This window comes from Perognathus longimembris, chromosome 8, assembly GCF_023159225.1.
Source record: "Perognathus longimembris pacificus isolate PPM17 chromosome 8, ASM2315922v1, whole genome shotgun sequence".
NCBI classification, from domain to species: domain Eukaryota; kingdom Metazoa; phylum Chordata; class Mammalia; order Rodentia; family Heteromyidae; genus Perognathus; species Perognathus longimembris.
Genome location: NC_063168.1, coordinates 67,835 through 128,782, shown reverse-complemented (window position 1 = coordinate 128,782; position 60,948 = coordinate 67,835). Strand labels below are relative to the sequence as shown.

At 42.0% G+C, this 60,948-nt stretch overlaps 5 protein-coding genes and 1 pseudogene across 11 annotated transcripts; 4 read left to right on the top strand and 2 right to left on the bottom strand.

Annotated features, from left to right (window-relative positions):
* The first annotated feature begins 216 nt into the window (after positions 1-216).
* On the top strand, positions 217-2,660 carry C8H2orf15 (chromosome 8 C2orf15 homolog). Its single transcript, XM_048353522.1, has 2 exons — positions 217-332; positions 1,559-2,660. The coding sequence occupies exon 2, from the start codon at positions 1,635-1,637 to the stop codon at positions 1,908-1,910; it is 276 nt and encodes a 91-aa protein (XP_048209479.1). The 5' UTR covers positions 217-332; positions 1,559-1,634; the 3' UTR covers positions 1,911-2,660.
* Positions 2,661-3,900: 1,240 nt separating this feature from the next.
* Lipt1 (lipoyltransferase 1) lies at positions 3,901-8,596 on the top strand. Its single transcript, XM_048352257.1, has 2 exons — positions 3,901-4,062; positions 7,012-8,596. Exons 1-2 carry the CDS (start codon positions 3,932-3,934, stop codon positions 8,132-8,134), a joined length of 1,254 nt encoding a protein of 417 aa, XP_048208214.1. The 5' UTR covers positions 3,901-3,931; the 3' UTR covers positions 8,135-8,596.
* Positions 8,597-16,073: 7,477 nt separating this feature from the next.
* Positions 16,074-25,278, bottom strand: Mitd1 (microtubule interacting and trafficking domain containing 1). Of its 6 annotated transcripts, none has more exons than XM_048352248.1 (7): positions 25,044-25,272; positions 23,943-24,044; positions 19,328-19,464; positions 18,866-18,949; positions 17,767-17,879; positions 16,868-16,928; positions 16,074-16,363 (listed from the first exon to the last, which is right to left on the bottom strand). In XM_048352248.1, exons 1-7 carry the CDS (start codon positions 25,195-25,197, stop codon positions 16,325-16,327), a joined length of 690 nt encoding a protein of 229 aa, XP_048208205.1. In that variant the 5' UTR covers positions 25,198-25,272; the 3' UTR covers positions 16,074-16,324. The 6 variants fall into 6 exon arrangements, with proteins under 6 accessions (XP_048208205.1, XP_048208204.1, XP_048208208.1 ...); XM_048352247.1 differs by having other exon boundaries at positions 16,074-16,587; positions 25,044-25,261; XM_048352251.1 differs by having other exon boundaries at positions 16,074-16,587; positions 25,106-25,240.
* Positions 25,279-25,354: 76 nt separating this feature from the next.
* Positions 25,355-35,535, top strand: Mrpl30 (mitochondrial ribosomal protein L30). 2 transcript variants are annotated; one of them, XM_048352254.1, is made up of 6 exons: positions 25,358-25,515; positions 29,582-29,659; positions 32,199-32,279; positions 34,351-34,497; positions 35,162-35,235; positions 35,313-35,535. In XM_048352254.1, exons 2-6 carry the CDS (start codon positions 29,609-29,611, stop codon positions 35,440-35,442), a joined length of 483 nt encoding a protein of 160 aa, XP_048208211.1. In that variant the 5' UTR covers positions 25,358-25,515; positions 29,582-29,608; the 3' UTR covers positions 35,443-35,535. The 2 variants fall into 2 exon arrangements, with proteins under 2 accessions (XP_048208213.1, XP_048208211.1); XM_048352256.1 differs by lacking the exon at positions 32,199-32,279 and having other exon boundaries at positions 25,355-25,515.
* A 360-nt stretch (positions 35,536-35,895) lies between these two features.
* Positions 35,896-38,453, top strand: LOC125356784 (annotated as a pseudogene).
* Positions 38,454-41,725: 3,272 nt separating this feature from the next.
* Lyg2 (lysozyme g2) lies at positions 41,726-49,957 on the bottom strand. The gene is made up of 5 exons (XM_048352253.1): positions 49,915-49,957; positions 46,022-46,162; positions 44,663-44,859; positions 42,715-42,853; positions 41,726-41,844 (listed from the first exon to the last, which is right to left on the bottom strand). The coding sequence occupies exons 1-5, from the start codon at positions 49,955-49,957 to the stop codon at positions 41,726-41,728; spliced, it is 639 nt and encodes a 212-aa protein (XP_048208210.1).
* Between the last annotated feature and the right edge of the window lie 10,991 nt (positions 49,958-60,948).

Here is a 60,948-nt window from a genome sequence, read left to right as displayed (position 1 = left end):
TGGCCTTGAGCAAAAAGAAGCCAGGGACAGTGCTCAGGCCCTGAGTTCAAGCCCCAGGACTGGAAAAAAAAAAAAAAAAGAATGAGCCCTGCATCATTCTGTCAGCTTGAACAAGAAATATTTCTTGGTGTTTAACATGTATATAGTTAAATAACCAGAGTTTATGAACTAAAATAATGACTTTAATTTTCCTGTTTTTTTTTTCCCACAGGTGACATTGATGATAGGTTTTTATAGTGGTCCTCTGATAATCTTGACACAGTGTAAGCCTGTGCATTTCAAACACTTGAGGCCACATTTGAGGAGACTAACAATTCCTGTTTTTCTTCTAGGTGAGTATTCATTTTTTCCATAAAATATTAGGAATAAAGCTGGGTGCTGGTGGCTCAGGCCTGTAATCCTCCTATTCAGGAGGCTGAGATCTGAGGATCAGGGTCCAAAGCCAGCCTTGGCAGAAAGGTCTGTGAGACACTTATCTCCAATTAACCACTGGAAAACCAGAAGTGGCGCTGTGGCTCAAGTGGTAGAGCACTAGCCAGATCTGAGGACCATGGGTCAAAGCCAGCCTGGGCAGAAAGGTCCATGAGACTCATCTCCAATTAACCACTGGAAAACTAGAAGTGGCCCTGTGGCTCAAGTGGTAGAGTGCTAGCCTTGAGCTGAAGAGCTCAGGGACAGCACCCAGGCCAAGTTCAAGTCTCATGACCGACCAAAAAGAAAAAATTAGGAATAAATATCTTTTATGCTAAAACAGGTCTCAGAAAAGCACACTTAAACATAGTCACTTAAACATAGTGCCTTGATTTTCCAGCCTCTGAATTATTTTCTTAAGGTATTTGTGTCATTATATAGCATTACACTTCATATTATTTAATTTTCATTTGCCATAAGCTTTGTAAACATAACACGGGAAAATTAAGTCAAGTGTCCCTATTTGGGCTTTTTAAAAAAAGAAATCAGAAAAGCAAGAAGTACATTTCTTCTGAAATAGAATTGCACCTAATTGATTAAATAAGTAATGAAGAAGCATGGGCTCTCAAGGCCCAGCCTGAAGAGTTAAGCAAAATAATGTGCAATCCAGCCTCCTCTTAGGACATTAAGATTATTTTGAATTTACAAAAAAAAGTGTGCTAACTTTAAACTAACAGTTGGGCTTGAGGTGTGTTCGGTAGTAGAGCTATGCATTTAGGAGAATGAGGGCTGTGATCCCCAGCACCAAAAATAAGCAAAAAACTGTTGTTTAAGGGTGAAGAGGAAGATTCTTCATAGAGAAAATGAGAAGTACTTCCCTTAGGAAAAGAAACTTTTAAGCATTTAGGTATGATACTGAAGAGTCCTTGAAAAGAGCATATAACCAGGGAGATTGCTTTTGTAGAAAGACCTTTAAGAGAAATTATAAACCTTGCAAACTCTCCCCAAAGAAAATGTAACGTTTGAAAAACAGAAGGCAGATTTACTTTATATTTTTAACATCACCATAATGTTTCCTTCAAACCAATATTGCTGTGAAGTTGTTGAAACTCCCATTGTATTCATGTGTTACACTTTTTTTTTTCAGTAATCAAATTGGAGAAGCATTTCCACTTTTTAAAAAGGTATCTTCAAACTACTTTGATATTTGTTCAGCTATCCCAATGGGATTTTGGCTTAGTAAATCTGCTAGTCAGATATCTGCTATACAAATGAATTCAAAAGTGGATGGTCATTTAATGAGTGTGACTGAGCAAAGCAGGCTGGAACCAGTGACTCGGTTATTTCAAAACACCAATAAAATAAGATTAGAAGACAGAAACCAAGAAAACTTCACAAGAATTGAAGGGACTGGCACCAAATGTTTTTCAGAGAAAGCTTTGACTCCAGTAATATATGTTAAAGAAAGTGATGGAATCGAAATGACTGATGTGGAATGAAGTCATTTGTACATATTTCCAAAGAAACCAGAAATGCTTTTGATTAAGAGGAAGTTTGGATGAGATTATTAGAGAAACAACAAAATGAATTCATGAATCATCTTAGACTACAGTTTTGATAGTCTATACCCAAAAGCAATTGCTTTAGGGAAAAAAGCCTTTCCAAAATTTAAAACATGTTTCTCTAGGATTATGTTCTAGCCTTGGTAAAAACCAGAGGTTGTTGGGTTTTGTTTTTTTTTAAGTAACAATGTTTGTTTGGCACCAAAACATCTAATTTCTTTAAAAAGTTTTTTTTTAATTACCCAAGTAATTTGACATGAGTGTTTCATACTATTTCTAGTACACTATTGTGTGTTGTACTGACAGCTTGGGATTTTTGCTTTAAGATACTGTATCTTTGTACATTTTACATTTTTTAGTATAAAAGCTCACTGCAGATAATCTGCAAAAGACAAGTTAATTGTATGTTATCAGGAACACTTCGCATTTCAAACCTCTTATTCCTCATGTTGAATCTATTTCCATATTAGGAAATAGCTCTTTCCAAGTGTAATAGTTCATCTTGCAGATGCTGTCAGTTTATACTACCTTTACTTAAAGAAGAAAAAAAAAACCTGTGGAAAAAATTATTTTATGCCAGTGTTTGAAATATCTGGTAGTTTGAAACAACAGTATTATCCTTGTAATGTTAGGTGAAATCAAAACTATTCCGTATCCAGATATATATTAAACTTTTTGTATTCTGTATGATTTGTTGCTTTTAGTTTTTTTGGGGTGGGGGCAGAGAAGTGAACTTTGGGCCTGGATATCCTGTGCATGTGCTCTTCCACAAGCTACAGTCACCCAGCATATCTTATGTATGTTTTGGATATGTTCCTATAATATATAGTTATTGTCTCTTCTACTCAATTGCCTAATCTTTTTAATACTTTAAAAAACAAGCAAAGGGCTGGGAGGTAGCTCAGTGGCAAAACGCTTGCCTAGCAAGTGCAACGTCCTGGGTTCGATCCCCAGTACCAAAAAACAAACAAACAAAAAACAAGCAAAGGCATCTTTGAGTAAAAATAATACTTTATAAGTCAGACAAATATTAAATGTAATTTGAGAAATATTGAGCCTAAAGTTTAAAAAGAAGTATTCAGAGAAAGAAAACAGGAGACATAATACAGATAACTTTTGCAATCCCATGATTGTCCAGGTGGATGATGATGATGATGATGATGATGATGGTTACCCAGGAGATGAGAGGAGCTAGTCAGGTGAAGCTTGGTCCATTATCCTACACTTAGCTTTGTTGTTTTAGACTTAAGAATGTGGCTGAAGGGCCTGAACTGAGCTGCCCGCCAGCACGTATCAGCCATCTCTCACTGCCTAGCTCAACCAACCCTGGCTGCATAAAGCCACAGAATAAGCCTTGTGGAAGCCAGCAGAGGAATCGCCAACTTGCCCATATAATTGTCTAATAAGTCATTGTTTGAAGCAGCCCATTACATTTCAATAGCTAGTAGAAACTATTACCTTGGGAGGATTTCCCATCAGACTGAGTCTTGGGGCTTTGCTTACTGCAGTTAACCCCAAGTATAATAATCACTACCTCCAGTGGTCCGCTTGGTCCAACTTACTATAAATATAATAAACGCAGCGTCTTATCCTTTGAATCCACTTTCAAAGCTGGTCTGAAATTCCTCCACTTTTCAGTTACCTGCCAGCTGGACTCTGGGAAAAGGAGGTGGGTAAAGACCCAACACAGTGTCCACCTGTTCAATCATGAGGACTGTACTTGCGGTACCCTGACTGCTCTGGGATTCTGGAGGCGCCCCGGCCGCGGCGCCGGGCACACTGGCCTCCGCCGCCTTCTCGCCGGGTGGCTCGGTCTTTCCCTCGAGGCCTGGAATCAGGCTCCGACGTGAGCCCCGTACGAAACCACAGGGGGCGGTAACCCGAGAGGGGCGGGGAGGCGGGGCGTGCTTGCCGCGTGGCCACGCCTCCCGCCTGGCGGCCCGACTCTGGCTCCGCCCATGAGTGTGGCCCACAGGGGACTACTAGGTGCGTGCGGCCTGCGGGTGGAGCTGAGGCCGACGCGTGCTTCTGCCGTACTATCCCGCAAAAAGAAAAAAAACAAAACAGCAAACGTGACCGGAAGCCACAGGTGAGTGAAGCCGGAAGCAGGTGTAGCCCGGGTGCGGCGCCTGGAGGGTCACCCTAGCGTTGGCGGGCGAAAAGCAGGCCCGGTGAGGCCGGATCTTGCACGCCCGCCGGCCAGTCCCGCCGGCCGACGTGGTGGGGCGGGCCGGGGGGGTGGGGCGGCGTGTCTGCGGTTCACCCTCGGCTCTGGGGACGGTTGGACTGCGCATGCCCACAGCCCGACCGCAGGAGGAAGTCCAACGTGCTGGACGGGCGTCCGGTTGAGCTACCTGTTGTCGGGAAGGGGCCCAGGTAGTGGTGGTTGGGCTTTGTGAAAACAGATTCGATGGTTTGTGTGAGTGTTGGGAGTGTACTTCCTTCTGTCCAGTGGAGAAGCATAGTGTCAGTGGAGGGTTCCTGTGAAAGCAAACCTTCTAGGAACAAAATGGTTAGGAGACTGAGTCATAGGGTATGAGAATAAATTATTCTCATCCACATGTTATAGATAAGAGAGCTGAAACAGAAAAGTCAATTGGTTTGCTTTAGGTTATTCCACAGGGAAATGTCAGAGTTGGGATTTGAGTGCTGTAGATTTCCTATACTTAAATCTCTAGGTGATGATGCTAAAGTGACACTCTAGCACTTCCCCTATGGCTCTCTGAATAAAGTTCAAGCATTAAACAGGGATTTAAAGAGTCTTCATAGGCTGGGGATATGGCCTAGTGGCAAGAGTGCTTGCCTCAGGTACATGAAGCCCTGGGTTCGATTCATCAGCATCACATATACAGAAAAGGCCAGAAGTGGCGCTGTGGCTCAAGTGGCAGAGTGCTAGCCTTGGGCAAAAAGAAAAGAAGCCAGGGAAAGTGCTCAGGCCCTGAGTCCAAGGCCCCAGGACTGGCAAAAAAAAAAAAAAAAATCCTTCATTCTCTGACCTCTTCTCCTGCTGCCTCCTTTGCTTTTGCAACTCCCATTCCTAACACTCATCAGTATCAGAACCAGCTAGTTGAACTAAATACTGTGTGAGTATCCTTATTGGAATACTTTTCCTTACCTGTTTCATCTGAGCTTTGATGTCATTTCAAATAATTAGAGGATTAGATGGTCTCTTATCACAGTACTTATGTTTAAATGATTGCATTACATGCTTTTTAATACGTTTCTCTAGATTGTAGATATAGTAAAATTTCCTCAATGTCTTTCATATCTATCCCTCTCTCTGTGTCTGCTATCCTAATTTGAGCTCTCATTTTCTCTAGCTTGGGCAACTGGATCAGTCAATTAGTTACTTTCTTTGGCCCTAGTCTCTCCTTTAATACATGTTCAATATTGCAGAGACATTATGGTGGCCGACCAAGATTCAGTGGTGGAAAGTATGGCTCAAATGGTAGACCACTCTGCCTGGCAAACATGAGGCCTTGAGTTCAAATCCCAGTGTCATCTAAATAATAAAAATGAATAGAAATTTACCAAAGAAATGCAGTCTGGGCAGACTTCTAAGACAGCGTACATATAGGCTTTTGTGGAGTCAGAATTCTGATTGTGCAACTTTGTCCTTAGGGAGGAATCCCGAGAATATGCCTTGCTGTTAGATGATTCTTTACTTCCTCATAGGAGTGGAACAGGTTGCTCTCATCAACTGGCTAAATCATCAGATTTTAAGATTCAATACATTGTTTCTGTGCCATGTAATCCTTCATAATATGATTGCTTCTCTCTGACCTCCAGAGCTTTATTCCAGTTTATAAGCTATGCTGGCAGTAAATCATATATCCAGTAGGCAAATAGGAATTATGTTAAAACATTATGTAAAGAAAAAAAAATGAACATCTCTTTGTCCATATAAACATTTAGGAAGCGATTGTTCATAACACAGATGAAGTAAAAAAAAAAAAAAAAAAAGCACCTGAATTACTACTAAGATACTGTTAGGGTAAACTGGTATATTTAACAGTGAAATTATTATACAATAATTAAAGCTGATGTATAAATAGGTTTAATATTGAATGAAAACCAAGCTCATTAGTGTACGCCTGTAATCCTAGCTTCTTTTTTTTGGCCAGTCCTGGGCCTTGGACTCAGGGCCTGAGCACTGTCCCTGGCTTCTTCCCGCTCAAGGCTAGCACTCCGCCACAGCCACAGCGCCGCTTCTGGCCGTTTTTCTGTATATGTGGTGCTGGGGAATCGAACCTAGGGCCTCGTGTATCCGAGGCAGGCACTCTTGCCACTAGGCTATCTCCCCAGCCCTAATCCTAGCTTCTTGACATACTGAGGCAGTAGGATCATTTGAGCCTAGAGCTCAAAGCCAGTCTAAGCAACTTAGTGATTATCTATCTCAAAAAATAAAAGGTTTTCTGGGGAGTGGGAATATGGCCTAGTGGCAAGAGTGCTTGCCTCATATACATGAAGCCCTGGGTTCGATTCCTCAGCACCACATATATAGAAAAGGCCAGAAGTGGCGCTGTGAATCAAGTGGTAGAGTGCTAGCCTTGAGTAAAGAGGCTAGGGACAGTGCTCAGACCCTGAGTTCAAGCTCCAGGACTGGCAAAAAAAAAAAAAGTTTTCTAGGGAATATGTGTGTGAATGCATAAAATGGATTGTTTACACCAAAGTGTTAATTGTGATAATCTCCAGGTGGTGGGATTATGAATTCTCTTAGTTTCTTTTTGGCATATCTGTTAGTTTCTCATTTGTGAGCTCAAAATAAAATATTTGGCCCTGCTATATACATAAATGTAGTTGATGCATACTTCTTGTTTAAAGACTTTGTTCCCTCATTTTGTCTCAACTAAAATTATTTGGAGTTTATCTTCATTCATTTCTATTGAGTCCTCTGCTGTCACATTGCTAAAAGGCAAGAAAAGCAGTTGGGTTTGGGTATGGTAAACTTGGATTAAATACCAATTATTGACATCTAAAAAATAAAAAGAATTTTATTTCCCATTCAATTAATTTGTTTATCTTCCATTTTTAAAAGCATGCTGATCCCATTTTCAGTGAAGAATGGCTTCCAGTTACTTTGTAACCACAAGGTCCCAGCAGCTGGCTTTAAAAACACAGCAAAAAATGGGCTCATTTTACAGTCAATCTCCACTGATGTTTATCAAAACCTGGCTGTAGAAGACTGGATCCATGATCATATCAATCTAGATGGCAAGCCTATTCTTTTCCTCTGGAGAAATTCTCCCTCTGTTGTAATTGGTAGGCATCAGAATCCTTGGCAGGAATGTAACCTGAATCAGATGAGAGAAGAAGGTATAAAACTGGCTCGGAGAAAAAGCGGAGGAGGAACAGTCTACCATGATATGGGTAATATCAATTTGACCTTCTTTACAACTAAAAATAAATATGATAGAATGAAGAATCTGAAATTAATTGTGCAGGCTCTGAATTCTGTCCAACCCCAGCTGGATGTGCAGGCTACAAAAAGATTTGATCTTATACTTGATGGACAGTTTAAAATCTCAGGAACAGCTTCTAAGATTGGCCGGACTTCTGCTTATCACCATTGTACCTTACTGTGTGGTACTGACGGGGCCTCTTTGACTTCCTTCCTAAAGAGTCCTTACCAAGGGATCAAGAGCAATGCTACTGTTAGCATTCCTGCTGTAGTGAAAAATCTTTTGGAAAAAGATCCCACACTAACGTGTGAAGTACTGATGAATGCTGTTGCTGAAAAGTATGCTGCTTATCATCAAATTGATAGTCATATTAACCTAATAAACCCAACAGATGAAACACTGTTTCCTGGACTAAAGAGCAAAGCCACGGAACTACAAACTTGGGAGTGGATATATGGAAGAACTCCAAAGTTTAGTGTAAACACTTCTTTTAATGTATTATATGAACAGTCACATGTGGAAATTAAAGTATTCATAGACATAAAGAATGGAAGAATTGAAATATGCAACATTGAAGCACCAGATCATTGGTTGCCACTGGAAGTATGTGATACATTATGTTCAAGTTTTATTGGCAGCAAGTTTTGCCCAATAGAAACTACTTTCATGACAAATGTGCTACTTAAAACATATCCAGAAGACTATGAACTACACAGTAAATGGAATATCCTCTGTGAAAAAATCAAAGGAATAATGTAAATCCAATTAGCTTTCATTTACTGGAATTCAAATTGTCTGGGATTTGAATTTGTGGCCTCACACTCTAGTTCATCTTGTTTACTCAACGGTTGGCATTCTACCTCTTGAATCACACTGACAATGTGGCATTTTTGCTGATTAATTACAGATGGAGTCTTGCAGGACTTTTCTGCCCTTTCATCTTCAAACTGAAGTGCTCAGATCTCTACTGAGTAAGTGATTACAGGTGTGAGCCACTGGTGCACAGCTGGAATAATAAAAAAAATTTATAATAATAAAAGGCTTAGCCTCTTTTAGTACTTCCGATTTGAAATTGTTTATTACCTAGCCTAACTTTTTCTGTTGGGCTCTAGGATACTCATAACTTTGTCCATTGTTTTAAAACCTGGTACACATATTTTAGCTGTTTTTATGTCTAATATGATTGCATATCATATTAGACAGTCTTAACTACACAGTTCTTTTTTTTATAGCGATAGGATAACAAACAGCTGAGAGAAACAAATGGCTGAAGGGCTTATTTTAACTTAAGAGTTTCCAAGGTTTCAGTCCATGGTTGACTTGGTGTGTTGTTTCTAGAGAGGCAAAATGTCATAGCTACTTAACTCATAGTAGACAGGAAGCAGAGAGAGATTGCTCGTGTTAGCAGGTTTCCTCCTCTTAACCTTTTTGTTCTATCCAGGCCTCTAGCCTGTATCGTATGATACAGTCCACATTACATCCAGTCCTCCCTGATCTGCAAATGCATTCACAGACACCCCCACTAGAGGTGTGCTTTACTAATCTAGGCATTTCTTACTTCATCTCTCAATCCAATCAACTTGGCAACCCAGATTATCATTCACAATATCTGCAAGCTTTGCATGTTCAGGGAGTGCTCTGCCACTTGAGTCTGCTATCTCTGGATCCTATAAAGTTCTTCCAAGGGTGTCTAAAATGTAAAATGCCATCAGGGCCTGAATGGATTTTTTCCCAAGCTGAACCCAAGTTTTCTGCCACCACAGATATCTTAAACTCCCAAATTCTCTTTTAGTTATATTTCTACCCTCTTACTAAAGCAAGCTCACTGCACATTTCTAAGCTCCTAATTCTTTTTAAATCTCTCCTTGCCTCATTTCCCTTCCTACCCCATCCTGAATTATTTCAAGTAGACTACTTTCTTGCCAGCATTGTCATTTGCTTCTTTCTTGACCTAAAACATGACCAGTTTCTAAAATTCCAAACAATTTATTTTCAAAGGGGAGTTGAACTCAGGTCTTCATGCTTGGCATGCCAAGTGCTCTTCCATTTGGGCTACACCCTCAACCCTTTGGTTTTACTGTTTTTGAGATAGGGTCTTGTTTATTTTGCCCAGCTAGTTTCAAATTCACAATCCTCTGGAATCAGGCAATGTGTGGCTTTGGTTTGGGGATCTTAATTTTTTTTTTTTTGGCCAGTCCTGGGGCTTGGACTCAGGGCCTGAGCACTGTCCCTGGCTTCTTTTTGCTCAAGGCTAGCACTCTGCCACTTGAGCCACAGCGCCGCTTCTGGCCGTTTTCTGTATATGTGGTGCTGGGGAATTGAACCCAGGGCCTCATGTATACGAGGCAAGCACTCTTGCCACTAGGCCACATCCCCAGCCCCGGGGATCTTATTATTTTGAGAGTTTCAATACGTAGTCTAAGCTGGCCTTGAATTCACAATTTTCCTTTCTTCAAAGTGGGATTACAGGTGTATACCACCATGCTCAGCTTGAATTTCTACTGTACCTAGTTCACTGGTCCAACAAAACAAACCTGAATAATCATATATAGCACAATTCCATTATAGTTTTCAACTTAACACATCTTTCTATTGGTGTGAGATAAAGCTTATCTGTGGTTTTTGTCTTTTTTTTTTTTTTTTTTGCCAGTCCTGGGGCTTGAATGCAGGGCCTGAGCACTGTTCCTGGTTTCTTTTTGTTCAAGGCTTACACTCTACCACTTGAGCCACAGCACCATTCCAGCTTTTTCTGTATACGTGGTGCCGAGTAACTGAACCCAGCTTCATGCATGCTGGGCAAGCACTCTACCACTAGGCCACATTCCCAGCCCCTTCATTTTTGAGGTAGCTTATTTCTAGAAATTTCTACTCTTCATAAGCTCACAATTCAACTATCCCTTTTACAAACATTGATTCATAATTTGTTGAGTTGAAACCTTTAGAAATGAGCCCTTTTGAATACTCCCCACCCCATATTTTTCACATTTTTCAGTCTTAGTGGAAGAATACCCCACTTTCCTTAAAGTGAACTTCTCTACTTGCCTGTGGGATTTTGTCCTGTCCCTTTGGGCCAGGCACCAATCAATTTACATCTTGAATTATTCTTCCTCCACACTTACTGGATTCTTAAGCATACTGAATGAATATATGTTACTCTTTGCTTTTCAAGTCTTATGCTCAAGACCCCTTTTCTCCATCTTCCCAAACTTCTTCAGAGGATAACAGTAACTGTTGAATATACGCTGTCTCTGCAGTGTATTCATTCATTCATTCACGGTTGTTCTGCAGTGCTTCCTACAATGTTTACTGAGTGCCTACCATGTGCAGAGCTGTGTGCTAATTGGATGTTAATGGTGAATGAAGACACATGGTTCCTGACCTCAGGAATAGACAGTATGGTAGGCTTAAACTTTTTAAAAACCGTAGTAAGAAATACATATTGTAAAGAAATATACAGGGACTGGGAATGTGGCTTAGTGGCAGAGTGCCTAGCATGCATGAAGCCCTAGGTTTGATTCTTCAGGACCACATAAACAGAAAAAGCCAGAAGTGGTGCTGTGGCTCAAGTGGTAGAGCGCTAGCCTTGAGCACAGAGAGACTTGGGAACAGAGCCCAATCCCTGAGTTCAAGCCCCAGGACCAGTTTAAGGTATATAGATATATAGATATATATAAAATATGTATAAATGTGCTTCACTGCACCACATTTTATATGCCTAACAAGGTACACAATACAATATTTCTCTGGAATTTCATTTTCCGTTCTATTTTTTATTGCCTTCGGTGCCAGTACTGGGGCTTGAACTCAGGGCTTAGGCACTGCCTCTTAGTTTTATCACTCAAGGCTGGCTTTTTACCACTTGGGCCACTTCTGGCTTTTTGGTGGTTAATTGGAAATAAGTGTCTTATGGACTTTTAGCTGCCTGGGCTACCTTCAAAGCATAATCCTAGCTCTCAGAAGGACCATAATCCTAGCTCTCAGCCTTCTGAGAGCTAGGATTATAGGTATGAGCCACTAGTGTTCTTTATTTCATCCTTTTAAAACTGGTCTTATTAGCCAGTAAAAGTCAAATCCTAATGTTTGGGGTTTTTGGTTTTTGGTTATTAGTTCTATAGCTTGAATCCAGACCCTCTCATTTGGCTTGTTTATTCAGGGCTAGTGCTCTAATCACTTAAGTATGACACTGTTAAGTTAATTAGAGATGGACCCTTGAGGGCTTTTCTGTCTTGTCTGGCTTTGAACAGCTATCCTTCAAGTCTCATCCTCCTAAGGATTATAAGCATGAGCCAATAGTGCCCAGGTGGAAAAGTCAGTTTGCAACTTGCTCAGCTTTCCTTATTCAGGTGGTGCTCTACTACTTGAACCATACCTTGGTCCCTGTAAAGTTTTTACAAGGTTGTCCAAAATGTAAAAAACCATGCCATCAGGGCCTGAAGGGACTTTTTTCCCAGTCTCCCTTCCAACCATAATTCCATTCCTTCTGATCCTGTAACAGAGATTACAGATGTGAACCACTGTCACTTGGCCAAGTTCTGAGTCAAGCCTAGAAGAAAATGTAGAAAAACAAGTCAGTAAATAGTTACAAGCCTACAGTAGCTATGGCTGAAGAGGCAAAAGACAAGGAGCTAGAACCATCAGGAAGATGACATTTAAGCTGACATGAAGAAAAAGTATTCTAGGTTATACTGGTGATAAATAATAAAGCATTCCAAAACTTGGTGGCTAACTAAACTTAGCGGTCATCTTATTCACAAATCTGTTTGAAAATGGCCTGATAGGGTTATCTCCTTTAGTCCAACAGCATTGGTAGGAAGCTTACCTGAGGCCACAGATACCTGCTTTCAAGATGGGTTACTCACCTGGCTGGCAAATTGATGCTAGTGGTTGGCTGGCACTCTGGGTGGTATTGTGAGCCCAGAGTTTCAGTTCCTTTTCACGGGGACTGCGTGGATTTCTTCACGGTTTAGGAGCTGGATTCCCAGAACAGCTAACCCAGGAAAGCAAGGCTGTATCCTTTTATATCCAGCCTTAGAAGTGATCACAAGCACACTTAAATTCAGTGAGAGCGTATCTATTTAAAAATCACTGTTAAAAAAAGAAAACCACCCAGAATGGGAAAATTTATTGTAGCCCATTTGGAAAATAGTTTTAGCATAAAGAACAGTATACAGAGGGGGGCTGTAAAGCATGGAAGAGCTAGGCTTCTTGCTACTATTGAAGGAAATAGAGGCCAATTCAAGTGTAAGAACAAGGGGAATGGAGCAAGATGTTGTTTGGGCAAAAACACACACACAAACACACAAAAACCAAGATCATTTAGACACTGACAGAGCACTATAGTTTGACTTTAAACACACACAAAAAATTAATAATTGTTGAAGTGGTGCATAACAGGTAGCAGCCATTTGAGAGGCTACTAAGGAGTCCAGGCAAAAGATGGCATTGGCAGTGGCCATGGAGAAATGTGATGAGTGTCAGGCAATTGTTAAAAGTTAGCAACAGCTGAGTGTGGCAGTTTACACTTGTAATCCTAGTTACTTGGAGTCTTAGAAATGGAACATCACAATTTGAAGCCATTTTGTACAAATACTTATGAGACTACACCTTAACCAGAAACACTGCATGGCAGTGCAAACTTGTCATCCCAGCTACACTGGGAAGAATAGGAAGATTGTGGTCCACACCAGCATGGACAAAGAGCAAAACCCTGTCTCAAAAATAACCAGAGCAGGGCTGGGAATATGGCCTAGTGGTAAAGTGCTTGCCTTGTGTACATGAAGCCCTGGGTTCGATTCCTCAGCACCACATACATAAAAAAAGCTGGAAGTGGCGCTGTGGCTCAAGTGGTAGAGTGCCAGCCTTGAGCAAAAAGAAGCCATGGAAAGTGTTCAGGCCCTGAGTCCAAGCCCCAGGACTGGCAAAAAATAAAATAAAAATAACCAGAGCAAAAAGGATTATGGATATTTCAGGTAGTATAGTAGTTTAGTTCAAATCCTAGCATCACTTCCCCCGCCCCAAAAAAGGGGGTGGGCTGGTTTCACTCCTGTTTTCAAGGAATGGCTTAATGTAGACTCTAGTGAATTAGGAAACAATGAAGCAATATACTGACTTGCAAAGGATGCTATAAGACCCCACAGGCCAGAGAAAGTCTAAGATGAAGGCCCAAGGCCAGCAGTTTGTTGGGGGTTTTTCTTTGTTTTCTGTGAATGCTCTCCTTGGCTTGCAGATACTCCAGATGATTTTCTTCTATGTACATGCAGATCCATGACCATGTTTCCTCCTCTTGGAAAGACATCTAGTCATACTGGAATGCAGCCCACTCCAAAGACCTTATTTTAAACTAATTCTTTAAAAAATGAATCTCCAAATAGAACTACTTTCTGAAGGACTTCAACATATGAATTTTGCTGGGAGACACAATTCATCCTGCAACTCAGGAGTTTCAGGACCCTGACAGACCTATAAATCACTTTACCTGAGGCACCATAACACAGTATTGGGATATCCGATCCTTTTGGTTTGACAAGGAAGAGCAGGACTGGACACAGGTTTTGCCTACAATTGGAGCTGGAGGTGGCACAAGTGAGAATTTTAATTTTTGGTTGTTTCAAACATGATTGGCATCTTAGCTGATCTTCCTCTGACACAGGTCCTTTTCTGTGGTTTTAGCAATCATATTTTAGGGGCATAATTCACTTTGAAGATTTCTTATGGATATTAGAAATACACGTTTGACAGCACTGGGGTTTGAATTCAAGATCTTGCCCTTGCTATGTAGGCACTTCATTGATTGAGCCACACCTCCAGACCAGTTTATGGACACATAGTTTTTTGGGGGTTTTTTTTGCCAGTCCTGGGCCTTGGACTCAGGGCCTGAGCACTGTCCCTGGTTTCTTTTTGCTCAAGGCTAGCACTCTGCCACTTGAGTCACAGGGCCACTTCTGGCCATTTTCTGTATATGTGGTGCTGGGGAATCGAACCCAGGGCTTCATGTAAACGAGGCAAGCGCTCTTGCCACTAGGCTATATCCCCAGCCCCATGGACACATAGTTTTAAGCATTATATCTGTTGAAATGTGTGAAAACTACTTTCTGAGAAAGGCATTAAACACCTCCAATGTAATATGTTTGATGTAATAACTTTGCTTCTCAAGAGAGAATATGATCAGGAGTACACATTCCAAAACAGAGATTCCACAGAACTTTGTGAAGTTTATAAATTAGGATGAGGGTGATAGAAATGACTTTGATTTCTCATTTAAGCAATTGGAGGAATTGGAATAAACACAGAATGGAAGTGTCTAGGAAAAGTTCAGTTGGGATATTGTTCTTGTAATGCTTCTCAGATGCCATAGAGCAACCTGAACTTAAACTCCCAACCAGTACACATTTGAGAGTTGACAGAATATGAATAGGTCAAGAGAATGCTTCTCGAATTTGGGGATTCATCTGAAGCTTCACATTTGTTTAGCATCTGAGTCTCAGATTGTTGGGAAATTCCCTACCAACTAAGTCTTGGTGGCAAGTAGAGTCCATGTTCTATAAGGAAACTGGAAATCTCGCTGTGTGTTGTATTTTCTCAGCCTTGGGGGTTTCTTGGGGTTTGGTCACATGACTTAGGGTCTCCTAATCAGAAGCCCTGGCTCCAGACTTTGAATTGCAAGGTCGTGTCACAGAAAACCTGGGGCTAGAGAGAATGAGAAGCCTTCACTGTTGGAGTCCAGGAGCCTGACTTTCTGGAGTTAGCAAAGTCATCAAGGCCAGCACTGCCAGTGGGAGTGGTGCAGTCTACCCCATCCAGCCTTTTCATCCATCTGGGGCAGCAGAGTAGCATACTTCAATCTGGATCAGTTTTTCTCTGCCTTCTCCACATCTCAGTCTGTACTTAGCATGTATGAGGCCCCCGTTGTGCTGTTTTGTAATTATTTCCCCTCTATCTTTTTGTTGTTGTTGTTGTTAAATTTTCATTGTCAAACTGAGGTACAGAGAGGTTACAGTTTCATACGTTAGGCATTGGATACATTTCTTGTACTGTTTGTTACCTCCTCCCTCATTCTCCCCTCCCCTCTCCCTTTTCCCTTCCCCCCATGAGTTGTTCAGTTCATTTATACCAAACAGTTTTGCAAGTTCCCCCTCTATCTTTCATTTTCCCTTTCCCCTTTCCCTCATCCTCCTAAATGGTCCCACAGAATCATGTCTCTCATATACATATGTAAATTTACATTGTAAGTTATATTGTATATTTGTATATATAATACATACATGAATGTACATACACATATATGTACATAAATATGGCTTTTGCCTTATTTCACTCAACATGATGTTTTTCAGTTTTATTCATTTTCCTACAAATAACATAGTTTTTTTGTAGCTGTGTAATATTCATTCATCTGTTGTTGGGCATTTCAGCTATTCCCACTGTTGGTACACAGCTGCCATAAACATAGGTTTACAATACAAATATCTCAAACATTGACTTCAGATTTTTTCAGTACTATAGACTCCAGGACAAGATTAGCATTCAAGTCATCTTTGTAATAGATGCTCATTACTTACTGACTTATACTCTAATAGACAAATCAAAATTGGCAAAAAAAAAAAAGGTTAGCTATATGACTTGAAAAGAAAAATTGTAAATCTACTGAATAACAGTAGACTTGGTCAATGTTCCCACAACTGAACAATGAATACAAAAATTAGTAGAAATACAAGTTTATTTTAAAATTCACACATTATAAAAATGTTTAAAGTGAAAAAAAAAGAATCCAGTATTTTATTTCCTTGCTAAAGTTTGCATTTGTCCCCAGAAGTTCCTATGTTGGAAACTTGGTCCCCATTGCAGTAGTGTTCAGACGTGGACATCTGAGAGATGACTGGCTCTGCCTCACAGGCTTTCACAGATCCAGACTCTCTCAGACAAACATACTGTCTGTTTGTGCCACACACGTTAAGATGTATGAAGGTCCTCAGAGATGCCAGCACCATGCTCTTAAGACTTCTCAGGGCCCAGAAACAAGGGCTAAGTAAACCTCTATTCTTTACCCAGTATGTGCTATATATAGTTCATATGTCATCACATAAGGTGAAAATGTACATGAATTAAGCTACTACCCATCATAACTTTTTTGTGTGCTTATTATGAAAAATATCCACTGTTGTTTCACGACATGGCCTTAAATCAAAATCATAATATCCAAGGGAAAAACAGCCCTAGGAAGAAAATAAGAGTACTGTTAAAAATGACATGACTATGAAGAAAGGGGTGACATTGTCTAAGATGCACTGTACTCATAACCTGTCTTAAGAACTGTAACCCCTTTGTACAACTACTCAATATAATTGACATGACTAAATAAGCTGGGGTGTGGGGTTGTGTCTATAGTTCCAGATACTTGGGAAACTGAGGTAAAAAAAAAAATCACTTAGGCCCAGGAGTTCACTTAAAAACAAAACATCCAAACAGAAAGTGTTATACATAAAATTATCTTACCTGTGGTCTCTTAAAATAATCAAGTCCCCTTCCAATTTTAATCTGCCATCCATTGTTGAACCTATTGACATTAGTATACAGTAAGTTTAAGTCAGACAATTTTTAAGCATCAGAAAAAATTCCCCCTAAGAAAGGAAACCACTTCTGCTAATAGCAAGAAGACTTGACTAAAACCTGGAGTTAATAGTGGGCTGCCTATCTACAATGAAACAAAAGGGCCTGAAAAACAATCAGCTGACTTGATGAGTTGTGTCTAACAATTAAAACTTACACATGAATGTCAGCTTGTTGATATACATGTCCTGTTTTGCTCAAGTGAATTCAGAGAGAATGGTGGTATTCTAAGGGTTCTCATGCCCAGGGAGGGCAAGAATAAGCAGAAGAGCCTTAGATTCTGACTTCTGCTTCAACAACAACAGCTACATTTCCATATGTTTTGCACATTTAGATCTGGTTTAAGTTTTAACTTAAAATGAAGGTTCCATTGCTACAACCATATTAAAACCATTGTGCTAGAGGGAAAGTGTTATTAACCATATATACTGTTTTCTTATTAATACAGCATACTGTCATCCCTACCCAAATATACACTTAACCAACAGGAAATAAAACCACACCACACAGTATTAACTTCACTAGAAAAGGAATTGTTTTAGTATCACAACTGTGTATAGTATAGAGAAAAGTGCTCCTCTTTCTATATGACACAACATGTAAATTCAATTCTATTAGGAAATAATAAACACAAGACAAAATTTCCTCTCAAAAGTGGAGAGTTGCTAACACTGAGCTTTAATTGAATTTTTAATCTTTAAATGTAATATTTATATGTAACTAAGTAACATTAAAAGTTAGCATATTTCAACGACAAAAAAGTTAGAATATTATTGAACACTAACCTAATTTCTCGGTCATGTATTGAAGAAGAATAGTTTATTTCCAGCAGCACTCCATAACTCCTGAGTGACTGTTTTATTTCATCCAGGGCTCTCACCTGCTCTGCCCTACTGCCCTGTCAATGACAAAAGCATAATTTACCGCTTCATTTATTAAGATTTAACGTTATTAGCTGGGCACAGTGGCTCCTACCTAGCAGTTCGGAGGCTGAGATTGGGAGGGCTGCAGTTTAAAGCCAGCCTGAGGGGAGTAAAAAGCTTGTGAGACTCCATCGCAATAGCACAGGCTGGGTGTAGTGGCATGCACCTGCCATCCCAGATATGGCAAGAAGCAAGAAACAGTGGGGTTTCAGTCCAAGCAGGCCCAGGCAAAAAGTGAAACCTTGTTGAAAAAAATAAAGCCGAAATTTTAAGAAAATGAATATCACAGATGGATTAAAATGAAAAGGCTATTTTCTAGCTTCAATGTCTATTATGTCAAGCAAATCAAGAATGTTCTAATATGAATATAACACAATTTCATCCTGATCACTTAAATTTTTATTTTATCTCATTTCATTTTGAGACAGCATCTCTTGCTATCTAGCCTAAACTGGCCTTTGAATTGTAATCCTTGTGCCTTGCCTCCAATGTTGGGATTACAGACATGTACTTCTATGCTCAGCTTCCTTAAATGTATGTTAGCAATGATGTTTACTAATCCTTATGGGGCTTCCTACTTCTCAAAATAGTCGTGGAAATTATTACTTAGAAGCATCACTATTTTTTTGTCCAAATTAAGACAAAGATGCCCACTATCATACTAGTAATCACAGATATAAAGGGTTAAAGAGACAAAATTATTTCCAGTATTCAAGAGACTAAACGAACTAACTGAAAAAATTGAGCCTAACAAAATAGCCAAATACATGGTCAATATCTTAAACTGTATAGCGTTTTTCTCAAGATGTACTACACTTAGTATGAGCTGGTAAATTAATCCTCAAAGAAATACATCTAGCTAAAGTACTTCACTCAGATTTTCCTTGATTGGAGTACTACATCTTGTAACTGAATAAAGTCAGTAAGTTACAAAAAAGGTAAATTCTCTCAGATACTTAACTGCATCCGTAGAGGTAAGAAGGTGAATGGTTTTTACTTTACAGCTCTTAGTAAGGATCTCACAAAATCGGAGGAAGTTATAGAGCTGAAAGACATTAGGATGGGTTATTACAGTTAGTAGTACAGACGCATCCTCAGTGTCCCTGGGGCATTGGGCCCAACCTCCCCCAAAGACGGTATAAAATTATCCGGTATTTGTATAGAGCCTGAGCACACTCTTCCTTTAAATCGCCTCTACATTACTTGCAATATCTAAAATGATGTAAGTGCTATACAATTAGCGATTATACTGTATTGTATAGGGAATAATGACAAGATAGGTCTGTAAATGTCCAGTATAGGTATTACTTAAAAAGCTACTTTTGATCCCCAGTTGAGTCTATGGATAAAGAATCTGCAAATATGGACAGCTGACTATACATTTAAAATTCAATTTCATTATGCTTTAGTTCATCTCACTTACCTGATGAGTTTGTCTAATATAAGGATCTTCTATCCACACTTCTGTAACTGTCTCATTAAGGTATTCTTTTAAAAGTGATTCATAACCAAAACCTGTTGCATTCTCTTCTATTTTAATTTGCTTGTGATACTTCCCATCTACAAAACAGTTTTCAGTAATAATAGTGCTCGTTTCTTTTTACACATTTTATATTTCATCTATAGTGATTACTGAGGATCAGTTACAAATTAGTTTTTAGCTTATTCACGAAATGAATATGTATTGAATGTCTACTCTCTATGTGCTATGCAGTATTATAAAATGCTACACATACAGAAGGCAGCAAAAGGTAAGGTAAGGTAAGGGGGATAGACAAGGTTTTTATTATTTTATGTATGTATGTAAGTATGTATGTATGTATGTCAGTCGTGGGGCCTGAACTCAGGGCATGGGTGCTGTCCCTGAGCTCTTCAGCTCAAGGCTAGCACCCTGCCACTTTGAGTCACAATGCTACTTCTGGTTTTCTGGTGGTTAACTGGAGATAAGAGTCTCAAGGAATTTCCTGCCCTGACTGTCCTAGAACCGTGATCCTCAGATCTCAGCCCTGAGTAGCTAGGATTATAAGTGTGAGCCACTGGTGCCCAACGAGACTAGGCAGTGTATTCAAGACAAGACTGTGTGTGCAAAAAGTATCTGGTAAGTTCCTTTTACCATGGAAAGAACCACAGCTATAATCAGGAAATCTGGCCCTCTCTTTATACTTGTTTTTTATACCTTGAAACTTAAGAGATAAACTGAGTATTAAACAAAACGACAACATAACAGAGTTTGGAAGTCTTATTAGTATTTAGCTTATTTTTTAGTTTTGTTGTTATTTTGTTTTAGCTCTTTGGTTTTAGTGCTAGGGACTAAACTCAGGGCCTGTAACATGCTAATCTTGTCAGAGCATTCAATACAGAAACTTACATTACCATTTCACCCAAGCTAACAAGGGAATTATCACATGATCAACAGGATAGTTCTACTGGTTTTGTTAATTCAAACTGAATAATTAATTTTCAAAATGTGACCTTTAGTGGACTGTTTCTGCTTTACTAGATAGTATTTAGAGGCACTCAGAATGGTCCACAGTTTGATATACCATAAAGGCCACTCCTACAATACAGCTTCTAATAAAACTAGGCTATTGTTCACTTTAATGCCAAGAAAGTTGGAAAAACATAAAAAATCTGCATGTGTGGGCTGGGAATGTGGCTTAGCGGTATGGTGCTTGCCTAGCAATGCATGAAGCCCTGGGTTCAACTCCTCAGTACCACCCAAACAGAAAAACGCAGAAGCTGGGAATATGGCTGAGTGGCTAGAGTGCTTGCCTCATATAAATGAAGCCCTAGGTTTGATTCCTCAGCACCACATATATAGGAAAAGCCAGAAATGGTGCTGTGGCTCAAATGGCAGAGTGCGAGCAAAAAGAAGCCAGAAAAACGCAGAAGTGGCGCTGTGGCTTAAGTGGTAGAATGCTAGCCATGAGCAAAAAGAAGCTCAGGGACAGTGCCCAGGCCCTTAGTTCTTCAAGCCCCAGAACTGGTAAAAAAGCAAACCAAAACAAAAAATATGCATGTAGTATGTGCTTAATAGTCAAGACGTTGAAAGGCATGTGCTATAAAAACTAAAGGATTTGTTTGTTAGGGTGTGTGTCTGTGTGTGTACCAGTACCAGGGCTTGAACTCAGGGCCTTGTCCTTGCTTGCTTTGCTTGCTCAGGGCTGGTGTTCTACCAACGGAGACACACCTCCAGTACAGCTGGTTAGAAAGGGAATCTTGAAAGCCTGGGCTGGTTTGAACTACAGCCCTCTAAGTTTTAGCCTCTTGATGATTACAGGTATGAGCCAGTAGTGTCCAGCTAAAATGAAGCCTTTAGAAACATCTACATGTAGCTTTCTCAGCTTTGTTTACTCATCTGGCACTGCTAGCCAGGCCTCCAGCCCCTCAGAAGTTTTATAAGGTTGTCTAAAACCAAAAAATATACCAGCAGGCCCTGAGTTCGTTCCTTGTGTGCTAAGTATGTCTGCCAAAGTCAAGTGTTTTTCTTATCAATGCAAAAACAATTATCAAAGTGCTGAAGGCATAAGCACAGTCAGGAAACTATATATTTAAAAATGAGGACTGGGCACCTGTGGTTCACACTTGGAATCCTAGTTACTCAAGAGGCTGAGATCTGAGGACTGATGTTCAAGTACAGCTCAAGCAGGAAAGCCTAATTATCCACCAGAAAACTGGTAGTGGTGCTATGGCTCCACATAGTGGATAGAGCACTAGCCTTGAGCAAAAGAGCTCAGGGACAGCACCCAGACCTGGAGTTCAAGCCCCACAACTGACAAAAAAAAAAAAAAAAAAAAGAAAAAAGAGAAAAAGAAAAGAAAGCTTTCTGAGTAATATAAAACAAAACTGTGGAAACCAAGTGAAAGGTATAAGGGAACCCCCTTTTTGGGGGTCCTTAGAAACAGCAGGCTTAGACAAGGTAGTGGGCCTAGGGAGGGACAAACCTAAGTCAAATAACAGGAGCCCAAAAGCAGCTTGACCCAGAGCTGCTTCACCTTGGCAAAAGAGAGAGAACATGCATAATTGTTACTCCATTTGCATGTTTTAAAGAAGTTAAATGGGTACTCAGTAAATACTAGTCATACTCAGAACCAAGAATTAAACAAATAAAGAGTAATGGCAATCGCTATTTGTAATCACTAGCAGCAATTCTGCTTGGGTATGTCTGCTTGCTTTTCCTAACTTGCCAGACCACCTGCATGTGGGACTTGTGATTCTTAAAAGCCCAGCCCTATTTGGCCCTGGTGCTGTTTGTCACCATCCAGGTGGCGATGAGCAGAAGCTGTGCACAGCTAAATACTCCTAGCCCGATTGACTGAGTGCTGGTGACTATTGTCGTGGGTTTGAGGCCCACCTGGGTATCTGGTATACAACAAAAATGAATGCTCAGCTAGCACTGTAGCCCAGTAACAGAGCATTTAGTTAGCACACATGAACCCCTTGGTTCAATTTCCATGACCACTAAAAGAGAAACACATATATTCTTTCAGAGCATCTCCACAGAGATGTTGCCAACTATGCATCAACTTTCCAGCCACACCCAGTCTCTTATTCATAAGCATACATTAATTGTACAAAGGAGTTTGTTTCATTGTGCACAGAAGTGACTATGCCTGTTATGGGATTCAAGGGAGGAGATTCCCCATCCATCCTAGAGTCCACCACTCTGAGAGTCTCAAGCAAAAAGATGGATTTATTGGGGAAGTTAAAAAGCGAACTGACAGGCCAGGGACGCAGCACAGACTCGGGAGCTGAAACTGTGATGGTAAAAAGCAGGCTGACCGGCCAGGGCTGTAGCCCAGACTTGGGGGCTGGGACCATGACCTTGGGCCATGCTGGGGTTGGGATTATAAAGACAAATACCACATGGTCAAGCCTGCCACATGCAGGTGGCCAATGAGGTTACAACACTTACAGAGCATGCCAGGTCACACACAGGTGGCCAATGGAATTACAGTCTGCCTCATAGTAACTGTTTAAACCAATCTATCATTTTAGTTAGAATTGGCGCACAAATTGGGGGGGGGATAGTAACTATTGTTGACAGCAAGGGGGACTCTTCCCTGGATTCTAAACAGATGGGGCAGGGTGGGGCCCTGAATCTGAAGCTCAGGGGTGGGGGAGATCTTAGTGAAGATGGAATCAGCTTCTACTCTCTTTAATCTGAGATGGAGTCCAGATGGGCGTCAGAGACGCCCCCTCAACAGTGCACAGAAGTACTATGGGAAAAACACCCGAGGCTGCCAGCAGTTTGCACCTGAGGCATATATATATATATGTATATATATATATACATATATACATATATGAACTGCATGCTTGTGAGTATGGAAAAACTAATACATAGGGAAGAATACCTACCTCACCTCTAATGATTAGGAATAGGCTTTCATTCACAACAAAATCTGATAGAAGTCTCAGCAGTTTCTTTAGAGACTGTAATGACCTTGTCCTTTCATTAAGGATATACAAATCAAATACAGGATCCACATTCAGTATTCTTCTAGCAGTTCTTATCTGGGGTTCATACATAAGCTACATGGGATCTGCAAATTCCTTAAAAATGCCAAGTTATACAGAATGTGCAGCACTTATCAAATGTTCACCTCATACCCACTTAAAAAATAAAGAGCCAAAGGGAAAGGAAATGCATAGTGAATCAGTAAGCTCCCAGGTCCATACAGAACTAGGCACAAGCCAAATAATGAATAGGCTATATTACAATGCCATATGAACACATTTTCTTTATACCCCACCACCCTCCTCCTTTTCTTCTGTGGCACGTCAATACAAGCTAACATGACATACCTCACCAAAAACAATCAGTTCTACTTGTCTAATTTGGGTTGAACGGATTGACTATCTGACCAGAGATAGCAGTTTAATTTTTAAGGTAAGATGGTCCATGAATGATGTCATATCTAAAGGGCCCTTGGCAGCAAAAAAGCTCTCCATCCCTGGCAAAGTACTCTAAGGCAGGTGCTCAACAACTGAACCCTATTCCCCGGCCTGGACACTTTCTAAAACAGCCCCTTTACCTTCTTTTTCTTGGTCCAAGTATTTCTTTATATTTTCTGCTCTATCCATGTAGTGAGAAATCTTTTCTTTGAGATTACATTTCTTATTATTATCTTTGATACCTATAAGTTAAAAAAATTAAGTTAACATGTTTTTCTATTCAAGCATTATTTCTATTTTTTTCCAGTTTTCGACAAATTTCCTATCTTTCAGAATGCTCTGCTTCGATCCTAAAAAACTACAATTACAAAAGGGCATTCACTTTACACAAAGTAGCCGAGTTTAGGAATGGGGTTCTGACAAAGTCTCAACTCTGGGATACCAAATCTGGCAGTGTGAGAAAGGTCAACCTTAAGTCTGAGCACAACAGTACCCTGATTGGAATTTTGTATATTTAGAAGCAAAGAGTAGCAATCTTCCATAAAACTAGTTTCTCCAGTGGACTTTGGAATTAATGAGCAAATCAAACCATCTGGGGGAATAATCAAGTAGCACTCTATAGCAAAGCTCTCCTGGGGCTACACAGCACCATGCATCCGCAACGCAAAGAATGGCCCATCTCCCCTCTAGGCTTTTCCAAGCTCTGTGAAAAGTTCCCTGTTTACAATATGAATGTTCTTCACTGGGGTTGTTTTATTTTGTTACTTTTATCGAGTCTTACATATTATTAATTCGGCTATATATATATATTTTTTTTTGCTTTAGTTATTTTTCAGATAGGGTCATGTGGGTTTTTTGTTTGTTTGATTGATTTTGCCAGTCCTGGGGCTTGAACTCAGGGCCTGGCTTCTTTTTGCTCAAGGCTAGCACTCGACCACTGGAGCCACAGCGCCGCTTCCGGCTTTTTCTGTGTATGTGGTGCTGAGGAATCGAACCCAGGGCGACAAGCATGCTAGGCGAGCACGACTCCCAGCCCTCGGCTACATCTTTTAAAACCATTAAAATCTAGAGTGGTATCCCTTCCTTCCCCGGAGTCCTCCGTGAACCTGCTGCCGAAGAGTGCAGGCTTGCGGTGCGGCCCCGAGTTTGGAAGGGCGGTTCTTAGGTTTCGATTCACCTCCGCGGCGTAGGAAAGGCCCCCGCGTCCGTCCCCTCCTCCTTCCCGTCCCCCCCCCCCTCACCTTTCATAACCCGCAGGAGCAGATCGAGCCCCTCCTGGTAACACACCAGCGCCTGCTGGAACCTGGACTCCGATTCCAGCTCCGCGGCCCGCTTGAGCATAGTGGCTGCTGCCGTCATGTCTGGATCCGACCCCAGCCCGGACTTCGCCATCATCTCAGAGAACAAGAATTCGCTACACCCCGACCCAAAGTAAAATTGGAACCGCCCAGGTCGTTTCCGGGGGGGACGGGGGCGGGGGCGGGGGCGCGCCTGCGCACCCGCGCACTCTCGCCTCCCGCCTCAGTGCAGGGGAGGGCTCGGCCGGAACCGAAGTGCCGGCCGCGGAACCGACGGCCGCGTGTGCTGCTGCGACCCGGACTGGCTCGAGCGTGGCACGCACGGCCTGGCCTCTGTTCGGCGTCCCCTCGGTGGGGAATGGCGGTTGGACTTGCGGCCCGCTGGGCTCTGTAAATGCTGCATTCTTCACCCTGAGTGAGTATCCCGGAAGACGGCCGACGCCGACGGGGTTTCCCCAGCCTTTGGGTTGGAGGATCCCGGGAACCTGGCGGTTGCTCGTCTGGATCTCGGCCCAGGCTCCAGCGGCCCGGGCGCTCGTCGGGCCCTGGCGCTTGGAGCCCCGGGGGAGACAGCTTGGGAAATGAGGTGTGGGGACAAGGGCTTTGATTCTCATTGTGATTAAATGGAGAGGCACTGGTAGTTTTCATAGGGTGGTGATGCTGTAATTGTACAAAGTGGTTACTATTCCATAAATCAGGTTATGAGTACAATGCTTCTTGTTCATTGTCACCCCTTCCAGTGTTATCCCCTATTTTCCCTCTCCCATTCCTACCCTCAGGTTATGTAGTTCAGAGTTGTAATTATTTTATTTTGGGGCCAGTCCTGGGACTTGAACTCAGGGCCTGGGTTCTGTCCCTGAGCTTCTCTGGGCTCAAGGCTTGCACTCTACGATTTGAGCCACATCACCATCCCTGGCCTTTTTTCTGTTCATGTGGTACTAAGGAATCGAGCCCTGGGCTTCATTCATTCTAGGCAAGCACTACCACTAAACAACATTACCAGACCACAGAGTTTTAATTTTTTAATAAACAAACTTTGAGCCACCATTAGATTCCCAGTGAAGTTGTGAAGATAATTCCTACAAATGCCATATACAATTTCCCTTTTTATTACCATTATACATTAGTATGGTACATTTGTTACAACATGTGAACCAATGCATACCTAACTAATGTCCATACTCTTAAAATTCATATTTCCTGGGGCTGGGGATATGGCCTAGTGGCAAGAGTGCTTGCCTTGTATACATGAAGCCCTGGGTTCGATTCCCCAGCACCACATATACAGAAAACGGCCAGAAGTGGCGCTGTGGCTCAAGTGGCAGAGTGCTAGCCTTGAGCAAAAAAAGAAGCCAGGGACAGTGCTCAGGTCCTGAGTCCAAGCCCCAGGACTGGCCAAAAAAAAAAAAAAAATTCATATTTCCTTAGCTTTTCTCAATGCCTCTTGTATTCTAGGATCCCACCCAAGATACCACATTGCATTTGATAATCCTTAGAACCTCCAGATGCCGCTTGACTAGTTTCTTTTTTTTTTAATAGATTTTTTTCTTTAATTCCTCTTTTTCATTATTAGTGTAATTTTTTATTTTATTTATTTATTTTTTTGCCAATCCTGGGGCTTGAACTCGGGGTCTGAGCACTGTCCCTGAGCTTCTTTTTGCTCAAGTCTAGCACTCTGCCACTTGAGCCACAGCACCACTTCTGGCCGTTTTCTGTATATGTGGTGCTGGGGAATTGAACCCAGGGCCTCATGTATACGAGGCAAGCTCTCTTGCTACTAGGCCATATCCCCAGCCCGACTAGTTTCTTATGCCTTTCTTGTTTGTGATGACCTGGATAGTTTTAAGGCAGTTAGGTACTTGAGGATATACTAGTCAAGTATTTTTCACAAAGTTGTCCTGAGTAAATTGGTTTTCCCCTAAAAATGGGGGAAAGAGCCAGGAGCTGCTGCCTCACACCTGTAATAGATCCAAGGATCAAGGTTCAAAGCCAGAGCAGGCAGGAAAGTCCATGAGACTCTTATCTCTAGTAAACCACCCCAAAAAGCCAGAAGTGGCACTGTGGCTCAAGTGGTAGAATGAGAGGGGGGTGGGAGACATTTTCATTACATATTCTATGGAATATATGTGTTATCCACTTGATTTTTATCATTGTATGCTAATTAACCCTGATGGCCTGGCTGAGGTAATGTTAGCATTCTCTTCTGTACTTTCCTGTTTGAGCAAGTCTTTAACCATAACTCACACTTAAAGGGATAAATAGCTTTGCTACACTTCCTTGAAAGGAGAGAGCCCACACAATTATGTAGAATTGTTCTGTATGGCATTTTTTAATTCACTCATGAATTTAATCTGCTTACTTAGCTGGATGCTGTGGCCTTATGCCTGAAATGTAAAGTAGTTACTCAGAAGGCTAAGATTGGAAGGATCACAGTTGAGGTCCAGCCTGGCCAAAAAAAAAAACACCAAAAAAATTCTAGAGATCCCTATCCCATCAGAAAATGCTAGACATGGTGTTATGCCTCAGGTTAGAGTAGGAAGCATTAATCGAAGGGTTAATCTATTTTTGCTCAGGCAAAAAGTGAAATTCTTTTCAAATATAACTAAAGCAGAAAGGACTGACAGCCTGGCAAAAGTGATAGAGTTCCTGCCTAGAAAGCCCAAGACCATGAGTTGAAAAAAAAAAAATACATATACATATGTACTTAGTCATATCAGTATGGTTATTTGTACTTCAGAGTATAAGCTAATACTTTTTTTTGTTGTTGTTTGCTGTTGGAAGTTTTTCCATTTTGCTTCAGTCTCTCTTTAACATACTGCTGGCATTTTGCTTTGTTGTTCTGGTACTACAAGATACACCAGGCATTGTCAGCCATTTCTTAAAATCCTGGTTCCTTTGATTAGGGAATGCTATTAAAGACCAAAATTTGGCCAGATACCAATTGCACCTGTGATTCTAGCTACTCAAGAAGCTGAGATCTGAAGATTATGATTCAAAGCCAGTTTAGGGAGGAAAGTCTGAGAGACTTTTATCTCCATTTAACCCCCAAAAAGACAGGAGGAGTTGTGGCTCAAGTGTAGAGCACTAGCCTTGAGCAAAAGAAAGCACAGTGCCCCAGTCCTGAGTTCAAGCCTTAGGACCAGCACAAAAATAAACCTCAAATTTGGATGCTGTGATGCTATTGATTTAAGTTTTTTCAGCTAACAGAACTAGTTCGTATATACCTACATATAGGTAATTATTTCCATATCCATCAGTGGCACTGGTAAAGTGAACATGAGTTCTTCCTCTAATGCAGTGTCCAAGTATTACTGTAGCCTTTCTTAGGTGGAACCTACTTCAGCTGTGAGAAACCTGGCTTTCTGGAAGGTTTGGGTCAGAGTAACTTTCAGTGAGGTGACTACTGTTATGGAAAAAAAATGTTGCTAGGGGATTAGAAGCAAGAAGCATAGTTCAGAGGATTTCATTGAAGTCTCAGCAGTAGGAGAAAGATTTAAGAAAGTGTGAAGCTAAATAAGCTAGTTTAGTATATGGAGGAAGTATGGTAAAATAATTTAGTATTAGATTGGTTGCATTTCTGAATTTTTCTTTGAGGTCTAGGTCTTTCAGAAAACATCTAAGGTGGTTCTTACAACTCCCTGCTATATCTGCATCACAAAAAAAGGGAAACTTGCAAAGCTTCAGTAAGCTAGAATAATAATTGATAATAATGTTATAATTTAATAATAAAAATATTATTTATTAGGGGTTACTGTCTCAGGTTCTTTGTAGAATAGCTTATTGCCAAAATACGTACTATGAGCTATTATGTTCTTTTCTACAGAAAAAATTGAAGCACACAAATTAAGTATCCTGTTCCAGATAGAATACAATTTGTCAATCTAATTGTTCTACTCTCAGAACACATCAGCATAGTGGACTACAGCTGTTTTGTGTCAAGCTAAATAAATAAAAATCATTTGGACTACAGAAGCAGTACATGTATGTTAAGAATTGATTTAGAAACTAGCAAAAGGATAAGCTCTCCTTTGAACAGAAAGATGTTAAGACTTAGTGAAAATGCACTTGGTTAGACTATGTAGAATTGGGTTCTAGAGCACATACTCTGCCTCTTGAATTGTAAATTACAGTTAATGTGCTACCAGTGCCTATCTGCACAAACTTCTTGATAGCCTGATAGGCTTGGATAAACGAGAACTTTCTCAGATTTGTTTTTCTTGTGCATAAAGTTAAGAGGGTGGTCACCTACATGAGTTGGGATCTTTTTCAGGTTGGAGTTTCTGTGTTTCCTTAAGCATTCTTTATCTGCCCTCAGTGTTGAAGATGTTTAAAGCAGTAGAAAACTCCCACTTCCCAGTTAAAGGAGATGGGTGTGGTTAATATATTATTACCACCTGTGGTTTTAATGCCAGAAAAGCATGGGGAATCTGTCCACTGTTAAAATATATTTGACTGGTGGGTTTGCTTTCTACTTCTCACAGCCCTCTAAAGAGAACAGTACTACCTTTATGGCGGGGATTTTGCGCTCAGTAGTCCAGATACCCCCAGGCCAACTACAGGTATGTCTGTTCAAGAATTCTTTCCCTCCCCTATTCTTTAGGTGGGTTTTTTTTGTTTGTTTGTTTGTTTGTGTGTTTTTTTGGTGGTGGTGGTGAGGGGTTGTAATTACAAAACTTTCATATACATGCATATATATATATATACACACACACACATATACATATTATGTATAATCTTTTAAAATGTTAGTCTTTTTTAATATTGAGGGTTAAAATTTGTTAGGTTTTGTTGTTTTTTCATCCTAGGGATTAAGCCAAGGGTCTTGCTTATGCTAGTCAGATGCTCCACTATTAAACTGTACCTGCTGCCCTTTTTGTTTTTTAAAGATTTTTTAGGGTATTTTTAAAATTTTATTTATTTTTATTTATTTATTTATTTTTGCCAGTCCTGGGGCTTGGACTCAGGGCCTGAGCACTGTCCCTGGCTTCTCTTTGCTCAAGGCTGGCACTCTGCCACTTGAGCCACATAGCTTGTGGCTGTTTTCTATGTATGTGGTGCTGGGTAATCGAATCCAGGGCTTCATGTATACGAGGCAAGCACTTTTGCCACTAAGCCATATTCCCAGCCCTCCTTTTTGTTTTGTCTATTTTCTTCCTAAAGGTTTTCAATCATAAAAGATATTTCTCTAGAGAACATGCCAATTTAAAAAAGTGGCTCCCATGGATTCCCTTTGGTCAGTCTTAATCTTCCACTAAGGTTTTAGGGGAAATCCTTTAATTAATGAAATTTTCACAGAAAAGCAGTAAAATATAGTAAGACGGAATAGAAGCAAGCTCCCAGAGAAGAAAGACAGGTTATTATTTGCATGTATTTCCTTCTCATTGATCTTTTAACAAATGTAACTGTATAGACTGATAGACCCCCCAAGGACCAGGTTGGATACAGACCTAGGTACATACTGGGCCTTGATATAGACCTGTTACTGGCTATAGATGATAATGTCACATTGTCTTTGCTTCAGATTAATATGATGGAATTAATATTGTTTTCTCTTTGGTGCCACAGAAACTGAGAGTTATGTTTCAAAGCTATAAAGCTTTGTCTCATGTGTCTTCTTTCTTTCTTTCTTTCTTTTGCAAGTGCTGGAGCTTGAACTCAGGGCCTGAGCACTGTCCCTGGCTTCTTTTTGCTCAAGGCTAGTACTCAACCACTTGAGCCACAGCACCACTTCTGGCCTTTTCTATATATGTGGTGCTGAGGAATCGAACCCAAGGTGGGCTTCATGTATATGAGACAAGCACTCTACCACTAGGCCATATTCCCAGCCCACATGTGTCTTCTTTCACATCCTAATCTTTCTGCTTCTTTTCTAATTGTTTCTGTCATCTCAGCAATGCTGGGAAGGCTGGAAGGTAAGGATTATCACCCATGCACAGAGTCTTGCTGTTATGAGGTTGGCGAGACCTGGAGAAGAATAGGAGTGTAAGAGTATAGAACAGGGATGAGGTGAGGAAGAATTGCATTGTGGTGGTATTCTTAGGACTAAAAAGAGAACTGGAATCTCATTTTGGGTTTGTTTTGTCAAAGGTGAATTATGGAATATTGAATAGAGTAAAAATTAGTAAATCATAGCCTTCAGGACAAATCCAGTCTGCCACTTAATCTTATAAACAGGGTTTTAGTGACGCATAGGCCCACTTGTGTCGGGGGGCTCTGGACCCCCTCTCCTCACTTCTCCAGGGGAGACGCCTAAATTCTAAACTATGAAAGACACTCAGCCCCATCCCTCCCACCGGCAGAAGGAGTAAGGTGTATCTTTGTGGACTTTGCTGAGTTGAGGAGAAATGCCGAAATCCCCTTCCCCGTCAGCCCCCCTCACATGTCAGACACAGGAAGAAAATTCCGGGGAAACAGCCTGATGGTTGAACGGGTCTCACAGGATTTAATTAGGAGGGGGTTTATATAGCGGTAATGGCGGGAAAGGAGGGGGACTGGCCAAAGGGCTAGTCATAGGCTAAAGACCATGTCCGTCACGGTGATGTCACGAACTTCCTCTATGGGCGGGGACTACAGCCCCCCAAGGGCCGGGCCTCTGCCATTAGACACATGGCCAAGCCGAGAGGCCAAGCCAGGAGGCAGGGACCGCTGGCTTCTCTTCAGGTTGAGGCCGGAAGGTGGGAGGGGCTCCCTCCCACACTGTCCAAGGGCTGGTTGGAGGGCAGCGTGAATCCCCAACACATTTGTATGCAGATTGACTTTGACTATTTTCTCTTTATGTGAGCAGAGTCAAGTCTTGAGAATTGACACTCGGTAGTGCCAAGGCTGAAAGTATTTACTGTCTAGCCCTTTATTAAAAAAGGTTAGAAATCTCTTAGCTTTATAGTACCTCAGTGGTTAGATGGAATATGTTCATTTTTACTAAGCTTAGGTAAACCTATAGATTGTAGGTTAGGTCAGAATAGACTTTGTGGCCTAAAGTTCGGTAAGTATAGATTACTGCACAATACAGATTTCCTAAATAAAAAGCCAACATGTTTTTATATCATATTTGTGATAAAAGATGTTCTAAAAGGACAAATACTTTATATCTTATTTTAGACTGCGACAAAAGGCGTGGAGTCTCTCATTGGTACAAATTGGATTCGTCATAAATTTACCAGATCAAGAATTCCAGATAAAGTAGGAAATGTGGTTTCTATTTCTGTTTTTATGTGATCTGTGTTTTTTTTTTAATCTTAAAGGGTACCTGTTTTGTATTTTCAAACTCTTAGTGTGAAATAGTGTATAGATATGGATGGTAGTACAGAATAAACACACTAGATTCATGAAAGGGATAACTGCAAATAAAAAATATCACCAGGCACTCATTGCTCACACTTATAACCCTAACTACTCAGGAGACTGATTTGAGGATCAACAAGCCTGACAACCCAAAACAATCCAAGAGAATCTAATCCCAGTTAACTAGTAAAAAAATGGAAGTGGAAGTGTTACTCAAATGATAGAGTGCCAGTTGTGGGAGGGAAAAACCAAACCAGAACACTAAACCCTGAGTTCAAGCCCCAGTGTGGGCAGTCAACCAATATAAACAAAAGTGGTTTTCTTACCTATTCTGCTGGTCTTTGACAGAAACAGGTTATTATTTCTTAGTTTATTGCTGTCCGTGGCTTTTTTTTTTTTTTTTAGCCAGTCATGGGCCTTGGACTCAGAGCCTGAGCACTGTCCCTGGCTTCTTCCCGCTCAAGGCTAGCACTCCACCACTTGAGCCACAGCGCCGCTTCTGGCCATTTTCTGTATATGTGGTGCTGGGGAATCGAACCTAGGGCCTCGTGTATATGAGGCAGGCACTCTTGCCACTAGGCTATATCCCCAGCCCGTGGCTTTTTTTTTTTTTGGCCAGTCCTGGGCCTTGGACTCAGGGCTTGAGCACCGTCCCTGGCTTCTTCCCGCTCAAGGCTAGCACTCCGCCACTTGAGCCACAGTGCCGCTTCTGGCCGTTTTCCGTATATGTGGTGCTGGGGAATCGAACCTAGGGCCTCGTGTATCCGAGGCAGGCACTCTTGCCACTAGGCTATATCCCCAGCCCCAGTGGCTTTTTTTTTAATCCTTTAGATTCCATGCATTTTTTTTTTTTTTTCTTCTGGTCCTGGGATGTGAACTCTGGGCCTAGGCACTGAACCTGAGCTTCTTTAGATCAAGGCTAGCACTCTATCACTTGAACCACAGCACAAATTCTGGCTTTTTGTACTGTTACTGGAGCTTAAACTCAAGTGCTCTACCACTTGATCCACAACTCACTTCTGGCTTTTTGGTGGTTAATTAGTGATAAATCACATGCTTTCCTACCCAGGCTGGCTTTGAGCCACGGTCCTCATTTCTCAGCCTCCTGAATAGCCAGGATTACAGATATGAGTGCCCAGTGTCCAGCTGTCATTTTGCCTTATGGAATATCATCCCATTGAAATAGTACAGTATGTATAAGGAAGGGTCTTTCCAGGCTCTTCATGGCTTATTTCTTACTGTGGAATAATATTCCAGTGTGTCATTCACATCATATATTTATGCATGGAACTCTTGAAGGGTATCTTTAATTGCTTCCAATTTTAGACAGCAGTAAAGCTGTAGGAACACTCTTGTGAAGGTCTTTGTATGGACTAACCTTCCTACTCATGGGGCAAATACCTAGGAGTCCCTTGCTGGAATGTATAGTAAAGAGTATGTTTAGCTTTGTGAAACCCGAGAGGGAAGTTGGGTTTTTGGAAGGGAATCCTTATCAGGTTTTAGAAGAATTATTACAAGATATACAGAATAAGATTCAACATCTTAGCCCTTAATTTCAGATTTTGAAGTTTTCCAGATTTTAGAAGATTTGCATAGACTATATGAGTTTAGTATACTAGATTGAAAACCTGAAATGTGCGCATCTCTGAATTTAGTGGACTTTAGATCAGATTTTCAGGTGCATCTAAGATGCTACGTCTAAGGTGCTATTACATATTCCTTGCATTTGAATTCTTTAGTACATGTGGTTGCCTGCTTTGTGCTTCAGGTTATAAAAACAAGATCCTTAACTGTGTGATAGTTTCGTAGAGCATGAAATTCTTAGACTATGTCTAAGGAATCAGTCTACTGGTTGAAGTGTTCACTTTGAGGTTGAAGATTATATAAGGATTCTGAATGAAGAATGAAATGTAAAGGTGTGTGTGTAAGGAGGTACAAAAGAATTTTTCTGTTTTGTGATTCTTTCTAGGTGTTTCAGGCTTCACCTGAAGACCATGAAAAGTATGGCGGGGATCCACAGCACCCTCACAAGCTACACATTGTTACTAGAATAAAAAGTACACAAAGACGTCCATATTGGGAAAAAGATATTATAAAGATGCTTGGATTACAAAAGGTACATAACTATTTTAGTCATTAGTATTACTTAAATTTCCTTTAAACTTTATGCTTTAATTTTATATTTTAAAAACTTAAGTTGGGGGCTGGGAATATGGCCTAGTGGCAAGAGTGCTTGCCTCCTACACGTGAAGCTCTCGGTTCAATTCCCCAGCACCACATATATGGAAAATGGCCAGAAGGGGCGCTGTGGCTCAGGTGGCAGAGTGCTAGCCTTGAGCAAAAGGAAGCCAGGGACAGTGCTCAGGCCCCGAGTCCAAGGCCCAGGACCGGCCAAAAAAAACCAAAAAACAAAAACAAAAAAACTTAAGTTGGGGCTGGGAATGTGGCTTAGTGGTAGAGCACTTGCCTAGCATGCATGAAGCCCTGGGTTCAATTCCTCAGAACCACATAAATAGAAAAAAAGCCAGAAGTGGCGCCGTGGCCCAAGAGGCAGAGAGCTAGCCTTGAGCAAAAAGAAGCCAGGGACAATGCTCAAGCCTATGTCCCAAGCCTCAGGACCAACAAAAAAAACCACCTTCAAGGTTTATTGTTTCTTTAAGTGATTATTTAACATACTTTTAAGTTGATTTAGAGAAAATATGCATTTCTTTTAACGTTTTCCCAAAACAGAACCATGTGCTTTTTAAATTGACACATATCATTGTTCCTTTTGCTGACAGGCACATACCCCTCAAGTCCACAAGAACATTCCTTCGGTGAATGCAAAATTGAAAGTAGTCAAGCACTTGATAAGGTTGGTTGCTCATCTTCTCAGCAGTTTTTAAATGTCTTATCCCATGTAATTCTAAACCCAGTTTTCTTATGTTACAGAATCAAGCCCCTGAAGCTGCCACAAGGACTTCCAACAGAAGAGACTATGTCCAACACTTGTCTCAAAAGCACAGGAGAGTTAGTAGTGCAGTGGCATCTAAAGCCTGTTGAGCAAGGAGCAGAGTCCTGATGCCACAACAGTTGCAGATTAGAAATGCAAGTGTCTTTCATCTAAAGTCAATGACAAAGTATTCTCATTAAAGTATGTTTTAAATTCCAGTCATTTTCACTGACGAAAGCTGCCATGATTCTTTTTACTATTCCATAGTCTTGAAGGTTTTAGTGCTATTACTTGGTCTAATGGTCTCTTCCCTTTTCCCCTAACAGTTTACTCCAGAATAGGCAAGAATCACTTTGAATATCTAAATTTAGATCCACTGTCATATAATGATTGTCGGCTTTTTATATTGTTTCCCCATTTAACTAAATACCACAAATTCTATGGCGTATCTTAGTCCATTTCTTATTGTTATAACAAAATACCTGAGATTGGTTTCTTTATAAGGAAAAGAAGTTCATTTTGGCTCAGAGTTTGGTTCACAGGCAACCTCTAGTTGCTTCTAGCCTCCTGCACTGTCAAAACATGGTCGATGGCACTGTATATGACGGTCCCATGATGCCATGGGCCTGCTGGAAAACCCTTAGTCACCTTCCGTTAGGCCCACCTCTAAAAAATCCTACAATTTCTCAATACCATTCTATCAAGGACCAATCCTTCAGCACATGAACATGTGCGGAACAAACTATATCTAGACCATAAGAGACTCTTTACTGAATTCTGCTCTGTGTTGTAGCAGATCCCAAACCAAGCAAACATCTCCCTTCCTCCAGGAGCCTAGTCTTCCAGAGAGATCATAGTGACGCAGGAAAACGTATGACACCTGGAATGTGATACTGGCATGGCCTTGGCTGCAGCTCCATGCCTCTATACTGCTGATTTGTATGGACACATGAATCCATATTATTCCTAATCTTAGTATCAGAAATAATGTTTATTGCATTACTTTAGATCAAACTGGGCCTGAATTTTGTTATTGTACTGTGTCTGGATAAGGCATATTAAATTCTATGTAATTAATTAATTGATTAATTATATTTATTTATTTATTTGGTGCTGGTCCAGTGGCTTAAACTTAGGACCTGAGTAATGCCCCTGAGATGTTTTGGTCAAGACTAGTGCTCTACCAATTGAGGCACAGTTCTGTTGGGAACAGCTGTGCCTTTAAGAGGTCACAGCTGGCTTTGGCCTGTCCCCTCCCCTTCCGCCTGTAACAGGAAGAGAAGCCCCCGCCCCTGGGGGGCGAACACGTGCGTGCCATCTTGGCGGGGACTTCTACAGAGACCCAGCTCTTGGGCGGCTGTAATCCCCGCCCACAGAGGAAGTTTCATGACATCACCTGATGGGCAGCCCAGTCAGCCAATCAGTCAGTCACCCCAAGCCCTTCCCCTTCTACCTTTGTCATCGTAATAAATTCTTCTGCCCGCCCTCTGCGCGGCTGAGACTCATGGACCATCGAATACGTCTCCCCGACCCCTCTCCCCACTTCTCCAGAGGAGATGCCCAAATTCCAAACTATGAAAGAACACTCGGCTTTAACCTCCCGCCCACGGAAGGAACAAAGCGTGTTCTTATGGATTACGCTATGCTGAGGAAAGCAGAAGCTAGTAGATCAAACTAATTATAGCTCCCAGGAGGCTGAGATCTGAGGATCATGGTTCAAAACAAATATAGGCAGGAAAGTTGGAGAGACTCTTAACTTCCAATTAATCAGCAAAAAGCTGGAAAGTGGATGTGTGGTTCATGTGGTAGAATACCAGTCTTGAGCACAAGAAGCTCAGGGACAGTGCCCAGACCCAGAGTTCAAGCCCCAAGACTGGCCAAAATAAATAAATAAATAAACATAGAACTGCCTTATTACCCAACAATACCACTCTTGAGCAGCTACCCAGATAAGTCAAGATAAAGACACTTGCACATTCACAGTCATAGAGATCCCGTGTTTCCCATATGCCCGGCAAGACAAAAAGGACAAGGTAGGAGAGAGCCGTGCTCCAATTTCTGCAAAGCTTGTGGCCAACATGCTCTCAGTTGCTGGGGCTGATCATATCACCATGGACCTGCATGCCTCTCAGATACAGGGATTCTTTGATATTCCTGTGGATAATTTATATGCGGAGCCAGCAGTCCTGCAGTCGATTCGGGAGAATATCACCAAGTGGAGGAACTGTATCATTGTTTCCCCCGATGCAGGGGGAGCTAAAAGGGTCACTTCCATTGCAGACAGGCTGAATGTGGAATTTGCTTTGATCCACAAAGAGAGGAAGAAAGCAAATGAAGTGGACCGGATGGTTCTAGTGGGTGATGTGAAGGACCGAGTGGCCATTCTGGTGGATGACATGGCTGACACGTGTGGCACGTGTGCCATGCTGCAGATAAACTACTATCCGCCAGAGCCACCAAAGTTTATGCCATCCTTACCCATGGGATCGTCTCTGGGCCAGCTATTTCTAGAATTAATAATGCAGCCTTTGAAGCTGTTGTTGTTACCAACACTATTCCACAAGAGGACAAGATGAAACACTGCTCCAAGATTAAGGTGATTGACATTTCGATGATCCTGGCCGAGGCCATCCAAAGGACACATAATGGGGAGTCTGTGTCTCATCTGTTCAGCCATGTCCCACTGTAAAAGCAGAATTTGAAGTGTGAGCAGGTCTATTTCGACTACTCACTCATCTGCTTTTTTATTTTAGCATTAGGACTCTGTAATGATAGCATATCACTGGCAAAAATATCAGATCTTTGTATACTCTGAAAGTCATTGTTTCCCCTTTGAAAGCTTAAGACAGGTTCTTTCTAGTTTGTTTGTTTGTTTTCCGGGGGAGAGGAGTAAAGGTGTTGGCTATTTTGATCTTTAAGTGAATTGTCTTAAATGAGAAACATATTTTATCACTTTGACTTACTTAGATACGTGATTTTCTCCTTTGTTCTTCTAGTACTTTGAGGCAACAACTCCCAAGCGTAAAATTCCATTATGAAAATTCCTAGTTTATATATTTTGAGGTTTCCAGAGGTAACTTCAAATTAAAGCCTTCTGTGTAAATATATAATGATAATAATTCTGTGGAAATTTGGGTGAAACCTTATATATCCCTTTAATTCAGAGTAAACGTTATACATTAGTATGGTACATTTGTTACAACATGTGAACCAATGCATACCTAACTAATGTCCATACTCTTAAAATTCATATTTCCTGGGGCTGGGGATATGGCCTAGTGGCAAGAGAGCTTGCCTCATATACATGAGGCCCTGGGTTCGATTCCCCAGCACCACATATACAGAAAACAGCCAGAAGTGGCGCTGTGGCTCAAGTGGCAGAGTGCTAGCCTTGAGCAAAAGGAAGCCAGGGACAGTGCTCAGGTCCTGAGTCCAAGGCCCAGGACTGGCCAAAAAAAAAAAACACTAGAGTCTTTTCGGTGGTATTCTCCCCAGGAATCCAAAGCTGAATATCTAATGGAGCCAAAAGGTCTGTGAGCTGGGGTTCCCAGGACTTTGTAATACGGGAGACTTTGTAATATGATATCAAAACTCATTGATGAAGCCCTTGCATGGGCTACAGTCAGATTGAGAGAGCAAAGAAATGTAAAGGTCAATAGAATTATGAAAGCCTTCAGATAGGGAAATTGTGTCTCCTTTACCTGAATGTTTTATGAGGATAGAGTTATCTGGGAAATGCTTTTTCTACCTAATATTGCAAAATCAAAGTTTATTAAGCCCAAAGAGAAGCAAAAACTAGCAACATAGGCAAAAGAAGCAGTGCAGGAGGTATCACAGTACCAGACTTCAAGCTTTATTATAAAGCCATCATAGGTAGGGGCATAAAAACAGACCTGAAGATCAATTGAATAGGATAGAAGACCCAGAAATAAAAGCGCATACTTACAGTCAGCTGATATTTGACAAAGGAGCTAAAGACTTACAATGGAAAAAACACAGCCTCTTCAACTACTGGTGCTGGGAAAACTGGGCAGCCATATGTAGAAAACTCAAAGTGGACCCTAGCCTATCACCATGCACCAAGTTCAACTCAAAATGGATCAAGGACCTCAACATCAGACCTGAAACTACTGAAGGACAGAGTGGGAAAGACACTAGAACTTATAGGCACAGGTAGGAACTTCCTGATCAGTGTCCCAGGGGCACAATAGATAGGGGAGAGACTTGATACATAGGACTACTACAAAATAAATTTCTGCACAGCTAAAGACATAGCCACTAAACTAGAAAGATAGCCAACCCTATGGGAAAGGGTCTTTACCAGCACAACAATAGACAAAGGCCTAATATCCATCATCTACAGAGAACTCAAGAAACTAACCCCCTCCAAACCCAGTAAACCAATTATTAAATGGGAAAAGGAGCTAAAGAGAGACTTCACAGGAGAAGAAATAAAAATGGCAAAGAAACATATGAGGAAATGTTCAACATCCCTGGCAGTAAAGGAAATGCAAATAAAACAACCCTGAGATACCACCTCACTCCAGTGAGAATGGCCTATACTCTGAACTCAGGCAACAACAAATGCTGAGGGGATGCAGGGAAAGAGGAACCCTTCTCCATTGTTGGTGGGAGTGCAAACTAGTATAACCACTTTGGAGAACAGTATGGAGGTTTCTCAAAAAGCTCAATATAGACCTACCCTATGACCCAGCCATACCACTCCTAGGCATCTATCCTGAACAACAGGCCCCAGGATACCATAAAGACATTTGCACTTCCATGTTTATCGCTGCACAATTCACAATAGCCCAAATATGGAAACAACCCAGATGCTCCACTACAGATGAAAGAATAAAAAAAAATGTACTTGTATGCAATGGAATACTACATAGCAATTAGAAATGATAAAATAATGGTATTCACAGGGAAATGGTCAGATCTTGAACAAATAATGTTGAGTGAGACAAGCCTAGAACACTGAAGAAAGGCACATGGTCTCCTTGATATATGAATGTTAGGAGGGGTGGGAGAGAACAGTAGAGACCAGGTCTGCAAAATAGCAAACTTCTTTTTAAATGGTATTTCCACATGTTTGGGTCAGCGACTTTACATTATACATCTAAAACCAAACAACTACTAAACGAACATAAAAAGGTCTAGGATAGACCTATCAGAGGATCACAGTAACTCAACAGCTGTGCACATATGATTATATAAAATGAGGCTAAGCAAAAAGAACTCCAAGAGAAGGACATAGGAGGACTTTATTGTTGTTGTTACAGTTAATGTTCTAGGTGAATTTCCTTTGGCGTTCCCCACATGGTTACCGTATTTGATTTGGGTACACTGTATATTGTATATATGCTTACCTGAACTAGGGAAAGGAAAGAAAAATGAAGGAGGGTGTAACAAATATGACAGGAAATGTATTCACTACCTTATTACGTAATTGTACCCCCTCTGTACATCACCGTGTCAATAAAATTTAGTTTTTAAAAAAAAGCTGGGAATATGGCTTAGTGGCAGGAGTGCACACCTCATATACATGAAGCCCTGGGTTCGATTCCTCAGCAACACATATATAGAAAAATGGCCAGAAGTGATGCTGTGGCTCAAGAAGCAGAGTGCTAGCCTTGAGCAAAAAGAAGCCAAGGACGGTGCTCAGGCTTTGAGTTCAAGGCCCAGGACTGGCAAAAAAGAAAAAAAAAAAAAAAAGGAGCGGCAAGAGGCTGGTGTGGGTCTAAGAGATATAGTGTACCATTTTAAGGTCAATTCTCAGTTCCTTAAGAAGTTGGAATTCCATCACTAACTTCTCTGTTGGGCCATAGGTTCATTGGCTTATGAGCCAGGAACTACTCATGAGCAGAACTTTGTTGATTTTGGCAGATACTGGGAAAATGACAAAGGCTCAGGTCATTCTCACTTAACATTCCTGTAGGAATTCAGATAGATGGTTTAGGTGAGCAGTGACATTGTGCCTTACTGGAAGAGGTAGAACTGTGGCCAGGGCATTCATATTGACTACAAAACAAGTATATGTCTCTTTGTGTACATTCCATGAAAGCCATATTGTGACCTAGGTTGATTTTCTTTTCTCTCTCTTTCTTTGCTTTCTTCATTCCTTCCCTGCTTGCTTGCTTTCTTCCTTCTTTCTTTATTCTCGTGGGGCTGGGGATGGGACCTTGCACATGAGAGGTTAAGTGTTCTGTCATTAAAGTACATCTCCAGCCTCGTGTGCATGCCTGTGTGTGTGCGTGCACTTAGTCTTATTAAGATGATCAAGAAACACATTTTGTTTCATGATTTAAGTCACATTTTTTTCAATATTGGGTACAAAGTATTGATAACAAACTTTTTAAAGAAGAGCTGTGTACCCTATTCATGTAGCTCACCCACAGTGCCTCTTTGCCTAGAATCCATGCTTTTTGAAGAATTTAGCTCGGGCAATAATGTCACTAACTAAGTCAACATCTATGTCCATGGGTGTAACAATAGTGTCAATTCCCGACTTCATGGCAGAGATACCACCTGAAACAAAATGCAGAGGTTTAGACTCCAATATTAGATAACAGTAGAGGATAAAACATTTCCAGGATATTCACATTTCCTGCCCCCCCCCAAAAATCTTCCAAAGTAAACAGTTCCAAATTCTTCTTTCCCTTTTTCCTTTTCTAAAAAGATGTTTTACTCTAGGAACCACTAGCAAGATTCTAATTTGTTCTTTCTCTCTCCATCTCCTCTTTTTTCTCCCCCTCCTTTCCTCTGTCCCTTTCTCCCTTCCTTTTCTTTTTCCCTCTGCAATGGCCAGTTTGGTTTCATGTATAGTGTAGACCTGGCAGAACTAGATACCCAGTAACTCTTTAGTATGAAGTTATGATGTTCTTTCCTTTATTCAATAACACACACACACACACACACACACACACACACACACTCATTCAAAGTCACAGAAACTATAGAAGAAATAGCAAATTTGTAAAAAAAAAAAATGTAGTGGGGGGAAATCCTCTATGTTCAGCCAAGCAGAAATTTCCACTGGACTTCTTAGAGTACCTGGAGTCTAGAGACTGCTCGCAGAGCAAAATTTATTCAAACAATTTGGAAAATGGTTAGTAGCTTCTTGTATCATGGAAAACATATGATAAAAGGTGACTATACTCATTTAAACCACTGTTAGCTCTCAAGACACCACTCAATGGATGGCACCAGGAGCTCCCACATCTTACATATGGTAAAGAAGTTGGTGAAGGCAGTTGGTCAAGGTAACTATGTCTCTGAGACTGCTTCTGCAGCAAGTACTGACAGCCATGACTGAGTCAGTAGTAATGCTCCAAGGTGCTCTCAGGAGATATCTGAGGTTTCATAGTCTCATTTATGCTCATTTTAAAATAGCCCTACCTCTTAAGTGCTGAGGCACACTCCACGTGGGGAACTTTCTCTGGACCGCCTTAATTTTGTCTGCTAGAATCCCAACACCCTGCAAAAGGTGTTCTTTGCTATCCCAGGCACCAACAAGGTGGTAAAGTTGTTTATCAAGCTAGAAAATTAAGATCATGAGGTCAGCATCTGGACAAAGCAACACATTTTTCTGCTGCTTCTAATTTCTCTTTCATTCAATTTAAGAGACATTGGCCTGACATCTTCCCTTCTTCCATCCCTTCGCCCCCTCTTTCTTTTCTTTTCTTTTCTTTCCTTACTCTTTCTTTCTTTCTTTCTTTCTTTCTTTCTTTCTCTTTCTTTCTTTCTCTCTTTCTCTCTTTTTCTTTCTTTCTTTCTTTCTTTCTTTCTTTCTTTCTTTCCTTCTTTCCCTTCCCTTCTCTTCCCTTCCCTCCCTCCTCTCCCCTCCTCTTCCTCTCTCTCTCCCTCCCTCTCTCCCTCCCTTTCTTCCTTTCTTTCATCATGGAGCCTGAACACAGGGCCTGAGCACTGTTCTTGAGCTCTTTTGCTCAAGGCTAGCACTCTAACACTTTGAGCCACAGCTCTACTTCCAGTTTTTGATTGGTTTATTGGAGACAGAGTCTCACAGGAACTGTTATGCCCAGGCTGACTTTGTGCTGTGATCCTCAGATCTCAGCCTCCTTAATAGTTAGGCTTACAGGTATGAGGGGCTGGGAATATGGCTTAGTAGCAAGAGTGCTTGTCTTGTATACAGGAAGCCCTAGGTTTGATTCCTCAGCACCACATATATAGAAAACGGCCAGAAGTGGTGCTTGTGGGTCAAGTGACAGAGTGCTAGCCTTGAGCAAAAGGAAGCCAGGGACAGTGCTCAGTCCCTGAGTTCAAGGCCCAGGACTGGCAAAAAAACAAACAAACAAAAACAGGTATGAGGGGCTGGAGATATGGCCTAGTGGCAAGAGAGCTTGCCTCCTATACATGAGGCCCTGGGTTCGATTCCCCAGCACCACATATACAGAAAACGGCCAGAAGTGGTGCTGTGGCTCAAGTGGCAGAGTGCTAGACTTGAGCAAAAAGGAAGCCAGGGACAGTGCTCAGGCCCTGAGTCCAAGGCCCAGGACTGGCCAAAAAAAAAACCAAAAAACAAAAAACAGGTATGAACCACTGGCACCTAGTGACATCTTTCTTTTTATCTTCCCTCACCCAAAAATAAGAGAGCCAGAGAAACAAAGTAAAGTTTGAGGAAAGTGGGCATGCTTAGTTTTAGCAAAGCCTCCAAATACACAAGAAGAATAGGGTGAGGAAGAAGAAGGAAGAAGTTTTTTCAAAACAAATACCACTCAAAGTCTACACATTTGTAGTGAAAAACAATTATCTAGCTAATTAAAATACAAGTCTGTTTCTAGTCAGTCATAAAAGTGTATGCCTGTAATCCCAGGTTGGGAGGCCTAGGCAGGAGGATTGTAATTTCAATCATAACTTCAAGGCCAGCCTGGGCTACATAAGACCTGGTCTCAAAAAAAAGCAAAAATAAAAATCCCAACAACTTTTATTTCTAATTGCGAAGTGTAGAAGTTTGAGTGTCTACAGGGGATTTAAAACACAACCTGAGAGCCAATATTCAGTTATCTTGTATCCTTCTTACAGTTAATCAAGAGGAAAAAGTTGATTCACATAGGGCTTAATTATATAATCTTACAACTCACATGGATGAAACTTTCCCCCAACTGAAGTATATTGTGTATTAATTGCCCAGTTGTAGTTATGGTATACATAATACATTTTAGAGATGTCCACTAACTGATACGCCTTGAAATACTGATAGCATGCTATAATGCCCTTGTAGGGCTGCTGGGGGCCTGGAAGCCCACATGTACGGCATTTCCAGTCTAGGCTGAGCTCCCACAAGGAAGGATGAAGTGAAGGTGAAAGAAAGTCTCTAGCTATTCACCTGCATCAAGCCAAATTTAAGTCCCCTGTGGTCCCAGCCATTCTGCAGGACAGTTCCACCATGGCTTTCTCTGGATATGATGGCTGCGATGATGGCTGGATCGATGCAGTATCTCTGCCCCACTTCCTTGATCACAATCTGGTAAGACTTTAGGGCCTTTAAATCCATTTCAGCAAACATTTCAGAGCCACGGATCCCTAGAGTAAATAAAAAGACATTTTTCCCTCTACTCCAGAGGAAGACACTTTCTCAAAGTTTACTAGTTTTCTCCCAGCCCCTAACCACTGCCCACAGCTTGGAGCAGCCATTCTCAGACCCCCATCATTCTGATCTCAGATTGAAGAAACCCAGACAGGTTTACAACCCAAGTGCTGCTTTTCCTCCTTTCTATTGTGCTGGCCCATTGGGGAAGAGCATTGGATTGGGTCAATCTGAGCTTTAATCTGGCTCTGCCACCTCCTAGTTTTGTGTCTGAAGTTGCTCCGCCCTGCTGAGCCTCAACACTCTGATTGGTGAACTGAAGGTGTGGAATTACACGACCTGATGGCTCCTTCCAGCTCTGGCCCTCTACTACCAGGATAGTGTCTTGAAGAAGTATTTGGACAGATTTTAAAGGAGAGGAAGTACAAAGAGCAAGAGGCTTGCTTAAAATGCTCATGGTCTAGCAAAAAAGCATAAGGACTAACCAGCCCCCAACTTCAAGACCCATTACTTATACTAGATAGGCAGATAGATAGATGTTAGAAAGATGATAGATATATAGATAGATATAGATGATTGATAGATAGATAGATAGATAGATAGATAGATAGATAGATAGATAGATAGATAGATAGATAGAATTCTGGCTCAATCTAACAAACCATTTGTTTTCATGCTCCCTCTTTTTTCCAAAGATTGCCCAGATGTGTTTATATATATATTGAAACGGTTACTAAAACAAAACATTAAAAATTTGGCTTTGTTTTTGTTTGTTGTTGTACTGGGGGGGTTGTTGTTGTTTTGTTTTGTGAGCCAATCCTGAGTCTTGAACTCAGGGCTTGGGCACTGGTCCCTGAGCTGTTTTGCTTAAAGCTAGTGTTTTACTCCATTTCTGGCTTCTTGCTGGTTAGTTGGAGATAGGAGTCTCATGGACAGAATGTTCTGGCTATGTTGGCTTCAAACTGTGATCCTCATATCTTGTCCTTCTGAATAGTTAGGATTACAGACATGAGCCACCAACACCTGGCTAAGGATTTTTTTAAACTTTTCATTTTGATATTGTTTATAGTAATGATGATGCCTTTTCAAAATTGACTAAGAAAAGGAATCTAAAATTGGTGGAGGAAGTCCAATGTCTGTTCTATTTTTTTCACTTACCACAGCTAATCAAATTGTTTATCTCACAGGGAGCCCCAGAGGTCTCCATTGTCATGATGTCTCCATAGCAGCCGTGGTACAGGCGAGGATGCAGGCGAGGATTCATGGCATGAGTGAATGAGTATGAGGCCCTGGAAGTGCCTGGGTTGGGGGCAGAGCACAGAATGATCCTTTGTTTGAAAGCTGTGAGAAAATTCTGCTTGAGTTGCTATTAGAAAATACACAAAACCAAGGAGAAAGATAGACTTCCTTCTAAATTACTTGGTCTCTTTTTTGTGTCTTTTTTTAATCAGCAGATAAAACAGAAACGATCCTTTAACACTCTTCCAACATTTTTTTTTTTTTTTTTTGCCAGTCCTGGGTCTTGTACTCAGGGCCTGAGCACTGTCCCTGGCTTCTCTTTGCTCAAGGCTAGCACTCTGCCACTTGAGTCACAGCACCACTTCTGGCCATTTTCTGTATATGTGGTACTGGGGAATCGAACCCAGGGTTTCAAGTATAGGAGGCAAGCGCTCTTGCCACTAGGCCATATCCCCAGCCCCCTGGGTTTTGTTTTTAATACAGCACTTAATTCTACAACATCACACAAAGTATGAAAATCTATCTGTATAGATGAAGGTTCTAGTCCAAGATCAAGAGACCACATGGTTTTGGGTATCTGGAGAGTGTGTCCTGTTGAGAAACCTCACTTACATCACAAGTCAGGAAACCCAATCCACTTCAAGTGCATGTCCTCAATAGTCTAATGATGTCCAGTAAAGCCACCTCCCAAAGACCCACTGAAGCTCCCAGTCGTGCCCCTGGGGGACCAATTGTTTCACAGATGAGCCTTTTGGAACACTCATCCAAAGGGCAGCAGGCAGTCTTATTCCTTGCTGTAGAGAATTCTACAATAGGCCATTCCTTTCAACTATGTTAATGGGCATGTCACTAATGTAGGGATGGCTGAGTCAGTGAGGCTATGACCCAAACTACATAGATATAAAAGAAAGAAAATCAACACACACACACACACACACACACACACACACACACACACACGACTTATCAGAGAGCCTTTTTTTGTTTATCTATATTAAAACACACCATACCACATCTCTTTTTTTTCTTCATTATCTTATTTAATTTATTTTTCTAAATTAAATTTAATTTTTGTTGGTGGTGGTGTGGCGCTGTCCCTGAGCTGCTTTTGCTCAAGGCTAGCACTCTACCACTTGAGCCACAGTGCCACTTCTGTTTTTTCTGGTGGTTAATTGGAGATCAGAGTCTCACTTTCCTCAGATCTCAGCTTCCTGAGTAGCTAGGATTGCAGGTGTGAGCCACGAGTGCCCAGCGATCTTATTTAATTTATAGTTACAGGCTCAGTACCTGATTACTGACTGGCTCACTGCCTCCTTAGAGGCAGCCTTTGCTGAAGAGCTTAGGTACCATGGTGACCTGGACCGAGTACTTATGAAAGGTGCCTGCCCAGGGCCCACATACTAGACCTACAGAGCCAGGATCTAGCTCCAAGGCCAAAGATTTGCACTTTAGCATTCTCAGTTGACTTTTATGAATAAAGCTTGAGAACCATTGCTTTACAGAGGCAGAAATATGACCACAGGCCTAATAGTACTTCTACAACCATCATAAATATATAAAACATTTTTTTTTTCAGTACCAAAGATGGAATTGAGAGCCTGGCTTTCACATACTCTACTCCTTAAGCCACATGCCTGGCCCATTTTGCTTTAGTTTGCTTTTCATATAGTGTCTTGAACTTTTGTCCAGGACACACCTCACACCACAATCCTTCTACTCCTGTCTCCTAAATTAGCTGAGATTATAGGGGTGCACCACCACACCCAACCCCATAGGTTCTTTTTAAATTATAGTCATTCAGTAGTTGTACACAGAGGGTATCATAGCTCATAATTAATCTACTGGCTATATGTAAGCTCCCACTTGGCAATTAGAAGTTAGTAAAAATTTTAAACTATGTTGCCTTTCTTTTGTCCACAAGTAAATACAAATTATTGTTTTTAGACAGGCTCACTTGTCTAAATTTAGGATTAAATTGTGTGTGTGTGTGTGTGTGTGTGCGTGCGTGCGCGTGTGTGCCTGCCTGCCTGTCCTAGGGCTTGAACTCAGAGCCTAGGCACTGTCCCTGAGTTTTTTGTTTGTTCAAGGCTAGAACTCTACCACTTAAGCCACAGATGCTCTTCAGTTTCATGCTGGTTAATAGAGAAAAGAATCTCATGGTCTTCCCTGCCTGGACTGGCTTCAAACCACTAGCCTCAGATCTCAGCCTGTTGAGTAGCGAGGCTTACAGGCCTAAACCACAGGCACCTATCAAGGATTAAACTTGGAAATTTTTTTTTTTAATCTCAGTCACCTCTCTAAAATAAACACAATCTAAACATTGCTTACATTGTAAGCTTATAGAATGTCCCCCGGCTTATACTTAAGGTCTGCCCTTGGCAATGTGACTCCGCCCCTGGCTGATGATACCTGAGGGGCAGGGGGAACACCTCCCACCTTAGTTGCTTGAGGGTATAAAGACCCCCCTGAGAGACAGTTCAGGTGCCATTTTCCTTCCTCTGTGGGAACTTTGCCGGCCCTGCTGGCAATATACTGTTTTGCTCTACGTGACTTTGCCTATGGTCTGTGGTTCTTCTGGGATAATTTTCCTTTCATACATTGGCTTTTCATTTCTTAGGCTTAAGTTTCCATCTTTTCTAATTCAAAGTCCCTTGCCATCTCACCAACCTTCTCTTAGGATTCTTCTCTTTTGTTTTGGTCACACAGACCTGTTCCCACATACTTCTCCAGCATATCTGCTTCTGTGTCTTTTCTTATTCAACGCATCTGGAGGTCTCTCCCCCTCTTGTATTAAGTCACCAAGCCTCCTTCATCTTTCTGGTCCTCCCTGCAAGCTTTCAGGTCTGAATTTCCTGGCTGATGTGAGCTCTTCTTCCCAACTTCTTCCCAGTGTAGTGTTTTTGCCTGATATTCTAATTTAACTCTTATCTACTGTGTGGACTTGATAATTTTCTCTGTATATTTCCAGGTACAATCCCATACATCTCTTGATAAGATGTCAAGCTTAGTGGGCACACTGTTAGGCAGAAAGTAAGTAGATCAATTAATATTTAATCCCAGCTGCTATCTCCTTTACATGCTTTGCAAGAAGCATCTATCATACACGTTTTTTGTATGCCCGTCCTGGGGCTTGAATTCAGGACCTGTGTACAAGCTTTTTTGCTCAAGGCTAGAGCTCTATCAATGGCGCCACCCCACTGCTCCAGTTCCAGCTTGATGGTTAATTGTAGAGAAGACCTTTCTGCCTGGCTGGCTTTGAGCCACAATCTCCAGATCTCAGCTTCTTGAGTAGTTAGGATCTCAGGCTACAGCCACCAGCACCTGGTTACACCCTCCATTCCTTTGTTTGGTTTAGGTTTCTTTCCTTCCTTCCTTCCTTCCTTCCTTCCTCCCTCCCTCCCTCTCTCCCTTCCTTCTTTCCTTCCTTCCTTCTTTCTCTCTTCTCTTCCTTTTTTCCCTTCAGTCTCCCTTCCCTCTCCCTCCTTTTGTCTCCTTTCCCTCTTTCCCTTTCGGTCTCCCTTTCCTCTTCCTTTTCTTTCCCTCTCCCTCTTCCTCCCCTTTCCCTCCCCCCTCCCTTTCCTTCTCTTTCTGCTCTGGCTGGCTCCTCCTCCCCCTCCCTCTCCCTCTTCCTCTTCCTGTCCCTCTTCCTCATCCTTCCTTTTCCTGGTACTGGGATTTGAACACCGGGCTTCACACTTGCTAAGCAGGAGCTCTATAGAGACAGTCAGCCAGCATTAGCTCTGTTTCATGACTATGATGGATGTTTTCACAAACACTCTAAGCACAATGACAAATGTCAATCAATGACTTACCAATGAGGGCCATAAGTCCCCAAAACACAAGAGTGGGCAGCATGGTGGCGGGTCTTATCCTATAAGATATGTTCTGGTTTGAAATAGAAAGTAATTAATTTTAAAACTTGATCATTTCTTAAACGGAAGTTCCTTCAATTAAAAAATAAACTTAGAGCCATTTCTAATTCAACACTCATTTTCCAGTTCTAAGTTATTCTGTGTCTCAGGAAATGGTTCCTTGGCTCACTCTCTTTTCTAAGCATAAACCCTCAACTCATTTTAGTCCAACTTCATATTGATATGAGCCTGTGCATATTTTATGTATGCTACCCCACATACCACACGTACCCAAAAGAGGTTTTCTGTATTCTATTTCTTCCCAGTGAGCACTATTTCTCAGTTTCATTCAAAAGGCGGCCTGTACACTACAAAATATAAGAAAGCCAGCACTTACCTCATCTGCAGCCTTCTGAGAAAAATATCCCCTCTCTCTTTGAGAGGGTCTTCTGAAGCAGCCACCTGTAGGTTGAGATTTTAGAATTTGTCTTATAACAGAGGTTTAAGAACTGGTGAATTTATTAGTCAGTAGATCACTGTGCCTCTGGCTTTAGCTGGTCAGACTGCAGTGTGGCACCACCACCATAAAGGAAGCTTTTAAATACCAGCATGTAGACTCACCTACCTGTTCTTACCTTCTCCCGGGCCAACAATTGGTAGAGGAGCTTTATATATGGTTTAAAAGCCCTCTCTTTAAACCACTGACCTCATTAGACTTGATTATAATAGTACTTTGGATTTAGGTGGTTCCTTTAATAAAAGGACTTCAAAGTGTTTATTGACCACTACTAATTAATTAATCTAATGAGTCCCCAGGCTGTACTAGAGGCATCTATTTGGTGGATTGTTTCTGGTTACCTAAAATGATACGAGGCAAACATTTGAATTTGAAAATAAGAACCAGATGGTTAGCCTAAAAAATAACATAAACAAACAGGGAATATGAGTTTTATTCCTGGATTGGTGGTTTGCCTGAAATGCTGAGTCCCCCATTCTATCATCATATGATGCTGTGCCAATATGTTACAGGCTCATGTCTCATAATGGTAACAGGTGAATGTGATTCCTGGTCCATTTGGGCTTCCGATAGAGTGCTTAATCTGGGTAGATCAATGCAATCCCAGGGAGTAACAACACAGATCCTATTCCCCAAACTTTCTGAGGAGGTGGGACAAGAGGTTTAATCCAGGGGTAACATTTTCCCTCCCTCCCTCCCTCCCTCCCTCCCTCCCTCCCTCCCTCCCTCCCTCCCTCCCTCCCTCCCTCCCTCCCTCTCTCCCTCCCTTCACTTCCCTTCCCCTTCCTTTCTTCTCCCTTTTTCCTCTCTCTCTGTCAGTACTGTGTTTTGAACTAACTCAGGGTTTCATGTTTGCTAGGCAGGCACTCTACCTCTTGAGCCACACCTCCATTCCTAGAGGGTCTTTCTTTACACTTTACCCCAAAGAAGAGATAAAACACATTGTGCAATTCCCCAAACAGGAAACAGAAGGAGCATTATTTGAACTGGGCCCAGCACATTTCCTGTGTGGAAGGAAGAAGCCTGCCTGGGTCCTTCTGGTCTGCACACATACTTTCCCACTTCTACCAGGAGATAGAAAATGAAGATATCGAGTGAAACACTTTGCAGCAGCCTGACATCAGAAAGACCAGCTGCTGGAAAAACATGCTCACATGCTCTGGCACCACTGGCATCTGTCTGTCCTGCGTGCCTTCCCTCCTGTAGAACAGCTGCTCTTTAATGGCCTCAAGCTTAGGAAAGGAGGCCGGGGTTTTTTGAGCCATTGGATGAGCTCTGCCTTGATGCTCAGAAAAATGACTCATGAGGTCTGCTACACAGTGGCCATCAACACTGCAGTCAGGGCGGCTATATTGGCAGGGAGAGGAAAGATAGTACTGAAGTTTGAACTCCGTGCCTTGCACTCATTGGCTTAGTTCACTTGGTTGGCTGGTGCTCTACCACTTGAACCACACAACTCCAGCCCTGCTTTTTGATGTGTTTATTTATTTATTTATATTTATTTTTTGCCAGTCCTGGGTCTTGGGACTCAGGGCCTGAGCACTGCCCCTGGCTTCTTTTTGCTCAAGGCTAGCACTCTGCCTCTTGATCCACTGTGCCACTTCTGTTTTTTTCTGTTTATATTGTTCTGAGGAATCGAACCCAGGGCTTCATGCATGCTAGGCAAGCATTCCTAGCCCTGCTGTTTTTTTGAAGGTAGTCTTTCAGATTTTCCTGCCTGAGCTAACCCTAAAATTCAGTCCTCTGACAAGGATTCAGTGCAGTTCAAAGAAAGTCTGGAGGCTGGGGATATGGCCTAGTGGTGAGAGAGCTTGCCTCGTATACATGAGGCCCTGGGTTCGATTCCCCAGCACCACATATACAGAAAACGGCCAGAAGTGGCACTGTGGCTCAAGTGGCAGAGTGCTGGCCTTGAGCCAGGGACAGTGCTCAGGCCCTGAGTCCAAGGCCCAGGACTGCCTCCCCCCCCCAAAAAAAAAAGAAAGTCTGGAAACTCTTATCTCTAATAAACTTGCAAAATAGCTGGAAATTGAGCTGTGGCCCAAATGGTAATATGCTAGTCTTTAGCACAAAAGCTCAGGAAAAATGCCCAGGCCCTGAGTTCAAACCCCAGGACCCCTCCCCCCCCACCGCCCCACAAAAATTAATCCTCTGGGTCTCAGCCTTCTAAGTAGCTAGGATTACCAGTGTGCACCACCAGCACTGTACTGACGGGGTCCAGTCTTTAGTAAGGGGGACTTTTGCACAACTTCAGCTATCCTGAGCCAACCGTTAGGAACACCTGGGTCACACTGGTGATGGCAGCACATTATACGCCATAGTGATACGGTGTTCCCGGTGTGTTCCAGTGCAGGGTGAGTTGGAGCACTTTCGTGAGGATTCTAAACTAGTGAGAAAGCTCAGCAAAGGATAAAGAGGCAACAGAGAAAGAATAAAAGACAATGTGGTGAGTGGAAGCTAACACCATCCTTGGAGGCTCCTGAGGAAGAGCAGGGTCCCTGTAATGTGTCCAGTCCTGTTGGGGAGAAAGCATTCTTTGTTTCTCTCCCTGCCTTCAGAAGCGGGGCTGAATCCTTGTAGGTATAAATGGATCACAATGGACCTAGCCCATGGGCAACTTAAATTATGGATTTCAAACATGTGAAGTATTCTGCCTTTTTCAAATGATAATAAAAATGGAAACTCATCTGTAATCCAGGTTTCTTTGAGCATCAGCGTGTCCAGCCCTCTAGTAGCCTTGGAGGGAGGTACTGATATTTTAGACATGAGGAAATCAAGACTCAGAGAACTGAAGTGACTTACCAAAAATGACACAATAATCATAAGGAAGTCAAGATTTGAACCCAGGTCTCTAAGATTCTATAAGCAATGTACTTCTACTATAGTGGAGGGCCCAGTACTTTGGACCAATGTTTGCAGAACAATCATTGCAACACATGCAGTTCAATCCACTCAAAAAGCATCTCCTTCTGTCTGAATGAATAATATAAAGTAAAGCTATAGATACCACTACCTTTTGTATTTGTAGGTGCTGCTGCAATTTCTAAGACACAAATTAATGTGAGTTAACTAAATTTAGAGTGCTATTTCTTTTCTTTTTTTGTTTGTTTTTTGGCCAGTCCTGGGCCTTGGACTCAGGGCCTGAGCACTGTCCCTGGCTTCTTCCCGCTCAAGGCTAGCACTCTGCCACCTGAGCCACAGCGCCCCTTCTGGCGCTGTGGTGGCATATATGTGGTGCTGGGGAATTGAACCAAGAGCTTCATGTGTAGGAGGCAAGCACTCTTGCCACTAGGCCATATTCCCAGCCCCCAGAGTGCTATTTCTTTATGTATTGTTGTTTGTTCATTTTGTACCTTTCTTTTGGGCTTGGACTCAGGGCTTCATGATTACTGAGCAGGTACTCTACCACTTAAGCCTTATTGTCGGTTGTAGGGCTTTAACTCTGGGCCAGGGTGCTGTCCCAGAGCTCTTCAGCTTTAAGGCTAGCACTCTACTACTTGAGCCTCAGCACCACTTCCAGTTTTTTGGTGGTTAATTGGAGATAAGTGTCTCAAGGACTTTCCTGCCCTGGCTGGCTTTGAACCGGGATCCTCAGATCTCAGCATCCTGAGTAGCTAGGATTACAGGCATGAGCCACCATTGCCCTGGGGGTCTTGAGCTTTTTGAGTTCAGTTCCTGGCCTTGGTGGTATGAAGTCTAGTCATACCAATATCTAAAAATCTGTTGGAGCTGGCTAAACATAGGAGGCTGAACAGAAAAGTTTCAATACAGACTATATGTTATAATTTTGTCATTTTTTTTCATGGAAACTTGCACTACATTGTAATACTCACCAAAATTGTAAATGCCACACAGTCATTGTGTGTTTTAGTGTGGTTCTTGCATCTGGACCACAGTCCTTCTTTTTATAATTTCTGCTGTGGTTAGGATGACAAGCCCATACCACCACAGCCTACTTTCATTGATAAGGACTTTCATGAACTTATTTGCACAGGCTGGCCCGGAACCATCATTTACTGATCTTAGTTTCCATAATAGCTAGAATGACAGGAGCAGCACTGCACACCGTTATTGATTAAGAAGAGGTCTTGTGAACTTTTGCTTAGGCTGTTCACAAACCATGAACTTTATAATCTCAGCCTCCCAAGTAGCTAGGATTACAGGCACGAGCCACCACATCCGGCTCTCTTAACCTTTTTAGAGGGTATGAAATTTGATGTCACTGTGGTTTACATTCTCCTGAAATCTAATGGTGCTTAGCATTTTCTATGTGCTTTATTGGCCACTTGTATATCTTCTTTTGAAAATGATGATACGGTATTTCACATTGGAAGGCTAGCAATATAAATATAAGTGACATCTTCTTCAGGGTAAGGTTATTTTAGCTTTCAAATAAAAGTAAAGCCAAGCCAAGAAAATCACTCAGTAATATAAGCATGGTGTTGAAAATTTCTGGGATTAGAAGGAATTTTCTAAGGAAATTTGCAGAGTGGTGTCCACTCTTCCTTTCCTCCAACCATTGGTACTGAAGAGTCTTTGCTGTATACTTTGGGCAACTCTTTAGTCCATTATTTTAAATATTATCCTTAAGTAGGTATATAAAGAAGTTCCAGCTCAACCTGTCAGTTTCGGAGTATGATGTATTTTGATCAATGTTAGCCCCATCAACATTCTCCCTCATCTCTCCCAATCTCACTCATCCCCCCCTCAACTTACTTGGTTTCATTTTCGTATAGCCACATTGAATATTATGACTGCATTTGCCCACCCTTCCTCTCTCTATTTTCTACCTTACTTCTAAGCTGTGGGACAGATGTTTGGGCCACAGAAACTTATATGCCAGTTTCTACTATTGCCTTCCTTCTGTCCCACCAGGAAGGCTGCAGAGTCCCAACAGTGACCTTCATTTGTCATTATTCCTCCCAAGACAAGTGAAGCTTCCCCCTCCTACTCCCTGTCCTATAAATCAACTCCTAATTCCTTTTCCCGAGCTCAAGGATAAATAAACAAATAAATGAATAAATCAACAAGAAGCTAAACTATCAAGATATGAATACAACCCACCATGATAATAACTGGTATGTGTAGGAAGCACTGTAGTTTATAACATGTTTTTACACATGTAATTTCTTTTTATCTTCAAAACAAAGTCATGGGGCATTATTATCATCTCCATTTTATAGATGAGGAAAATGACGGCCCAGGGAGGTTAAATGAGTTGTCCATAGTCATTGTTTTTACCTGTTCTTCCCTTCCTGGGATTCACAAAAAACAATATGCTGGAAACAAGTTAATCTTCATCACCACAGTCTTAGGTAGGGATGCACCCTGCCTCAGTTTCCCTCCTCACTCACCTTCTAGGACAGTGTTTCTTCTTTAGCCTTTTCATTTCAGTTCTTCAATGACAGAGATATATAAGGGCCACTCTGGGGGTTGAGAAAAGAGCCTCAAGGAAAAGCTGGAAAAGAGGTCTTTCTGAATCTGATGTTCTGCCTTTAACATGAACGTTTTACATTCTAAAGGTGTGAATTTTGAAAATGCCTGTATAAAACTATGGATCTTCTTCCATTTAATCAGAAGAAAAGGGAAGTTTGGTGCTAGGTGCTCACACTTATAATCCTAACTACTCTGAAGGCTGAGATCTGAGGATCCCAGTGTGATGACAGCCTGGATGGGAAAATCCATGAGATTCCTATTTCCAATTAACCACCACAAAACTTCAGATGGAGGGTCACAAAAATCAACTCCAAGTGGATCAGAGATCTTTATGTAAGACCTGTAATCTCAAGAGTACTGTAGAAAAACATGGGGGAAATTCTGGAAGACATTGATATGATTAATTTTTTCTAAGTAGAATAATAGCAACAATAAGCATGGAGCTATATGAAATTAAAAAGTTTCTACACTCTTAAAGAAGCAGTTACTAGAAGCAAGAGACAAATCCCCCCCACCAAAGGAGATAACTCAAAGAATGGTAGAAAATCTTCTCCAAATATTTAACAGATTATAGATTAACATATAGAATATGTAAAGAGGTCAAAATTAAAGAGTACAAGAACATATAATTAATACATGGGCAAATGAACAAACAGTTCTTAGAAATACAAATGGCCCATAAATTAAAAAATATTCAGGGTTGGAGGCATGAATCAGATAAGTGAAAGGGTCAGGCACCATGTTTGAGTTCGGGTCTCAGACAATAAGAAAAATGTTCAACTTCTTTAGTCATAAAGGAAATGTAAATAAAAACTACACTAAGATTCATCTCACTCTAGTCAGAATGAATGTCATAAAAACAAATACCAGTGAGAACGCAGGGAAAAAGGAACACTCACATTCTATCAGTGGGAATTTAAACAAGTGAACCACTATGGAAAGTAGTATGGAGATTCCTTAAAAAAAAGTAAAAAAAAAAAAAAGACCTATCTATGAGTCCATCATACCATTAGTGGAAATATTTTAGAAGCATAGATCACTGTACAATGAAGGTATCATGAAACTATATCATTTTCTAGAAAATTCATGGATCTAAAGATCGTCATGTTGAATGAGTTCAGCTAAACTCAATATTCTAAATGTCACATGCTCTCACTTGTGAAGTATCCATTTTCTGTTGCTGCTTCTAGAAGGCCATGGCAGCTCTCCATCTGTGGTCTTCCTTGTCTTTGGCACCTGTAAACGTCTGTACCCAGGTACAGATTACTGAGCTAGGGCTGGGGAGCAGAGAGGGACTTGAAGGGACTCCAGTTCCTGGACTGAGACCAGGCTGACTTCTTGTGGGGGATATGGAGTGTTGTGAGTATTGGTGACACTTCAGCAGTGGATTTGGACATGAAAAGAGCTTCCTAGAGAAGAGCAGGCTGCTGCTGTCAGAGTGAGTCCCAGCATGTTGCCTGAATCCTTACCTGCACCCTGTCATCTGCTTCAGGTCTGGGCAGGGGCCGATAGAGCCTCTCTACAGCATGCCAGGAACACCAGGCTAGGAACCTGGGAGGCCATCACACTGCTTACCTATAGCCAGTGCACCCATGGCAGTCCTCGGGCCTGGATGAAGAGGAAGGCACTGAGCCTGCCCACCCAGGGGTTCCTGAGCTCCGAGGATGATGTGTTGGCAGTGGAGGGCAGGTATGGGGGGGGAGTGGGAAGCTCTCTGTCTGCCTGCCCCAGGAGGACTGGATCCTTTCTCCCACCAGGCTGGCTCCTCCAGAGTCAGGGGGAGGCAGCAGTGACTACTGCATTTTAGGCTGCTGTGGTGCGTTCCATCTGTCTGTGTTCCTCAGAAACATGGAGAACCTCAGGCCCATTCCAGGCCTGTGGCCTTTCCTATATCCAGCAGAGCCCAGATACCCAGAAAAGGACTACTTGTGAGGAAGCTGGCCACAGTCAGAGGTGTAGACTGCTTGAGGACTCAAAGCCCATTTGCTCTCTCCCATTCTGGGCAGGCAGCAGGCTCTCCTGAAAGTTCCAGAACTCTGATCTGGCCAGCTTCTTCATGTCCACATTGAGGTAATTGGGTTAATGTCTCTGTTGCTGAGTGTTGGTGGGCCTGGGCCTCCTGAGAAGGTCACTTGCACACTGTACAGAAGCCCTTACATTGATGGAGTAGGAGCCCCTTCCTCAATCTTCAGTTCTGTGGGGAAGGGTCCCTATCCTTAACATCCTGACACCCAGCCTCTTTCCTCCATTTATCCCTTCTGGTTTTGCCCCAGGCCTCTCTGAGAAGGGTATGGATACACAACCTTTTCTATGCTCCACCCTTTAAAGGCCCATCCTGGGCTCTGTGGACACAGGTGAGATGCCATGACCAGGTGGAACAGCCTCTTCATGCATCTTCCTGAGTCACATTCCCAACTGAGTTTACAAGGGATGTCTTGGCTCTTCCAAACCATAGATGACCAAGCCCTGGGTCCTACTGTCGCAGCATCATCAGGATAGAGGCTCACCAGATTCAGAAAGTTATACCTCTTACTTGTCTTAATTTTCCCACTGGCCCCTGAGATTGAGAGCTGAGACCAGTGGTGGCAGACAGACTGAAATGACCCTCTGGCAGGAGCCATGGCCTGTGATGGGCCCTGCTTCCCACAAAATCATGGGAAGAAATTGAGTGACCTTGAGGGAGGCACCAATGGTCTGGAGAGAGTGTAGAAATAACAGGACATTTATGTGTTATTTCCCTAGAGTTGCTATGACAAGGTACTGCACACTGGGCTATGGAGATCTTCTTTCACAGCTCTGAAGTCCAGCAGTGTGGAAGCAAGGTGTATTATAGGCCAAATTCCCTTGGGAGTTGCAAGGCCATGGTGTGTTCCAGGTCTTGTCCTGGTTTTAAAATCTGTGAGGGACTAGTGTAGTTTCTAGAGTAACTCCCCTCTGTGCATTTCTGTGACTGAGCTTCCACTTTTTTTTTCTTTTCCCAGTCTGGTGCCTTGAACTCAGGGCAGGAGCACTGTCCCTGGCTTCTTTTTGCTCAAGGCTAGCACTCTGCCACTTGAGCCACAGCACCACTTCTGGCCATTTTCTATATATGTGGTGCTGGGGAATTGAACCTATGGCTTCATGTATATGAGGTAAGCACTCTTGCCACTAGGCCATATTCCCAGCCCCAGTTTCCACCTTTTAAGGGGCACAATAATAGTGGTTTAGTGAGTGGGAGTGAGGGAACAGAAGACACTGTACACAAGAAAGCACAAAAAAAGTGGCTTAGCGATGACCCTAAGAACATCTGCCAAGAGCCAATTTCTGTATATGGTCACATTCATAGGTACTCAGTGGTGAGAACTTCCACATATGAATTTAGGGGACACACACACTACAATGCCACTGCTGGTAGTCCCTACCTCTCATTATGGGCACTGTTTCCCTGTGACCTGGGCAGAAAGTAGTTGCAGCTACAGGCTCCCCAAAGCCAAAGCCTTTCCTAGCTGAGGAAGGAATTGCTCTTGGGGTCTGCAGAGACGACAGAGTTTCCTGGTGAACCTCAGGGGCCAGATCCTGGTCAGTGGGAGCAAGGCATGCCCAGAATAGGTCTTTAGCATCTGGAGTGGGAGAGGTATGGGCAGAAGAGAGGAGCAGGCATCCTCATGTGTAACCAAGTGTAAAACACTAGTGTGGATCCACTTCCAGGGCCCAGCCTCTGGGAGCCTCTGGCTGGTGAGGCTTGTGATGCCTCACATAGAATCAGTGCCACTTCAGTGCCAGACACATGTGTCCCACCAAAGCTGGAGTGACCCACCCACATGTGGCCTGGGCTTATGTTCACTGGACTGTTAGATGCCCTGAGTAGTTCTTGGGGTTCTGACCCTGGGTGGGAATCTTAGTGTGAAGCACTAAGATGCTATGCAATTAAAGGATCAGGGGTCAGTTCACCTGTACTTCATCTTCCCTTCTACATGTGGGATTAAACACACATAGCAGGTTGTTGTGAGGTTTTTATTTTTTTGAGCAGGACACTTGCCCATGGTTGGTGCTGAGAGAACAGTGATTTCCATTTATCAAGAGATGATGACCATCAGAAACCATTCTGAAGTTGGCATCATTGTAGGTCAGGGACACTGAGCACAAATCACAGTCATCTGAGGAGGCATCAGGGAGAAGGTGACAAGGACCTGGTATGAAAATATGGTCACTGGGTTTAGGTTAGGAGCTGAGTTAACAAGGTGTCTGGGACACAAAAATGCAGACTCTGGCTGGCCGTGCTCCAGGTAGCACTGGGTTGTGGCGGGTCTTGTAAGCTATGCTAAGGTGGCACCATGGTGTCACCAGGAAAATGACTTCTTAACCTCCAGGAGTTATCCTGTGTTAGCCAGTGCTCTGTTTCAGACAAGATCCCCACTTAGGCAGCCACACAGACACCTGTGGCCTGCTTTGCTCCCATGAGGCAGGATGCAAAAGGAGATGTGGCAACACACATTTTAGCTATAAACGATGCCATGTGGACTGGCTGTTTACTCATTTGCTGAAAAAAGGTTATGAATGATCCTATTCAGTTAAAATGTCTCTTTTGACCTTAGTCTTAAAAGGACCCCATCTCTTAGATGAGAAACAGGGCTCTGTTTCTCCCACAGATTTTCCTTATTTTTGGGCTGAAGTATAAACTTTACATCACTGCATAACCAGCTCTTGGTTTTGTTATTGGCTCCATAATTTGTCGAGGGAGAAAGAATCCCATTTGTGTCTGATATGAGTAACAATGGGAAGTGAATTCATCCTAAGAGTAGTCTGGGAACGCAATCTTTTTTTTTTTTTTGGCGGGGGGGGGGGCAGTCCTGGGCCTTGGACTCAGGGCCTGAGCACTGTCCCTGGCTTCTTCCCGCTCAAGGCTAGCACTCTGCCACTTGAGCCACAGCGCCGCTTCTGGCCGTTTTCTGTATATGTGGTGCTGGGGAATCGAACCTAGGGCCTCGTGTATCCGAGGCAGGCACTCTTGCCACTAGGCTATATCCCCAGCCCCGGAACGCAATCTTTTTAAAGATTGAAGT

Excerpts from the sequence above, each read along its gene's own strand:
- Lipt1 (XM_048352257.1), top strand. The coding sequence starts at position 3,932 with ATGAGTGTGGCCCACAGGGGACTACTAGGTGCGTGCGGCCTGCGGGTG. Across the intron at positions 4,063-7,011 it reads AACGTGACCGGAAGCCACAG|CATGCTGATCCCATTTTCAG; the intron begins GTGAGTGAAGCC and ends CATTTTTAAAAG.
- Mrpl30 (XM_048352254.1), top strand. The coding sequence starts at position 29,609 with ATGGCGGGGATTTTGCGCTCAGTAGTCCAGATACCCCCAGGCCAACTA. Across the intron at positions 29,660-32,198 it reads TACCCCCAGGCCAACTACAG|ACTGCGACAAAAGGCGTGGA; the intron begins GTATGTCTGTTC and ends ATCTTATTTTAG. Across the intron at positions 35,236-35,312 it reads GTAGTCAAGCACTTGATAAG|AATCAAGCCCCTGAAGCTGC; the intron begins GTTGGTTGCTCA and ends CTTATGTTACAG.
- C8H2orf15 (XM_048353522.1), top strand. The coding sequence starts at position 1,635 with ATGGGATTTTGGCTTAGTAAATCTGCTAGTCAGATATCTGCTATACAA.
- Mitd1 (XM_048352247.1), bottom strand. The coding sequence starts at position 25,197 with ATGATGGCGAAGTCCGGGCTGGGGTCGGATCCAGACATGACGGCAGCA. Across the intron at positions 18,950-19,327 it reads ATATTAGACAAACTCATCAG|CTCTATAACTTCCTCCGATT; the intron begins GTAAGTGAGATG and ends AATGTCTTTCAG. Across the intron at positions 16,929-17,766 it reads ATACATGACCGAGAAATTAG|GTTCAACAATGGATGGCAGA; the intron begins GTTAGTGTTCAA and ends TAATGTCAATAG.
- Lyg2 (XM_048352253.1), bottom strand. The coding sequence starts at position 49,957 with ATGCTGCCCACTCTTGTGTTTTGGGGACTTATGGCCCTCATTG. Across the intron at positions 46,163-49,914 it reads GGGACTTATGGCCCTCATTG|GCACTTCCAGGGCCTCATAC; the intron begins GTAAGTCATTGA and ends CCCCCAACCCAG. Across the intron at positions 44,860-46,021 it reads AAACAATTTGATTAGCTGTG|GGATCCGTGGCTCTGAAATG; the intron begins GTAAGTGAAAAA and ends TATTTACTCTAG.